This window comes from Salminus brasiliensis, chromosome 4 (genome assembly GCF_030463535.1).
Source record: "Salminus brasiliensis chromosome 4, fSalBra1.hap2, whole genome shotgun sequence".
Lineage (NCBI taxonomy): Eukaryota > Metazoa > Chordata > Actinopteri > Characiformes > Bryconidae > Salminus > Salminus brasiliensis.
The window spans coordinates 38935718-38996665 of NC_132881.1; the positions used below are offsets into that span (position 1 = coordinate 38935718).

The 60948-nt window shown below is 38.8% G+C and overlaps 4 protein-coding genes across 6 annotated transcripts in view; 1 reads left to right on the forward strand and 3 right to left on the reverse strand.

Moving 5' to 3' along the window:
• Positions 1-2213, reverse strand: part of vps26a (VPS26, retromer complex component A) — a 9131-nt gene extending 6918 nt beyond the window's left edge. Inside the window, exons 1-3 of the mRNA XM_072678397.1 lie at positions 2113-2213; positions 188-337; positions 1-62 (exon numbers count right to left, since the gene is read on the reverse strand). The exon at positions 1-62 is cut by the window's left edge and continues 14 nt beyond it. Of these exons, the coding sequence (XP_072534498.1) occupies positions 1-62; positions 188-337; positions 2113-2115 (215 nt within the window). The 5' untranslated portion in view covers positions 2116-2213. The remainder of the gene's footprint in view (positions 63-187; positions 338-2112) is intronic.
• Positions 2214-8504: 6291 nt separating this feature from the next.
• srgn (serglycin) lies at positions 8505-11965 on the reverse strand. The gene is made up of 3 exons (XM_072677053.1): positions 11811-11965; positions 11266-11404; positions 8505-9657 (listed from the first exon to the last, which is right to left on the reverse strand). Exons 1-3 carry the CDS (start codon positions 11875-11877, stop codon positions 9399-9401), a joined length of 465 nt encoding a protein of 154 aa, XP_072533154.1. The 5' UTR covers positions 11878-11965; the 3' UTR covers positions 8505-9398.
• A 14881-nt stretch (positions 11966-26846) lies between these two features.
• Positions 26847-33465, reverse strand: kifbp (kinesin family binding protein). Its single transcript, XM_072678398.1, has 7 exons — positions 32972-33465; positions 32745-32843; positions 31520-31599; positions 31226-31409; positions 29194-29287; positions 28392-28504; positions 26847-28266 (listed from the first exon to the last, which is right to left on the reverse strand). The coding sequence occupies exons 1-7, from the start codon at positions 33416-33418 to the stop codon at positions 27385-27387; spliced, it is 1899 nt and encodes a 632-aa protein (XP_072534499.1). The 5' UTR covers positions 33419-33465; the 3' UTR covers positions 26847-27384.
• Positions 33466-42554: 9089 nt separating this feature from the next.
• On the forward strand, positions 42555-60612 carry pik3ap1 (phosphoinositide-3-kinase adaptor protein 1). Of its 3 annotated transcripts, none has more exons than XM_072677054.1 (17): positions 42555-42721; positions 43507-43932; positions 45780-46165; positions 46257-46398; positions 46602-46744; positions 47215-47347; positions 47535-47731; positions 48737-48899; positions 49203-49268; positions 50303-50569; positions 50677-50739; positions 52405-52607; positions 52763-52835; positions 53464-53634; positions 56358-56428; positions 57364-57464; positions 59757-60612. In XM_072677054.1, the coding sequence occupies exons 2-17, from the start codon at positions 43527-43529 to the stop codon at positions 59869-59871; spliced, it is 2700 nt and encodes an 899-aa protein (XP_072533155.1). In that variant the 5' UTR covers positions 42555-42721; positions 43507-43526; the 3' UTR covers positions 59872-60612. The 3 variants fall into 3 exon arrangements, with proteins under 3 accessions (XP_072533155.1, XP_072533157.1, XP_072533156.1); XM_072677055.1 differs by lacking the exon at positions 42555-42721 and adding an exon at positions 43149-43267; XM_072677056.1 differs by lacking the exons at positions 45780-46165; positions 46257-46398.
• The last annotated feature ends 336 nt before the right edge of the window (positions 60613-60948 follow it).

The window sequence follows — 60948 nt, forward strand, 5'->3', positions numbered from 1 at the left end:
AACTCTATTCGAATTCCCTGATGTTCAAGCCGCTTTCCGGTCTGTTTTACATTGAGATTTACCTTGTAGGATAGAAAAGATGAGAAGTCTGTTATAAACACTGGCTTTGTCCCACCATCATTTGAAATGTAGCCTGCAAGTGTGTTAGGTTGAATATTAGGCAAGGCAATAAGGATTAGAAACTCACCTTCCCAGACACCGACTCTCCATCATAGAATAAGTAATGTTTCTCCACTTTTCCATCTTCTGTTTTCAGCTCTGCTGTCTTTCTACTCTCTGCATCGTTCAGTATGACATCGATCTCACAGACAGGACCAAACAAACCGCCGAGGAAACTCTGAAACAGCCGAAACAGGCCTACATTACATATAACATCCACATATGTACAAGGCAGCCTTATTGAATAGAAGAGACCTACCAAAACACCACCAAAGTCAAATACTTTATATGTCCAAAAGTATCCAGACACCCCTTCTACTTCGTGAACTCCATGCTTTAAGATGCACCCATTACTGGGACACAGCTTTACACAGCTTATACCACCTAAATGAAAAACCCTACCATAACAGGATGCTCTGGTGCAGCCACACATGCGCCCAAGACCCCCACGCCCGATACCAAGGGTAAGTTGGAGGGGTATGAAGCCCACCAGCACTGTGTAGTTACAGCCTGTAGACTATAATTACAGTCTGTAGCCCATCGGTTTCTCTGCATACTGTGTTAGCCTCCTTTCACCCGGTTCTTCAATCATCAGGACCCCACAGGACTGACCACCACAGCGCAGGTGGTATTGGGGTGATTCGGGTTCATTCTCAGCACTGCAGTGACACTCACATGGTGGTGGTACGAGTAGATCAGACACAGCCGTGCTGCTGGAGTTTTTAACATTTACAGCCTTTGACATCTAATGAAGGACTAACGCAGACTGTGCAGCAGCTGATGGGCTTCTGTCTCTGGCATTACAACATCTACAAGGTGGTCCAGCCAGGTAGGAGGGTCTAATAGAGTGGACAGTGAGTGGACACAGTGATTAAGCACTCCAGCAGCACGGCTGTGTCTGATCTACTCGTACCACCACCATGTGAGTGTCACTGCAGTGCTGAGAATGAACCCGACCCACCCCAATACCACCTGCTCTGTGGTGGTCAGTCCTGTGGGGTCCTGATGATTGAAGAACCCCTCGTACCAGCACGCCACCCCCATGTCAGGGTCTCTGCAGTGCTGAGAATGACCCACCACCCAAATACCACCTGCCCGGTGGTGGTCAGTCCTGTGGGGTCCTGATGATTGAAGAACCCCTCGTACCAGCACACCACCCCCATGTCAGGGTCTCTGCAGTGCTGAGAATGACCCACCACCCAAATACCACCTGCCCGGTGGTGGTCAGTCCTGTGGGGTCCTGAGGATTGAAGAACAGGGTGAAAGGAGGCTAAGGCGGTATGCTGAGAAACAGATGCAGGGTTAGGGTAAGGAGGGGGTCTTAATGATTTGGTCGTTGGGTGTATAAACATCTGGGACTGGGGTGACGTTAGCTATCTCGCTAACGTAAAGCTAGGGTAAAGCTAGGCTAGGCTAAAATAAGCGACCGTAACCTTGGCACAGCTCTGAAGTTGTCACACTTTTAAAGACGATAGTCTTAAAGTTCGTGACTTTATTAGCTTTATTAACGAGTGCTGCTGAAGGCGGTGATTCAGTAAGTTAGCAGCAATAGCAGCACATTCGCCACACTTAGCTACCAGTCTTTGGCGTCTCAGTGAACATTTCTAACGGGGTGTAGCTACAGCTAGCCTAACGTTACCCCACAGAGACCAGCCCCTGTGCCCCTGTCTGATCTATAAAGGACAGTCCGACTCCTCGTATTTATCTAAAGGATGTCTAGCAGCTAGATTCATGACCGAGTCAGGGTAACTAGCTGCCGTGAGCACCGGGATCCACACCCATTCAAATCGGTCCCCTCTCCCTGCCCGGCCTTGTTTTGGCCACTTTCTCCTCCTCGATCAGCGGGACGCAGAGCGACTCCTCTCTACTGCTGGATCGCTCGGCTCACTCGCTTCGAGGAAGGTCTTAGGTGTTAGCCATGAACGCAGTGTGTCTTCTGCCCTAAAAACGCACCATTTCAGCAGCTTTTCAGCTTCAGGTCGTTCAGTCCCAACGAGAGCTCCGTACTTGGACCCACGGCAGCAGAGGCAGCAGCAGCAGCACTCCCTCACTCTCCCCCCCTCTCTCTCTCTCTCGAAAACATTAGGAATGACTGCGGACAGATTTCAAAACAAAAGTCACGAGAGAAAAGTATGAGGTTGCTATAAAGCCTTATCAGTTTAAATAAAAGTTTATTTTTTAACTAATATACTGTATTATTTTTGACTATACTATATGTAGTATATTATTATTATTATTATTATTATTATTATTATTATTATTATTTCTATTATTGTTATATTATTATGTCACTAATATACTTGATTATTTTTACTATATTATGTATACCATATTATTTTGTATAGTATTGTATATTATTATGTCACTAATATACTTGATTATTTTTACTATATTATGTATACCATATTATTTTGTATAGTATTGTATATTATTATGTCACTAATATACTTGATTATTTTTACTATATTATGTATACCATATTATTTTTGTATAGTATTGTATATTATTATGTCACTAATATACTTGATTATTTTTACTATATTATGTATACCATATTATTTTGTATAGTATTGTATATTATTATGTCACTAATATACTTGATTATTTTTACTATATTATGTATACCATATTATTTTGTATAGTATTGTATATTATTATGTCACCAATATACTTGATTATTTTTACTATATTATGTATACCATATTATTTTTGTATAGTATTGTATACACTACTACACACTCTGTACAGGGTTGGCATTAGGAAATACTAGCTACTGTTTAGCTGATGTGGTTTTAAAAAATTAAAAAGTATGAGATTGCTATAAAGCCTTATCAATTTAAATAAAAGTTTATTTGTAACTAATATACTGTATTATATTTTACTATACTACATGTAGTATATTATTATTATTATTATTATTATTATTATTATTATTATTATTATTTCTATTATTTTTATATTATTATGTCACTAATATACTTGATTATTTTTACTATATTATGTATACCATATTATTTTTGTATAGTATTGTATATTATTATGTCACTAATATACTTTATTATTTTTTACTATATTATGTATACCATATTATTTTGTATAGTATTGTATATTATTATGTCACTAATATACTTGATTATTTTTACTATATTATGTATACCATATTATTTTGTATAGTATTGTATATTATTATGTCACTAATATACTTGATTATTTTTACTATATTATGTATACCATATTATTTTGTATAGTATTGTATATTATTATGTCACTAATATACTTGATTATTTTTACTATATTATGTATACCATATTATTTTGTATAGTATTGTATATTATTATGTCACCAATATACTTGATTATTTTTACTATATTATGTATACCATATTATTTTTGTATAGTATTGTATACACTACTACACACTCTGTACAGGGTTGGCATTAGGAAATACTAGCTACTGTTTAGCTGATGTGGTTTTAAAAAATTAAAAAGTATGAGATTGCTATAAAGCCTTATCAATTTAAATAAAAGTTTATTTGTAACTAATATACTGTATTATATTTTACTATACTACATGTAGTATATTATTATTATTATTATTATTATTATTATTATTATTATTATTATTTCTATTATTTTTATATTATTATGTCACTAATATACTTGATTATTTTTACTATATTATGTATACCATATTATTTTTGTATAGTATTGTATATTATTATGTCACTAATATACTTTATTATTTTTTACTATATTATGTATACCATATTATTTTGTATAGTATTGTATATTATTATGTCACTAATATACTTTATTATTTTTTACTATATTATGTATACCATATTATTTTGTATAGTATTGTATATTATTATGTCACTAATATACTTTATTATTTTTTACTATATTATGTATACCATATTATTTTGTATAGTATTGTATATTATTATGTCACTAATATACTTTATTATATTTACTATATTATGTATACCATATTATTTTGTATAGTATTGTATATTAATATGTCACTAATATACTTTATTATTTTTTACTATATTATGTATACCATATTATTTTGTATAGTATTGTATATTATTATGTCACTAATATACTTTATTATATTTACTATATTATGTATACCATATTATTTTGTATAGTATTGTATATTATTATGTCACTAATATACTTTATTATATTTACTATATTATGTATACCATATTATTTTGTATAGTATTGTATATTATTATGTCACTAATATACTTTATTATTTGTACTATATTGTGTATACCATATTATTTTGTATAGTATTGTATATTAATATGTCACTAATATACTTTAATATTTTTACTATATTATGTATACCATATTATTTTGTATAGTATTGTATATTATTATGTCACTAATATACTTTATTATTTTTACTATATTATGTATACCATATTATTTTGTATAGTATTGTATATTATTATGTCACTAATATACTTTATTATATTTACTATATTATGTATACCATATTATTTTGTATAGTATTGTATATTATTATGTCACTAATATACTTTATTATTTTTTACTATATTATGTATACCATATTATTTTGTATAGTATTGTATATTATTATGTCACTAATATACTTTATTATTTTTTACTATATTGTGTATACCATATTATTTTGTATAGTATTGTATATTAATATGTCACTAATATACTTTATTATTTTTACTATATTATGTATACCATATTATTTTGTATAGTATTGTATATTATTATGTCACTAATATACTTGATTATTTTTACTATATTATGTATACCATATTATTTTTGTATAGTATTGTATACACTACTACACACTCTGTACAGGGTTGGCATTAGGAAATACTAGCTACTGTTTTGCTGATGTGCTTTTAAAAAGTTCATGAGAGTACGAGATTGCTATAAAGCCTGATTTTTTAAAAACAAAAGTATGTAGTTTGTAACTAATATAATGTATTATTTTTACTATACTATATGTATTATTATTATTATTATTATTATTATTATTAATATTATTATTATTAGTAGTAGTAGTAGTATTATATTATGTCACTAATATACTTTTATACACTAATATACTATTTTTTGTACTATATTATGTATACCATATTATTTTTGTATAGTATTGTATACACTACTACACACTCTGTACAGGGTTGGCATTAGGAAATACTAGCTACTGTTTAGCTGATGTGCTTTTAAAAAATGAAAAGTATGAGATTGCTATAAAGCCTTATCAATTTAAATAAAAGTTTATTTGTAACTAATATACTGTATTATATTTTACTATACTACATGTAGTATATTATTATTATTATTATTATTATTATTATTATTATTATTTATATTATTGTTATATTATTATGTCACCAATATACTTGATTATTTTTACTATATTATGTATACCATATTATTTTTGTATAGTATTGTATACACTACTACACACTCTGTACAGGGTTGGCATTAGGAAATACTAGCTACTGTTTAGCTGATGTGGTTTTAAAAAATTAAAAAGTATGAGGTTGCTATAAAGCCTTATCAATTTAAATAAAAGTTTATTTGTAACTAATATACTGTATTATTTTTTACTACACTACATGTAGTATATTATTATTGTTTCTATTATTTTTGTATTATTATGTCACTAATATACTTTATTATTTTTACTATATTATATATACCATATTATTTTGTATAGTATTGTATATTATTATGACACTACTACACTTTATTTTTTTACTACACTATATATACTATAATATTATGATGTAATATTATTTTATATTATTATGACACAACTACACTTTATTAATTTTTACCATACAATATATATTATTTTTTATATTCTTATTTTATAGTATTATGTTACTAAAATACTTTCTTACCATTTGCTATACTATATATATTATATTATTTTATATATATTTTATTTGATATCATTATGCATTATACTTTATTCTTTTTTACTATACTATATATTTCTTTCATATTATTTGTTTATATTTTAATGTCCCTTCTATAGGTTATTATTTTTTTTTTTTTGACTATACTAAATTTACTATACATAATATAAAGAAACACTACCCATACAGTTGGCAATAGAAATTATTATTGGCATCATCATTATCCCTCAAGAAACACTGAGTGCAAGGCAGGAGTACCCCCTGGACAGGGCCCCAGTCCATCACAGGGTAGTACACACATTCAATATTAGATGGCTACGTATATTATATATTTATTAATATTAAGAGGCTGCAGTGTTCAATGCTCAGGTTGAATGCTGCAGTAAAAGTGTATAAACGCAAACAGCCCAGGCAGTTTCAAAATGATTCAAAGAAATCACTGGAAGTGACGGCTCTTAGATTCTATGAATGGTAGGCAACTTAATCTGATGGGAAAAAACACAACAGAATACATTGGAAAATGTGGGCCCCTTTCTGTAGCCCCTTTTTACCAGTGACTGAATTGTAAAATGGGGCCCACGTTTTATGAGGCAAGGTGAGCAGAAAGCAAAATCGAGGGCTTGGTTATAAACTGCAGCTGTACTTAGAAGCTTAGGACAAAAAGTATTTTCAGGTGACTCTTATACTGAAATGTCTTATACTGTGGGCTGTCAACTACATCTAACACTGAATACAAATTTCTGAATTTCTGAACCTTTTTATTGCTTTTGGTGACCTCTAGTATACCTAAGGCAGATGGGTGCAGAAATCTCATGCATGGGATTCAAATATCACTAATAGGCATCTTAGGTAACATCTTTCATGTATAAAAGGATGATGGTTACAAATTGAGTGTTCTTTTGTGTTTACCCCTAAAATCAAGCCCAGCTTTCTGCCAATAATTTACTAATAATGGTCTTCTAACTTATTGTAAATAGCTCACTATCATCAGTTGATTACAGCTATCACTGTATTCAGTTGACTATAGGTAATTACCAATTGACTATCACTAAACTAAGCTGTGACTGACTATTTGAGTAGTAACTGTGTGCTCTTATTATGCATTTGTGAAATATTTGTACTGTCATTATGCTGCTGCTTTCACCGTCCTGTGGAAAAGCTGTGCCGGGTGACTTCACTGCTACGATCCGGATCTGTTACCTGGTACAAATGTCTCATATCCTCCTTTCAGTAGAGTAACCCACAGGATGTTGCGCTAACATTACCTCAGAGCAGTCAGGCAGAGAAGGGGAAATTCTAGTCATATTTAAAGGAACATTATGTAGTATTCTTACCTTAAAACAGCAGCTTCAAAATCCGGTTGACGCTCCACTGACTAGTGTTAGAAAGAATAGAAACTTTATTGTTTCTATTAACAAGTTAAGAAAGTTTTTTTCTGTACATTTTGGTGCCACAAATATTTGTAGCTCTGATTGGCTGTATAACCAATAGTATACTAATATAACCAATAGTGACTGTTCTACCTGAACCTAATTACAATAAAGACAGAGCCACAAGGGGGCCATGTTAAGATATAACCAGCACTAAAGAGTCAAATATAAAGCCTTTTTTTAAATGTCCATAACACATAACTTTTCCTTAAAAGGACAGTATACATGGTAGTTGTGCTGCATGTGCAGACAATACTGGTTTCCTATTGCACAAAATCACCTAAACACAGATTTTAGATACAAGCAATCCTCAAGAGACAGTACAGATTCCCACAGTTTAGTCAGTCCGTTTGCCTCAACTGATAAAGACAAGTCCTTCGGTTTTAGATAAAAGTGGATAGTTTTTATTTCTATTCTGTAAATTTAGAAACTATTACAGAAACCCAAGGCACAGACATTCTGTGGTTTTTATTAAACAAAAAACCTGTGGGCAAAACTCCCCATTTTGTCATCAAACCACACCGAACACATTTCCTCTCTCATTTCAACTTGCTGAACGCTAAAACTGCACCGTTTTTGTCGAGAAACAGGTCATGAGAAATACATGTCAGAGGAAACTTGCTAAAGATACTCAGCAAGAAAGTGTGATAACACCCCTCTGGTGAAAACAGGAAGTCTCAGAGCAGCCAGTTTGTGTTCATGTCATTGACGCTGAATGATATGTTGTCTTAAGACGCCATGCTTGTTCTTTTCCAGGAGCACAGGAGAGGTCATATGACAAATGAAACATCAGCTGCTAAGAACAGGTCATTGATGACGAGACACAGTGGGAAATTATACCTTAATATGATTGTCCTGTCATCTCACAATGTGAGCCACTCCTCGTTCCGCAGAAGTGTTTAGTAACATCACAGTTATGTCTGAAAAAGGTGCTTATTATAATTATTTGCAATGAAGTCACAGTAAACCACAAAGGAAGGGCCAGATGTTAAGGAAAACGTTTAATAGGGAAATAAGATGCAACTGAAAAGGCTACTCAAAATAAATGTTACAGATTTTTCCGTTTTGGTCATTTCCACAGTCCAGCATTTAGGCTACAGATGTCAAGGAAATTATAATGGATTATATTAATATCTTCAAATAATCAGAAAAGGCTAAGTGTACAAGATCACTTAGTCCTAAAACATCCACCACATTTTATAAAAATACAAAACTGGAAAAAAAAACCCTGTAAAACATTTTTCCATATTTCCAATAGTTACTAATTCCCATTTTCCCAGCGTCTCTATTACAACCATAAATTTTTACACCCTGAAAAACTCACAGGAGGTACAGGAGGACCCTCTGTCCTACACATTCAGTGATTTTCGGCACACCACTATCAATTTAGGACATGGTTGTTACATTGGAATAACTGTATCAGGTATATTGGGGGGAGGATAAACAGTAAATGTGCAGGGCAGAGGGTCCTACAGTCCCAGGGTTGGGAACCACTGCTCAAAATGATCATTTAAATATTAAACATTTCAATTCTCAAAGAATTGAAAGAATGTCTTCTTTAGTTAAAGTATATCTTCTTTAAAACTTTACATTAAATTACATATACACTTTTTTCAATCATTTCTTTATGGGTATTGAATAATTTGCTCAATTAATGTTGTGCAATGTTTTCATTCACATCGCACTGCTCAATATGTAGTATACACCACACAGTAGTCTGTTTCCAAATCAATGCACATTCAGATCACTGACGGACAAACAGAAACAGAAAATAAAATAAAGCAGTAGACAGACATTTAGGCCTCTGATCCTGAGGGTCCTTACAAAAAGAGCCCCCAACACCCAAATGGCATCAAAAACACATGGCACATTGCAGCCCTCTACTGGATCACATTATCCTCTCTCAAATCCTCTGCAGACAGCTTCGGTTCCATTTGATTGGTAAATTCGTAGTTTGTGTAATCAAGCTCACCACTGGCCTCCTCCAGGATGGGCTCCTCTACCTGTGGGACCACCTGAACTGGACCATCGTCCATCCAATCCTCCTTTTTCTCCAGTGGCTCCAGGTCGCCAGAGCTTTCTCCAGACTGCTCTTCTGTTTCTGTCTCAGGGGTGTCTTCACTGCTCTCCACTGGAACACTGGAGGAAAAACAGAAGCACAGAGCCAAAGTGAGCCGACATCCTTTCGCCCTTCCTGTCATTTTTTTTTTTTTCAAGCAACCAGGAATGTTCCTTGCCCAGTACTCCATTTTGTGTGCTTTGTGGAGAGAACAATGCGCCTGAAGCCAACAAGCGAGTGTACTTCAGCAGAAATGATCAAAACAACAGCCAACATGGTGCTTCAGATTGAAAAAAAGTACCTTAAATGTTTTGACCGGTAGTAAAGCTCCATTAACAGAGAAATAGAAAGCATTCTGCTGTGCCACCAAGAGGAAAACATGAATACGGGACATTTTGTGTTGCTAGAGAAATGTGCATGTGCAAACCATTCACTAACACCTTGCTACAAAAGTGTACAGTAGGTCATAAAGGGTAGATCACCACTTCAAGATCAGCTGGTTAGCTGAGACATGTAATGATATAGTGGTCTGGTGGTCATTCGTACAGACAAAATGGACAATTACAGGTTACATTTACAGTGCTGCTGTAAATGTCTGTACAAGCCCATCACGAATGTGACTGCATAGGCGACATAGGTTCAATATTACATAAGTGTGCGAGTGTGAGTGTTGTGTCTGTGAGAAGCAGAGTGGGCTTGTGTACTGAGGAAAAGGACCAACAGCATTTCACTGTATAAGGTGGGGACGTATCTTTGCAGCATTTATAAACCAAATGTAATTAAACTATGTTTTCATGTCACCAGAGGTCAGCTGTCACACATAGCTAAAATTTAAAGCCGATTTCAGAAGACATTTCCAGCTTCACAAGCTGCTTTTTGGACCTTTCTTTGTGCTTTTTTCATGTTTTATGTGTGTTTAGGCCTCTGACCTGCACACACGTAAAGGCAGAAATTTCAATAACACACATTTAGTCCGTAACTCCAATCTTAGTCCTTATCATTTTAAGAGATTTCTACTTTTTTATCTCTTAAAAGCCACTGAGGTCTGTGCTGACGCATCACACAGGAAAATGATAATGAAAAGGATAAGAATCTATGTGGTGAATTTCATCATTAGAATGAATAGTGAAGCAAGAGTTGGAAAGGCCTCAGATGTGTTAGATAAAGCAACTTGTGCATGAAACCTTAGAAGGAGAATGCTGAAATCCTCCTTTCAACGTCTGTCTTTTAACAGACAGACAGACAGACAGACTGACTGACTGAGCGAGGCTGCGTGTGCCACTTACTGAGAAAGAAACCATCAAATGGCTGTACTTCCTGACCTAAATTCTGTTGTTGTTTGACAGTGATAATATCAATATCATGATCAAATAGTACAAGAACACCACAGTAAAATCCCAAGGCCTCTCTTCAGCTATTTCTTCATCGTGGATAAAAAAGGAAACTCAAGACGTCCACCAAGAAATCAAGCCGAGAAGAGAGAAGGTCGGGTTGTTGTGAAATTTGGTTTAAAAAAAGGCTGTTTGGTCAGTTGGTCACATGTTCGTCTGACTTCACAAAGGAAAACATGATTTAATAACTAATAAATTGACGTGAGAAAACGTAGCTGTGTGATGCAAATCCACAAAAAAACTCGACACATACGACACTCCCTACGTTTCCAGGTAAAGAAATGTCACAATACTCACATGTCTTTTGTGGCACTCGGGGGAAGTCGCTGGCTGGGCCCTGGAAGGTCCATCCAGGGGCCCTTATGTTGGACACAGTTTGCATCGCTGCCATTAGGTTTGCAGTTCACCCACATATACCTGCCTTTGGTTGGCGCTCCTAAATTCAATAAGAAAAGAAAGATTATACCTGACGTTTATTAATAGATACAATATTTTACATCAAAAAAAAAAAAACTACATATGATCTGTATTATGGTAAAATGTGAACTGTGGGGTTCAGCCTTCAGACCCTCAGCTTTATGAAACAGAGTCACTGCTGACTTCCTTACACTGGCTGGGCTGAGGCAACAGCACAGAAACTGAACTAGCCCAACTATGAGCTCCTAATAAACACTGTTATTAATACCACGGTCATTTAAGACACTACAAACGTAGATTTAACTCGTTATATGGATTTTATGGCGTTGTACAGTATTCAGTGTAGTATTTGGTTTTGTCCAGATTAGGAAAAAGTTTAGAAAAACAAAAATACAGCCAATAAAAAAGGAAGGAAAGTTACTTACCGAGGACATTATCCTCGAAGGTGTATATGAAGAGCAAGGCAAGTGCTATTCTGTGGTAAAATCTCATCGTATTTCTCTTTCCGAGCAGCAAAGCTGAAGTGTGTTAGAAATACAGATGAACGGTCTTTTCTTCTCTCTCTCTCTCTCTCTCTCGCTCTCTCTCTCACTCTCTCTCTCACTCACACACACTCACGCTCTAGCTCGATCTCTCTCTATCTCGCCACTCGCCCACTGCGCATGCGTCATGGTCTGCCTAACTCAACCCACAAGAACTGGGCTTGGCAACACCTTCAGTATCAGGACAGAGGAAAGTGTGTGGGTCGCAAGTTTCTCCATCTGCGCTCTGCTCCTGCCCTAGAACTGGGGTTAGGCAAGAGGCGAGCCAAACTGGGCTAAAATAAAGCTAAATTTCATTAAATAAAGCTCAAGTTCAAGTTCAAGTTTGAGAAGGGATTGCAAGTAATTAGGAGGAGGTTGTAAAAGAAGTAAGTGTATTTCTGATGGATCCAGGCTAACATATCTATATATTGATTCTAAAAAAAAAAAAAACTAACTAAAATCAATCTTAAAATCAAAATCAATTCAGAACTTAAAATACGGTACCAGAGATATGTAAAAAAAAAGTCTCTGCTTTAATCCCTACTATATTGAAAGGTTATATATGATTATAAATGTCTGACTGTGCTTAAGTCGTTTGTAAATACATTTTTCGGAGGTAACACTGATTAGCCAACAGGTATTCAAGACGCTCCAAGGCCAAGATCACTGAATAATTCACTTTAGGTTACTTTTGAAGCAGTTTTAGTTGCTGCAATATCCAAATAATTGCATGTTGTGTGGACAGTCATTAAACTCAGCCTTAGATTGCTGGAGATCTCTTGTTCCTGGAGTATTTAAAAGGTTCTGAATACTGATACTGGTGTCACGTCTCAAAGCAGTTGCACATACGTCCGAGAGATGTTCTTGGCCACATCATCCTTGTTAGCAGGTGCTCCAGTCGGGGGTTGATCAAGTCCCAGCCTGTGTCCAGGGACCAGGTGCCATGGATCATCCCTGCCATGGAGATTTGTGGCAGGCTAATTTGGGCACAGATAACTTGACCAAAATGACAGCATATTATGTTTGAGCATTCATTGAATAGCTTATTGTTGTCAAAATATGAAATATATGAATATTGAATACTAAATCTAAAAGCACTGTTGGTTGGATGTAAATGGATGTAAATCTGCCCTGTATAAGCTGTTATTGTGTGTATAATACAAATAAAATGTAATTATAATATAATAAAATATTAATATGGCAACATTTTGTTGGATCTATAATATAGAAACGTTTTACAATTAATTAAAAATATTGCTGTTGCTATATGGCTAGTTGCCTACTTATTTAGCTCAGTGGGTTCTGAGCAGCACCTGAAATATGGTATTTAGGTAGGTCTATGTGTAAAAGGACCATTTGATCGGCTCATGTTTGATCACTGAGGTTAAGCAACCCGAGGCAGTTCCTTACTTTAAGGCTTGCTCATCGCTGTTTGGCTGTTACTTGCCAAATATTCAGAGGTGAGCCTCAAGTTGGCTGTGCTAACACTGTAGTTAGATGAGTGGTAGAACTTGAGTAAAAACATGTTGCAAATCATCTGCCGTAATGTTCTGGAGGCCTCCATCCCTTTCACTGTGTGTGGAAGTCCCTCCTGTTGACATGGACACAGACAGTGGCTGTTTCCACTGCTCGCCTGTCCATGCCAAGTACAACAAATCATGACACTTAGCTTTGTGGACAGAGTGCTGGAACTTTCCCGGGATCTTGCAGCTCTTCTGAAAGCACTCTGACTCAACTGAGTCTGAAGCATTTCCCCTTCGTAGCATCATAGTGTTGTGCTATTAGAGAGTATTCACTGTAATATAATGTCATAAAGGCATCTGAGGGCATTACGGTTTCCACGGAATCTGAATAGACTTAAAAACTGTTGCAAAAGCAATTGAGCAATCTGAACTTGAGCTGTTTAGTGGAGACCATAACTACATTCTGATAAAATCATATATTTATCTATATTTGGAAAGCTATTATGCTGATTATATTATTTATTTGGTAATATTTTTCTATTTTTTCTCCCAATTTGGGAGAACCCAATTGCCTGTAGTTCCCCCTAGAACACTATGAGCGTAAGGACTTACCACGTTTCCTCTGATACATGCCAAGCCAGCCACCGCCGCTAATGTGGCATAGCCACGATCAGAGGAAAGTGTCAGATTCTCGGCTCTGCTGCACTGGCTAAGAGAAGGAGAGAGGCCGGCCAGTTGTGCTCTCTTTGACTCTGGTTGCTGATGGCAAAGCGGCATGGCTCAGGATACGAACTGGTGACCCCTGGGCCACAGCGGCATTGCATTAGACTGCTGAGCCACTTCTGATTTTAGAAACTTTATGCTTGTACAATGAAAAAATGGGCTTTAGTTTTGAGAGATACTTGCTTTAGTTGCTTTGATTTGATGATGAAATTTGATGTTGTTTCATGTATATTTTTAGGTAGTTTGTTACCTGTGATATACAGGAGACAGCATCTACACACTTTAAATGAATGCATTTAGATACTTTTAGTTGTAGTCATTGCTGACACAGATGTGAAAATGCACACACACAGCTTGTCTAGTCCCTGTAGAGAAGTACTGCCAATAAAATATAGGCCTCTCTGAAGCAGATAAACGTGACATTACTGGCACCATGCCTAATGCCAAGCATGGGCTAGAGGGGTATAAAGCAGTGGAACTGTGAAGCTACATCCAATACATTTGGAAAAAGGTGGGCTGTTGTTCATCCAGCATCCTGACCTCACTAACACTCTTATGGTTGAATGCAATCAAATCCTCACAGCAATGCTCCAGAATTTAGTGGAAAGCCTTGCCTGGACAGTAGAGATGGTTACTCCAACAAAAGCAGGACAAACTCTTTTTTAATACCTGACTTTGGAAGAAACAATGAATGAGCAGGTAGCCCAATACCTTTGTCCATGTATTTCTTCTTCTTGTGATTCATGAAACCAATGTATTTACCTATACATGTACTTATCAGGCCTTTTGCAGTTAAGCTCCGCCCACTCACATTGAAGTTAAAAAGAGTGTTTCAGTCTGGACAGCTTTTTGACTAAGGCCCAATGCCAAAGCTAATTTGCATAAAGTGGTCTTAAAGGCACAGTACAAAAAAAAAAGCCGGTTCAATAGCAAGGTACAAAGAGGGGTTTGGAAATGGGCATGTAAAATACGTTTTGTGGTTCTTTTTGATTTATAAAACCACACAAGCATCATAAGCAGACCTTAAGGAAAAATAATAAACAGTAATATTGTGTGATAGAGGGCCTTTAGTTAAATGTACGGTTTAGTTTTAGTGTACTGTAATCAGTCTAGTTTGACTTACATTAAGATCCAGGAAAGAGAAGCTCCATCCATCGGCTTGTCTAAACAATTCATTGGTAACTTCTTTTGTGCCCAAGGTGCATCAGGCCTTCATTTCTTATCAGAAAACGTCATAATGACAAGTTAAGGCCACTGCACGCTGACCCGGCATTCCCCTACGAACACTGACATACTAGTTTTTGTAGCTGGCCTCACACTGTTCCAGAGAGAGAACTGATAAGCCACATGAACCAGTGTGAGTCAGGGTAGAACACTGTAGAACAGCGTAGCTGCATTCAGAATTGCTCCCATGTCGGAAATGGACCTCATAATTTGTTTTGTAGTCTGAGTCATGCCTATATCCAGAAATCCAGATTAGCACTTCTCTCTGTTTGTTAGTGAATCAACTACATTAAGGTGCACCCCTTGCTGACAGGTTTTCAGTTGCACTCACCCACTTGTATAATCTCCATAGAAACCATTCCCAATAGAAAGGAATGCGCTGGAGCAGCCACACACAAGCCTAAGGCCATCATGCCCAATGCCAAGTGTTGGCTACACAGATGTAAAGCCCCCAAGCATTGGTCTGTGGAGCAGTGGAGCTGTGTTCTCTGGAGTAATGGTGATGGCACTCCATCCAATATCTTTGGCATGAGTTGCAGTGGTGTTTGTGATCCTGAACTAATCATCAAACAGCAGTACCTCACAAATGCTTCTGTGTCTGAATGCAATCAAATCCTCACAGCAATGTTCCACAATGTAATTAAATTACTTTATAGAACAATAGTAAATAGCTTTATTAATGGTGGAGAGAAAACATTGTCTGAGACGTTGTCCACATATTTTGGCCATATACTGTATGAACTACTTGCTCCAGGCAAGCTTCTCCACATTGAATTGATGTAAAAAAAAATAAATAAATAAAAAAAAAGTGATGTTCTTTTGAACATTTATAACCTAGCACCAGCTACTTGAACTGTGCTCTACTACTGCCACAGCAGCGTGACTGCCACACTTGACAACACTTGCTGGTTGCATGAGGCATTTTAGTGAGGTTGCCAGTCAGTCTTGATGTCAGTTCAATGTGCAGCAAAGTTATCTTGCATGCACTGACATTCCTACTTCTACTCCCCTATGGCCTGGCAATTAGAATCAGGTGTGGAACATTCATGATTATTGCAGGGTGTGGTAATAGCGCTTTTCAAAAACAGCCATGGAGAAAAGTTGTTTAGACCTAGAGTTCCTTATATGGGCAAGACGACACGACATCAGTGGTCCATATCACACTAAGTAGTATGTTGTTCTTTTTATAGAAAGAAATTTTCAATGATAAATGGTCATTCTTCAGTCAGTTCGCGTTGAGTCATCTTTTGGGTGACCATATGTCTGCTTTTTTCCTGGCTTTTTCCTCTTTTTGAAATGTAAAAATGCATCCAATTAGGATGTCTAAATTGCATAAGTTGCCATGGGTTTTAGACTGATTTGATGTCAGGGTTTGTTACAGTTGACATACGTTCTGTGTAGATTTACAGCTTTAAATACGCCTATTTAGGTCATGTCTTCTTGCGTAACAACGGGTCTATATTAACCTTAATCTACAAGCAACTGTTAGTCAGTTACAGAAAAACATTGTGTTGATTTTGTCTTGGTGGAACCAATTGAAGCAAATATCCAGAAAAGCCCGAAAGTACCTAATAGTACCCAAGAGTTTTGAATTAATTATCAAATCAATGTCATACACACAGTTATAGCTGGAGACATGGAGACACTGAACTGTGTTTAGTGGATTATTTACCATAGCTGGCTTTATACACACACACACACACACACACACACACACACATATATATATATATATATATGTAGAGAGAGAGAGAGAGAGAGAGAGAGAGATATGGAGAAACCACACCAAACACAGCATATCAGCACAAACACCTTAAACCACTAGTCAAGCATGGTGGTGAAGGGGTGACGATCTGGGCTTGTTTTGCAGCCATAGGACCTGAGCACCTTGCACTTGCACTTACTGAGTCAACCTTGATACCAAAGTTATTTTAGAATCAAATGTGAGGTCATCTATTCAACAACTAAAGCTTGCCCTGTTGGGTCATTCAACAGGACAGTGATCACAAGCACACCAGCAAATCTACAACAGAATGGCTGAAAAAGCTGTTGCAATGGCCCAGGCCTCACCTCAACTGAAATGCTGTGGCCAGACCTTAATAGAGAACAAATGGCCACGAACCTCAATGAACTGAAGCAACGTTGTAAAGAAGAGTGGGACAAAAAATTATCCAGAACAATGTGAGAGACTGATGAAGACAGTTTCTGCTGCATAATGTGGTTCTACAAGCTGTTGATGGATAGATGTATGTTGTTTATCTAATTCATTTTAAAAGGCCTGATGTTTTAAAGATGCTGTGACCCACTCACCTAGTCATCACAATATGGCCCTTGTCAAAATGGCTCAGAAGCCATTTTTTTTTGCTCCCACATCATATATATATATAATAGTGTGTATTAATATAGCTGCATGGCTTTAGAAGTATTTAACCCTTTCCTGCCCTCCCACATACACATTTCCACTGTCCTACAACCTAGGGATATTTAAAGACCCCAAACCACAACAATCTAACCACAACAGACGCCAATGCTTCCTCCAAAATGTGATCACCACAGCCTATGTTTCATGGCCTGCGAGAGCACATGAACAGTTCATCATAGCCATGAGTATCAGTACAAATATGGAAGCATTTATGAGTACAAGTTGTAATGCGAAGCTTTGTCTTTTGCTATATAACATGAAATACAGCATGAAAAAAAAGTTAATTATGAGCAACATCAACGTCACTTACACGGTTTATCAACACCGCAAAGTAAAAGAACATCTAAGCACATCTGTTCATGTCCCAATAATTGAAAAGGTGATCTTCTCGTTAGAAATAACCACCTTCTCTGGAACTATGCCGCACATCAAGGGTATGTGTTTAGTCAAAAGATGAGGTCAATCAGCATAAGGGCTGTAAATGTGTGGGGTCTCACAACAACTACATGCTGCTTTGTCTGTGGTTAGTGGAGGAGGTGTGCGCTGCCTTTTTCGGGCCACATTGGTGCCTTTGTTCTAAAACAGGCAAGAGGTAACTGTGACACAGAGGACTGATTCAAGCTAAAGCAGAAACAAGATGATGCGGATGCTGTCCACATCAGTCCAGTGAAATGCTGTAGCACTTCTTGGCACAAAGGAAACGTCACTCTGACTCTTTCTAGCCAAGCCAGGGAGCTTCTGTCGGCTCTAAAAGGTTCAGCTGATATAAAGCTGCAGAGTCACCAGGAAGTGGTTTCGTTCCAATCCGCTCACAGGAAATGACAAAGACAACTTAATAGACACGCATTATGACAAGTGGAGTGATGAACTTTCCATCAGAACTACAGCCGTGAGAATGGCAAAAAAAAAAAAAAAAGGATTTTATACATTATACACTACATGGACAAAAGTATTGGGACACCTGCTTATTCATTGTTTTTTTTGGAAATCAAAGGTATTCAAAAAGTTATTGTCTCTACTGTCCAGGGAAGAAGGCTCTCTACTAGATTTTGAAACATTGTTGTGAAGATTTGATTGCATTCACAGATAAGAAAGTTAGTGAGGTCAGGATGTTGGATGATCACCACCAACCTCACCGACATCATTCCAGAGAACACAGCTCCTCTGCTTCACAGGTCAGTGCTGGGGGCTTTAAGCCCCTCTAGCCCAGGCCTGCTATTAGGCATGGTGCCAATAGGTTCATGTTTATCTGCTCCAGAGAGTCCTATTCTATCGATAATACTTCTCTACAGAGACTAAACACACTGTCTGTGTCAGCAATGGGTACAACTGAAAGTAGCTGAATGCATTTATTAGAAGGGGTGTCCACATTTGGACATACAGTTAAGATCTCCAGGCTAGTGAATCCTTTTGTTTACGATATACCTTGCATTTGGATGTGCAGGCCTAGACACAAACCCAGGCTTTCTGTAGTTGAGATGTTTCTGAGTTACTCTGAGGCTGCAACATAACCGTCTATTGAACAAGTGGGAAGTTTCACCACCCACCACAGAATGTTAACAGAACATTCAGTTTCCCCTATAGACAATATGGCTGTTGAACATGAACAGGCCTATCTTGCGGTCACATCTTAGTGTTTTGCAAGTGACAGAAGACTTTAACAGGCTCCCTTTCTCATAAATATTTTTACACACTGTGTAAAACTGTAAAAGAGTATTATAAAAAAACTAAATCCATGCTTTCCTTGTTTTTAAATAAAGCTTAAAGTATTGTATTAATTTATTTTCAAAACATAATATTCTTTACTCAATTTCCATATGCCTGAGTTTATGAGTACAGTTTTAGCCTGGATTGCTTTTTCATGAGGCACAATCCAGGAAGGGCAGCCTGAATCAGGTGCCAGAACAAAGGTGATTTACATCGGCTTTAAAAGCACAGTAACAAAACACAGGTTGTCTAATATGAAGGGATAACGTCAAGTCAAATCAAGTCAAATTTATTTGTATAGCGCTTTTTACAACTGTTGTCGTCACAAAGCAGCTTTACATAATTAGTACTTAATAAAGGACAGAGACAGAGAAGAAAGAAGGAATAACATGAAGGGTCAAAGACCCCCGTGAGCAAGCCAACGGCGACAGTGGCAAGGAAAAACTCCCTCAGAGCTGGAGGAAGAAACCTTGGGAGGAACCAAGACTCACAAGGGGGACCCATCCTCCTCTGGCCAGACTGTTTTAAACATTAATGATAAAAGTTACCAAAGCAGATACAACAGAAAGTTAATAGTGGTTATATTAATAGTGTCAGAGAGACACGTTAGGTTTGAAAATGGTCCTGTAAAAATGAATTATGACTGCTTATGGTGCATAAACTCATGTAATACTACTACTACTACTAACAATAATAATAATAACAATAATAGTATATGTCCAATATGGGCCTTTTAAGACAGTGGTCACTATGTTCTAAGAAAACTTTTGGTTCGATATAGTACTGAAAAGGGTTTGTTAAAGCATAACAATAATAAATCAATTTAGGTGCTATCTAGAACCATACAAAAGAAGACCTATAAAGAAACATCTACCAAAAGGTTTTCTTGTATTTTAAAGAACCATTTAAACATTTAAACGAGTGTTTCTTTAAGTAGTAGATGATTCTGTACAGAACCACTGTCTGCTCTGTCCAATGTTCACCAAATAGGTAGACAACAACCTTCCTGAAGATAGGAGCTCCAACCCTAATGCACACCTCTAAAAATAAACATGCTACCCATCCCATGTACAATTTGTATCATCTTTATATTTTAGAGTGTAAAGAAGAACAGGTGACCATGGCTTTACGACAATATCTTGTCAGAAGCTGTTGCAATAAAGAAGACCAGAGGACATACACCAACCCACCACTGCATAACACCACCTACTTGTTTCTACACACCTTGTCCATTATATCAGCTCCACTTACAAACAGGAGCACTTTGTAGTTCTGTGATTACAGACTGTAGTCCAGCTGTTTCTCTGCATACTTTCTTAGCCTCCTTTCTCCCTGTTCTTCAATGGTCAATACCCCACAGGACCACCACAGAGCAGTGACACTGACACTGTGGTGGAGTGCTAGTGTGCTAACAACCCACCACCGCGTCAGTGTCACCGCAGTGCTGAGAATCCAATAATTCCTAACCATTGCAGAACAGGGTGAAAGCAGGCCAACACAGTATTTAGAGAATCAGATGGACTACAGTCTGTAATCATAGAACTACACAGTGTGGTCAGTGGAGCTGATATAATGGACAAGGAGGTGGTGTTAATAAAGTGGCCGGTTAGTGTGTTCTCCAACAACCATCAGTAATCTCAGTTCTCCTTCTCCAGTTTAAGTTCCTGACTTGAAAAACACACTAAACACAGAAAAACAAATCTTTTTGTATGCATCTTCCATCGAGGTGTGGGAAGTGATTAAAGGGCTGATCAGGGGAAAATTGGTTCTTCTTTCATTGCAACACTGCCGATTATGCAATAGTGCAAAATACAGAAAGCTTTGCACAGAGAGCTCAGCGAAAAGATTTTTGATGTTTTCCCCAAATAGCACAGGTATCTCGGTGGCTGCTGGCTGGCGCTTCTCATGGAGAAGTAAGAGGTGCTGGTGGTGAATTGCTATGTCTGAACGTTGTTTGTCGTTCCCACTGAAGATGAAGGAGTCTGTGTCTTTTGAAATATTCATGGCTCTCAGCCATGGAGTTACTCACTCCTTAAATACAATGCTGAATGGTCATAAGATGACAATAGTGGAGTGTATAATTGGCTTGTTTGGGTATGTCTTCAGGCAGACTCTAGGCCATATCACATCTCTCAGCAGGAACTCAAGGTCAGTTTAATTCACTTCCTCTATGAGGCCGAAACTACGGACAACAATAGCAATATACTCATACTTTTGGATGAAGCAGAAACGAAAACAAAAAAGATTTCCCACTCTCATAAATACTGTCATATTTATCCACATTTAGTCTCTGACATGCACCCTACGCTCTGTGACACAGGAAGTGGGCTTCTTAGCTTTTTTCTTCTACTAAATCACTCTACGCTATCTTGTTAGAAGCACCTCTTGTTTAAGAACAGGTTCAAAGATCAAGATTGCAAAATGTAGCTTTCAGACCAAATGTACTCAATCAACCAAGACATGTTTGGTGTTAAAGGTTAGCTTTTTTAGTTGTGCTCATATAACAGAAGTAAAAAAAAAAAAGAGCTTGAGTAACAAATAGAACACTCACTTTTTGCCTACATTGGCCTTTTAGTTGTTAGCTGCATACAGACACCTGTCCACCCCATACAATCAGTAAGACTTCAACTACTAACATGGCTAAGATCAAAGAGCTGTCCAAAGACACCAGAGACAAAATTGTAGACCTCCACAAGGCTGGAAAGGGCTACGGGGCAATGGCCAAGCAGCATGGTGAAAAAAAGATCAACTGTTGGAGCAATTATTAGAAAATTAAGAAGCTAAACATGACTGTCAATCTCCCTCGGACTGGGGCTCCATGCAAGATCTCACCTAGTGGCTTATCAATGATCCTAAGAAAGGTGAGGAATCAGCCCAGAACTACACGGGAAGAGCTGGTCAATGACCTGAAGAGAGCTGGCACCACTGTTTCCAAGGTTACTGTGGGTAATACACTGAGACGTCATAATTTAAAGTCATGCATGGCACGGAAGGTTCCCCTGCTTAAATCAGCACACGTCCAGGCCCATCTTAAGTTTGCCCATGATGATGATCCAGAGGAGTCATGGGAGAAAGTTCTGTGGTCAGATGAGACCAAAATAGAACTTTTTGGTCTTAATTCCACTCGCCGTGTTTGGAGGACAAAGAATGATAAGTACCATCCCAAAAACACCATCCCTACTGTGAAGCATGGAGGTGGAAGCATCATGCTTTGGGGGTGTTTTTCTGCACATGGGACAGGACAACTGCACTTTATTAAGGAGAGGATGACCGGGGCCATGTATTGTGAGATTTTGGGGAACAACCTCCTTCCCTCAGTTAGAGCACTGAAGATGGGTCATGGCTGGGTCTTTCAACATGACAATGACCCAAAGCACACAGCCAGGATAACCATGGAGTGGCTCCGTAAGAAGCATATCAAGGTTCTGGAGTGGCCTAGCCAGTCTCCAGACCTAAACCCTATAGAAAATCTTTGGAGGGAGCTCAAACTCTGTGTTTCTCAGCGACAGCCCAGAAACCTGGCTGATCTGGAGAAGGTCTGTGTGGAGGAATGGGCCAATAACCCTGCTGCAGTGTGTGCAAACCTGGTGAAAAACTACAGGAAACATTTGACCTCTGTAATTGCAAACAAAGGCTACTGTACCAAATATTAACATTGATTTTCACAGGTGTTCAAATGTATGTCAGCAGTGTGTGTCAGCAGTAACACACAAACAAATGATTAAAAAATCATACATTCATACGTTTTTTTTTTTTTTAGATTATGTCTCTCACAGTGGACATGCACCTAAGATGAAAATTTCAGACCCCTCCATTATTTCTAAGTGGGAGAACTTGCAAAGTCGCAGGGTGTTCAAATACTTATTTTCCTCACTTTATGGCTTGGTTGACATGCATTTGGAATGGGGGTTAAAGTGTGTAAATGTGATTAAAGTTTTTTTTTTTTAAAGCAGCATTATGCAAGAATTGGTGATAATTGCTCCTGGGCTCTCCTACAGTCGGGAAAAGTAATTTACGCTTTGAGCCTCCCCTAAAGGACATGCTTTACACATACAGTACATTTCTGGTGCAGTAGCCTAGAATGGCAGTAATACAGAAGCTATTCTCCCCTTTACAGGTCAATTAAACATTAAAGCAACACTATGGAAATTTGTCATTTCTTGTTTCTGGGATTCCTCTTCAGTCAGGAGTTTAATTTGTGCTTTGAGCCACCTCTAAAGACACACTTTTCTTGACAAGCTGAGAGATACTGAAAAAAGCATGTGAACTGAGGCGGTAGAGGAATATTTTTGGATTTTACACAAACATGACTCGCGATAAACATTTCTTGTAAGCGTGATCCTGCTTAATTCTATGTAAAAGTTACATAGCGCACTTAGCAATGTGCAGGGGTCAGGGGAGCTTCACACTGATTTTGAAGCTGATATTTTTAGGCAAAAATGCTACAGTGTTGCTCTAAATGATTTTTAAGCAATTTTGTTTAAGGTACAAATTCCACATAATGCTGCTTAAAGCGTTGGTTTAACTGAAGTGAGCAACAAGGCAATATGTTGTCATGTTTTCACTGAGTATACTGTGGATATCATAAGTACTGCTAGAACACACTAATCAGTGATCAATAACTGCATAAACTGTAATAACAAGCAGCTGATATTGTTTTTTTTTATAAGAAGGATGCTACTGGATGCTTTTTCATTTTATTCAGTAACTTTTATTATGTTCTACCATTGTTCTTATCCACTTTCTCACAGGTTGGGGTCATGATGGGTTCGGGGCCTACCTGGAATCATTGGACGCATGGCAGGAATACTCCCTGAACAGGAAGACATTCTATTGCAGTGTACCACACACATTCCCTTACACCTATTTAGCATTGCCTGTTCACCTACCACAGTGATCACCTACCACAGTGATTAACCCCATAACCCCTGAAGTCCCTGAAGATAAGCGTCACTGACCTTTTATACGCTTCCCCTTTTATAAATTCATGTTTATTGAATTAATTCTGTACATTATTTCTCATTGTTGATCATCTTTCAGTCTAGTGCAGAACTGCTGTCCCCTGGTGCATTTGGTCTGTACAAAGTTGTTTGCAAACTACAGGAAAACTGAATATAGTGACATATTGTGATATATCACACTCTTAAACACTACTGTTCACAAACATCACCACCACAGTGGAGTGTTAGTGAGATGTTTAGAGAAGGAAGGGTGAAGAAAGCAGCCGGAGCTCTGCGGGTTAACTGCTCTACAGACATTTCCCTTTTCTAGCATGAGTATATATGAGTAAGTCTTGATATTAAGTCATTGGATAACAATACTCCAAGAAAAACCACAAGCAGGGAGGTATTCCCATAATCTGAGTTATGTCAACCATTCCAGTACAGCATAGTGTTAAAGAGTTGCATGATCTTTTGACCTCAGAGAAATAAAAATAGATGTTACGATCGATTTTGGGAAACAAGAAAATGAGAAAATCAGTGAAGCTCCACACCACACCTACAGACATTCAAGTGGGATAAGCGGTATAATAATGTCACACATTAGTCAACTGAACACCAACCAGTACTCTAGCGTCCTAATGCATTCCCAGAAAAGAACAGCCAAGGTAATTTTACCAGCACATACTGCAGAACTGAGATAACACGGGGTCTTCTGGTACTTTCCAGAGACAGTCCAGAGACAGAAGATACACTGAAGGCCCAGAACGGCACACTTCTAAATAAGACACAATTAGTTACATGGTACAACATCTGAGCAAAAGCAACCTGATGGGGCATGTCTGTGCTGAAGAAGAGACAAGCTCTTAAACAGTGTAATAGCCTCCAGTGTACAGTAGGGAAATTATTAGTTAGAAACGAGACAGACACAAAGCTCCCCCATTAGTAATCAGCCAGAAACACCAGCACCTCATCAGGACACTGTACAGTTATCTACAGCACAGCTTTCACATGTGCTGAGCATACATGACCAACAAGAGGTTTGGAGATTATATATTTGTCATATGTTTTGTTACATAATAATGTATTCATATTTATCTTAATAAATGTTCATGACCAGTTTAGGCCACATTTCACTGATTTGCTAATTGAAAGAATAAAGCTAATTGGAAGCTAACGGCTAAATGATCAGACAAGAAGAGGACAAGGTCTTGCTAGTGCTTCACTTTACAACTTTGTGTGAAGTTTAACAATGAACAAACATCTTTGTAGTGTCTTTGTAGTGTTTTTTGTGTTTTTGCCTTGCAAACTGGAATGAAAATTGAACTTTATTCTGATTTTATGAAAAGGAAGTACCTAAATATCGTCCAATTGTCCAAATTATTGAAGTGGAATAATATATATATATTTTTAAATAACCAGTGAGAGATCCCACTATAAAGAAATCCCACTGTAAGGGAGAAATAAACAGAGATTCAACAAGGACACTGAAGGAACTGCTCAGCAGAGATGGGAGTATCTGTTCATTGGACTACTTTAGGCCTCCACCTACAGTGAAGCATAGTGGTAGCAGCATCATGGGCCTCTTTCCCAATGCATAGTATTAAGTGTGGAGGGTAGCCGTTATGGTGGCCTTTCCACATGGTTATGATTCAGCACAGCATGGTGAGCTAACCATACTCGTGGCCTCAGAACCATTGGGAGGGTTTAATGACATAGAAATCTGCTGATTGGCTCCTTTGTGCACCAATTCTGAGAAATGACTTATGTCCTCAGACGTTTTGTGTGTGTAGGGTTTAACACACATATAAAATAGATTTGTCTACTCTGAGTAAACAGTGATTAGCCAGATCTGCCTAATACTATGTCCTACTTGTGCCACCACAACAGATCTGATCATTTGAAGCATGGACTATGCAAGACCTCTGAAGGCATTCTGTGGTATCTGCCATCAAGGTGTTAGAAGCAGATCCTTTAAGTCCTGTAAGTTGTGAGGTGTTGCCTCCTTGGATCACATCAATGAGCCTTGGGCACCCATGATCCTGTGGCTTTTTCACTGATTGTCCTTTCTCGGGCCACTTTTGGTAGACACTAACCACTGCATACCAGGAACACCTAGAGAGGGTCTGTCTGATGTTTCAAAGATGCTGTGACCCAGTCTTAGCCCAATTTTTCTGCTTTTCATACATCAATCTTTCATAACTGACTCTTCACTTGCTGCCTAATATATCCCAGTCCTTAACAGATGAAGCCACTGTAAATGAAGATAATCAATGCTTTTCGCTTTACCTGTCAGTGGCACTGATGTTAGGACTGACTGTTGTAAGGGATACAACATAAATGATTAAGAATTAAGGGGTCTGTTTCAAGTGTAAAGTCTCTATCCAGAATTGTCCTAGTGCTAAAACATTACTCCAATCACTTTGAAAATGAGCAGAAAAGAATAAATAACTCAAACTAAAGAAAAAAAAACTTTTATTTGAAGGCAAAATACAATTACACTATATTTAAATCCCCTTAGTCAGACAGCGTAAACAGATACATGGCAAGGCATTGCACTTTGAAATAAATTAGTGATATCTGAATCATGCAGCTTAGCACATACAGTCGACAGTAAAGCAAAAGCCTGTCAGAGCTAATCTGGTCCCAGGTGTACACACGAAAAGGCGATTGAGGCTAGGGTTGGGGGTGTCTTTCACTCTTTTCTTGATCTGTGGTAGTAATAGGTTATTGGTATAGGTCAATAAACATCAAGAGTATTTTATAACTAGAATTGCACAGATATGGGACATATGGACTGATGTCAAGATTAGCATGTGTGTGTGTGTGTGTGTGTGTTCTGATGAAGCAAGGTAGTCATACAGTACAACTAAATGTCAATTATTATAGTCAAAATAATGCAGATTGCATTTACTGATTCGCAAGGTGCATCTTTGTCACATAATAGTAGTATTTTAACAATATTGCGCAGTCCTAATTACAACCAGTGGTCATATTTAAGAGTTGGCGGATACCATTTTGGATTTTATTCTATTGATCTTCAAGGGCAGAAGGGACACCATCTCTTCACTGAGCTCCAGTTCAGTTTCCACTGCCTTCTTGGCTTCCGGGTGCTCCGTGCAATACTGCACAATAAAGTTGTAGCATTCCAGGGAGCGATTGAGGTTCTCCAGCTGAGTATCCAGGTTGGTGCAGATGATCTTAGACTGCAGCCGAGCAACACCAAACTTGGCCACCAGCGCTGGCCTCAGCACATCGTCCTCCAGCACCTCAGGGAACTTGCCTTCTGGCGAACGGATCGAGTCCAGGAACATATCGTAGTACTTGATGGAGGAGGTACACAAGTGGTTGAACTTCTTGATGATGTGTGCATCAGGCTGGTCCTGCTTTTCAGCCACTGCCAGCTTCAGGCTCATCATTTCGTAGAAGGTATCGGCGAGCTCGAACTGCAGCTGTCGGCAGATGAGCAGGTAGTACTGAGCGTTCAAATCCTTGCAGATGGGCTCCAGCATATCGACGCGTCGCTTATGCATCTTACAGCGGCGCTCCAGATCCTCCTCAAAGAAGGCCAAGACTTTGAAGAGAGCACTGTGATCCTGAATGATCTCGATGTGATCTGTTACATGACCATCCATTTCAAAATACTCCTTAGCCTGGCCCACAAAGGCCTGCCCCACCAGGAAGATGGCACGGGCTTCTTTGAAGGTCAACGGGAACACGCAGCTCACCTTCTCTTCCTGGCTGCAAATGGAGTCGAAGGTGTCACTGGAATCGAAGAGAACGGCGCTCTTTCTTCCTCTTTCTTTTTCTTCCTCCTCATCCCGGCGAGCTCTCTGCAGCTCTTCCTGTCGATCTAGATCTAGTTCACCTATGTTGTCCTGATTAAGCCAGCAAAAACATTCAGATTATTCTACATTAGCATCCATGAGCCAAGGGTGTGTTCACACTTGAGGAGTAAGTGTGGACATACACTTAAACTATGTGAGGGGATTACAAAAATTACCTCCAGAAGTTTTCTAGCATCTTGTAAAAGGTTAAGGCAATATTTGATCCAGCATCTGGCGATTTCAGCTCTTTTCTGGCGCAGCTGTTCACGTTTATCATATTCAGCTTGACCTGTGAACAGATTGCGCATGTTAAAGAGAAATTGTGATATTACATGCTCTTTGCATGTGAACATAAGCTCACCGGACAAAACATTAGCCACCCCTGCATACTCTGTATTACCTCCATAAGCATAAAACATTTGTCATGGACTGGACAAGCTTCTGGATGCAGGCAACGTCAATGTTCAGCCACTCTTGCACCAAAAAATTGTGCAGTTCGGACATGATTTTGCAGATGTTTTACTCGTTACTTTCCTGTAGACTTTTTGTAGGATGTTTGCCATTGCTTGCAGATCTTTATCACCATACGTTTCGATACACCTGCACAATTTAATTTCTACTTCATTCACACTATGGCCTTTGGCACCCCCAAATGCAATCACTGCTTTTTGCCAATCGTTAACATCTGCTTTGTGACCCATTTTTCTACACATCCAATGAGATTGCACTGTCCCTCCTCTTCTCAATCTATGAATCCTGTCCCACACCACACAGGCATTTATAGCCTGATCATTCTCGTGCAACGCCATCTGCAGGAGCCTGAAGTTCCTACCACCTTAAACACGCAAGGCGACTAATTCTTTTTTTTGTTCAAGGAGCTTGTTATTTATACAGGAAACCCCTGAAAGAAAAGAAAATCATACAGAAAAAGGTAAGCTCCACTCTTGTGTAAGGCTCAGGCAAATCGTACAAACTTACTTTCTTTGGCAGCAGCCTCTGAAGGGACTTCTCCAGCAAGGCCAGCAATAACAGTAGCTGCAGCCAAGCAGTGTCGTGCCTCCATGTATCGCGTCTGAAAGACAGCAGGAAAACAACTTAATAACAGCAATTAAGGATTTAGCGTGGTTGAAAGGATAATATCTGTTTTCATCCCATCAGGCGTCTGATTGTGAATATACTTGACTAAGAGGAGAAAGTCAAAAACAATGACAGCAAAATAAATCAATTTGGAAGGGGATGATGTGCCGAGAAAGAGAGAGAGAGCTGAGCAGCGACATCCTCTAGATTTGTTGACGTACCCACATAAGTTAGCAGAGCTCAAAAATAATTACGGTGCTCCAATTTCTTAGCATTTTTAAGGCTAGCCTGGTAAACCTGAGCACAAAACCCTAGTGATAAGCATTATACTTGATGATACACTGGTCTTGATACAATACAATTTTTTGATACAGCAAAAAAGGACTACCCAAATATGTCTTATGTTCAAACATTTGTGTCAATATAACACTACAGGCTCAACATATTTTTTAGCTCGATCCAATTTTCAATTCTGAGTTGTCGACTCAACTCGATTAAAAAAAATGTTAAAAATATTTCTACACAGCTCTAATTAAACACACACACACACACACACACACACACACACACGCGCTCTCTCAAAATATCTTCATTGCCTTGCTTTGCTCCTGTCATTTCAGATCAAAGTCTTAATGTTTTGAGCTGCTGCAAACATGATGCATAGCCAGACACCAGCTTCTGGCAGCGTTCCTGAGGAATCTTAGCCCATTCCTCATGGGCAATGGCCTCCAGTTTACTAATATTCATGGCTTTGCGTGCTGCAATCGCCTTCTTCAAATCCCACCAATAGATTTTCCATGGGGTTCAAGTCAAGCGACCGACGGACAACATTCTTCCCAACCCAAGAATGTAAGTAAACTAGAGGCCATTGCCCATTAGGAACGGGCTACGATTCCTTTATTAATGCTGCCTGTTTGGCAATGCATCACATTTACAGCAGGTCGTAACAGCAAAAGGGTGTTTTACTAAGTACTGAAGACGCTCGTCATGAAAGGGTTGAATAAATCTGGGACTGCAGTAGTCAATAAAAGTGGAGTTTTGTGATGAATTTGGAGAAAGCACTTTTATATTGTATTAGTCGTGCTGAGCTATTTAAATAGTTCTGTTTTATTGTTTTTGTTTTGTAAACAGCTAAACGTTTGCAAATAAACCTAATTTGGGTTGAATAATTTCAGTTTCACCTGTCTAAAGTAAATATACACAGAACATAAATATGGAAGAAGTAAAAAGGCTGGCATGCAATGTAGAGATAGTCATGGTTCAGTGTAAAGTGCAAAAGGCAGGCGACAGGGGGTCTCCACAAATGATTGTAAATGAGAGCCCCAGATGCACTTTTGCTATACACATTGACACACTGATTAAAATAAGACTTTTCAATATGTACTGAAATCTTTACACCCTTACACAACACCACCATGGTTAAAATAAATACTGCATTCAAGCCTACCATTATGGCAATATGATAATACCTTATTGATTGTGAAAAGTTTGCTAAATTTATGCTTTTCTAAGCATATCGAGGATACCGTTAGTGCTTAATGTTAGTGCTGTTGCTACTGATGTATTTAGTCTGTGATTATACGCATCATAATAAATATTGTGTATTGTGAAACTCTTTAAATACCGTGATACAGTATTTCTACCATACTGCCCAGCCCTGTTATAACTAACAAATTACCTTAAAAGAGGATGACAAAAGAGTTAATGAACAGAAACCAACAAAACCATTCAAATATCTGGGAAGCACTGCTTTCTTAACTAAATCGAAGTTACCAGTTTCATGAAGGATGAACGATCATACACAAATACTGGGTACACTTTAAGGTTCCTTCACTCAGTCCAATTAGTTCATTTAATATCTCGCATACAGCAACAACCTGTGTATCCGAAGACTAGCTCTGTGTTCGTGCAATTAGGGCGTTAAGAGGTATACCTTGGTGATGTAGTACTGCGACAGTGTGGCGGCATTAATGGCCCATTCAAGTGGCACAAACTGATTGAACTTCAGCTGTCTCTGCAGCGTACTGTGACAGTACTGTCCAGCGCGCTCATACTGCTCCAGATTTTTATACACTTGAGCCAGATAGTAAAGTGTGTGGGTGTAGGCCATTTCGAATCTGTCAGGAGAGAAAGACAAAGTAGGGAAAAAAAAAAAAAAAAGAAAAACCACAAAAGCTTTCTATATAAGCATTACAAAGAAAGCAACCATCTGTGATCAGCAAATCACCTCCTCATCCTTTCCTGCTGGGATGATGCGTCTTCCTCTGCCACAAAGAAATCAGCCAAATCCATTGGTGGCTGACCATCCTAGAATAGTAAAGCAAGAAGACATCTTATTTCATCAGAAGAGAATAATTCATGATATCAAACTCACTACAAACCCACATCCTGCTACATTTCTATCACTGATGGCTCTAGTGATGATATGCTAAATCCAAAGTAAAATGATGCAAGTAATAGCCCTTTTTGTTATATTTTCAGATAATTCACAATAAATTATCTTCACACATAACTTTCAATCACAATTGTGTTATGCAAGTATATATGAAATATATCAGCAGTGTAAATTTGTCAGTTGAGTCTGTTGGTATTAGCATAGTATGTATGTTTTTTGTTAAAAAGGGTATAAGCAGTAACTCAAAGCACCTGAACCATGGGTATTGGATTAACTGTGCATTGGCAAGAACCTGGCGATACAAGTCACGATTCTAGATACTGTATAAAACAATATATTGCAATTTTTAAAATCAGATTAAAAAAAAATACCATAGTATAAAAAGTATATTTATTTATTTATGCTATCTGAACAGTGGGGTCTGCAGACAGAGGCAACACTGCTATCTAAAAAGCCTACTTTCCACAGCGGCAGTGGTGGTTGTGGGTTCGATACCCGGGCTCGGCAAGCTGCCACTGTTGGGCCCTTGAGCAAGGCCCTTCCCTGGGTGCCGCAGCAATGGCTGCCCACCGCTTTGTGCATGTGTGCTCACTGTCCACCGTGTGCGTTTGTTCACTAGTCTGTATGTGCGGGTGTGTTTACTGCACGGATGGGTTAAAGGTGGAGGCCAAATTATGTTTGCGTCCAACACAAACGGTGAATATGGATGTCTTGTTTAGTCACAGTGCCACCCACAGTCCGCGCTGCAGTATTTCACCTATACAGAGGAACTCAAAGTAGCAGATGACAGTGATGATCTGATTGCACTCAGCCACAAGAGCATTAGTGAGGTCAGGTATATCTATGATGATTTGATCTGGACCATGAATGCTACTTGAACCCATCTTGGAGGAGGGATGCTGGGGGGCTTTATGCTCCTCATGGTATGATGTGATTAGTCTGAGATGGAGATGCGAGCATCCCAGCCTACTGGCAACGCTTCCCTTTTATACTACCCAAGCTGGACTCCTGTGCATGCAATAAGGGCTGTCTGGGTGCTGTTGAAGACCTGCATCACCTCTTTCATGTACTGAACATAAATGGATTCGGCTGTTTCCAAGAAGCCTTGAGCTTTCTCAGTTTCATCTCGTCCAGCCCACAGGATCCCAAGCTGGTTCTGAAAAAGTCAAGCAAAAGTCAAACAGTAAGGTTATAGCACATCACATCACCCTCAGAGACATCAGGACATTCCCCACCAAAGCAATGGGCTCAATGCTGAGGATCGTGGAGCTAGACTGAATTTACCCTGGCCTGGATGAACAGGGTCACATTCTCCTGGGTCACTGTGCACTTCTCCAGCAGCGCCATGCAGTTCATCAGATGCTCCTCGCCAGCGGAAAGCTCCTCAGTCTCAGTGTGGTTCACGCCCAGGTGGTACTCGATCACCGCCAGCTTGGCTGCTCTGAGGCCGGCCCGGGAGTCTCCCGGGTAGGTTCTCCCGGCTCCACTCTCCCCTCCCTCGGATCCACTCTGCTCAGGCTGCCCGTTTGTCTCTCCCTCCTCGCCATCGCTCTCCTCGGCGTCCACATTCTTCAGGGTGCAGTAAATTTCCTTCAGCAGCTCCCTGGCCTCGTATTTTGAACGGAAAGGGTCGTTCTCCGGATCTTTTCTCGACTCGACCTCAGAAAGGTGGTTCGCACGACGAAATTTCTCGCACACCGCCCTCCATTCACGGCTGTTGGTGGACGCCATGTTGTTTTCTGAGAAGACGAGAGACTCTCCCTTCAGCTAAACACACACCAGCAGAGGTCGGCAGCGAGTAGCGGAGGCTGATATGAGCTTCCTATAATAATATACACAGGCCATTTGAACAGAAACGTCACCAGAAAGATCCGTCCACCCCCTGTCCATCTTTTTAGAAGTACCCTCTGGACAGAGCGCCAGTCCATCAGAGGGTAGCGCACACAGCCACTCACTCACACCTTCACTGTATGTCCAAATATTTGTGGACATCTCTTCTAAAGAATCCATTCAGCTACTTTAAGTTGAACCCATTGCTGACACAGATGTGAAAATGCACACACACACACACACACACACACACACACACACACACACAGCTTGTCTAGTCCCTGTAGAGAAGTACTGCTCTCTGAATCTATTGGCAACATGCCTAATGCCAGGTGTGGGCTAAAGGGGTCTAAAGCCCCCCAGCACTGAGCTGTGGAGCAGTGGAAGTGTGTTCCCTGGAATGATGGTGCTCCATCCAATACTTGGGCAGTGGTGGCAAGGTTGTGGGTTCGATTCCCAGGCTCGGCAAGCTGCCACCGTTGGGCCCTTGAGCAAGACCGTTTACCCTCTCTGCTCCCCGGGCGCTGGAGTTGGCTGCCCACCGCTCTGTGTGTGTGTGTGTGTGTGTGTGTGTGTTCACTACAACAGATGGGTTAAATGCAGAGGACACATTTTGCTGAACACTGTACAGTGACAAATACGTGCACCTTCACCTTTGGGATGAGTTGGGGAGTGGGGGTGGTCAGCCAACATCCTGACCTCACTAATACGCTTGACGAAAGCAGAAAAGTAGGAAGTCTTCCCTGGACAGTAGAAACTCATTTTTATACAATTAATTGGCAGGTGTCCCAATACTTTTGTCTAAATTAATAGATTTTCAGGAGCACTTTCTCCTGCTCAGCCACATCCGACTGTGTTCTATTGGATTCAGATCCAGTAGCCTGGAAAGGCCAAGTGCACTGAACTCATTGCCGTGTTCATGAAACCAGGTTGAGATGTGTTTTGCTTTGTGACATGGTGCATTATCATGCTGGAAGATGGAAGCATTAGAGGATTGTGGTGAATAGTGGTCATGAAGGGATGCACACGGTCAGCAACAATTCTTAGCTAGCATGCTTATGTAGGGCTCACATGGGTGGAACGTGGGCTAGGTGGGTTCCAGGTAGGCATGGGCTCTGAGTAGGTTTGTATGTGTGTTTTTATCGTGACCCAGCTGGGCTTCCTAAATGAGCCCTATCATTACAGCCAGTGTACAGCCCAGATGGGGCCCATGTTTAACCACTCCTCGTCCCATCACTGACCCTGGTCGGGCCAACATGCAACGTGAGGACAAAACTTTCCGGTTCCCAGTTGGGCTAGTCATACAGGCCCCACATATCAGCTGGGATATTCTGTTTATTGATTATTGATCGGTATTAATGTCCCTAACCTCTGAGAGTTGATTAAACCAAGAGAATGACAGCTGTATCTAAGGTTTGGCATCAGGATTTAATTATAATTACCATACATAAACAATAAAGGCTCCATTTGCTTAAAATATTGAAGACCACACTACAGCGACCCCCCCAAAAAAGTATACTCTCTGATTCAGGTGAATGAGTGCTGCAGTTGCAAAACTGGCAGGCAGGGTGTGCTTCAGAGGAGTGAAGATGTTTCTGCTTTGACTTAATATTACAGTGGAGCATGGAGAGGGCCAGAGTCCTGCTCCAGAAACACCCTTATTTAGTCTTATGTCTAATGTTTGGTGTATGCACAGTATTATATAGCACAGGTCTAACAATAATGTAATAATAACTATGAGCTGAAATAGGTAAAAAAAAAAAGTCACATTTTGGATCACACTGTGTAATAATAATTTGTAAATAATATTGCTATTGGTCTTTTTTTATTCTTATTTATATTGTGTATATAGTGTCAATTATTTATCTACATTTTTTTTGTAACTGAGTGTCTTGCTATCCCTTTCTGCTGTGACACTGAGAATTTCCCCACTATGGGGAAGAATTATCTTATTTTATCTTATCTTATCTTGATACTTCACTGTTAGCTTCTCCTTCAAGTTGTTGAACTGTGCAGACCTCAGAGGGGGCTTTCATGTCTCCTTATTTCAAGATTTACATACGTCAACATACTGTGTCGCCCACAAATTCGTGCCGGGAACTGAGAGCTTTTATTCTGAAAAACTTTAAACGGGCAGTAAGTTGAAAGGCTGCTCTTGGTTCTGCAGTTTATGAATACACTTGTTTGCAGTGCAGCCCTTGCTCACACTGTTAAAAGTGTAAGATCCTTGAGGAACCTTTGGAGGTTCTTCAGTTTGAAACTGTGGAGGTGCTTTGAGGAACCTTCAAGAAAAGGTTTTTAGACAAAAAAGGTCCTCAAAGCACCCTAAGAGGTTCCTTCACATGCAGTGTACAGCCACAACACTCTGACCATGCCTGCCTTAGTCTGATCTCTAAGGCCAGCAGGGCTGGGCCTGGTTAGTACCTGACGGAAGTCCGCCTGGGAAAACCTGGAGCTGCAAGTTTTTAGGCCCTATCTCAGCACACTGTAGCTCACACTGTTACAGGCTTTGTTGCAGGTGAAGGTGAATTAACATTTTACCAGAATTTGCCCACTAGAGCAAGTAGGCGGCTTATCTGTGTTAAAAATTCATCAGTCAGCTCTAGGAGAAACCAGAAATTCTGACGTGAGATTGCAAGATTAGACCTAAAGCTGCATTCACAGCCAGTGTGTGGCAGTTGGCAGCCCACAGGAGGGCTAAAACCCACCCCTCAGCAACTCAAAAGCTGTAGCATCACATTTCACAGCAACTCTCACAGCAATTCTCACAAAGTTAAAGTGAGCTGTTAGGGTGGTTGCCAATTGCACTTATGTTGAAATGTTAAAAAAGCTAACAGAACAATCCTGTTGTTATTCATAGCAACATAACACTTTTTGTCAGCATTAACATAAGCAGAACAGGAAAAGATTTAACTTATTACTGAAGGACTGTCTGAAACAGCAGTATGTAGTAAAGAACTGTCTAAAACATCTGAAATACCACCTTTAGCATGATGGTAGCCTAACACTGTGAATGCCATATGGTGCATTTTGTAAATTAGCATTATTGCAGAGTTGTCAGTTGTATACAATTAGGCTTTTTAGCATTTCTTCATTACCTTGCAATGACATGCATCAATGACTGCATCTGACTTTGTAAATGTAGTTATTTTAGTAATTTATTATTATTATTATTATTATTATTATTATTATTTTGGAAACCAGACCCCAATTAGTAAACACGGCAGACTACTGGAAGTTGTGGAAATAAGGATGAAGCTTCTAATTAAAATTCCTCTTTCCTCTTCGAAAGGTCCAGCAGTTACAGTCGCCAAGGTGGAGCGAAACATTTGAAATTGAAGCCAAGTTCTGAAAAAAGAAAGATAACAATCAGCAGATGAAAACTTCAGCAACTTTATTATAAGGATCTGGTCTCGGATGGTGAGATGTGTTTAAACATTAGTCAGCTGTAGTCATGTAATGTTAATTGTACCAGATTTTACTTGGTATAATCAATAAATTTCCATATTATAGCAGATCAAAGAGTCTCTTCACTGCTGCGGACTGCAGAAAGGAGGAGCTAGACATAATAGGCCAAAAAATGCCCAAATGGTTAATAAATGTAGCGAATTGCTGCCAAGACAGGAGTGGACTGGGCATGTATTGCTCAGATCAGATTTAGAAATATGGTTGATTTAAAACGTACTCACCTCACCAGGTCATTCAGTGTTAGGAACGGCAAAGCACAGTCTTATCAGTCATATCAATAAACTCTGCCCAATAAAGCTAGCTAGCTAGCTCCTAGGGTACAGCACTAACCTGTTCTGCACCGTTTTATACATAGTATGCACATTTTATCGCACAACTCTGTTTTATTTATTTACACTTTCTAGTATGTCTCATCTGCACTGTCTGCACTGTGTTGTGTTGCACCATGGTCCTGGAGGAACGTCGTTTCGTTTCACTGTGTACTCTGTCTATAGTTGAAATGGCAATAAAGCCTCTTGACTTGACTTAACTTGACCATCATCTTATTTTGCTTGTAACTATTTTAGATTAATACTTATGACTAGCAATCTGAGTGTATTAGCTTCAAACCCCTGTTTTCATCTGTCTGATATGTTCCTGTGCTCATCTACGTGGAAAGTAAGGGCATGAACACTAGAAACGCATCAGTACTTGCAGTGTTCACACGAGCGTGAAGTAGTTCTCAGGTCTTTAGGCATATTAGGCAGGTGGTGCTAATGCTATGGATGATCGGTACATACCCTGCACATGTCCCCTTTGTGGTGCTGATTCTGAAGTAAAACTATAGCATGAAGTTATGAAGTATAACTATATTACTTTTAGAAAAGGTTTTTGATAATTAAAACAAAAACTAAACATACATTCAGAACACATGAATGATCTATGCTGTGTGTTTTGTACCTGGACCATTTAAAACGTTTAAAACAGTGAGGTCTTTGATGAAGACCAAAACGGTGGCAGGATATGATGCACCAAACAAGCCACAAATTGATTGAAGTGCAACAGCACCTGTCTTTAAAACCCACCCACATCCTTTCACCCACTACTGCTTTGGGGGCATGTGTGCTATCTGTAACCATGCTGAGAAGGGTGTGACAAGCTAGGTGTGATAGGATAGCAAGCTAGAGAATTATTCAGAGAAGTTACAAACTACATATAAACATTATGCAACATAAAAAAACAGAAACATGACCCACAAGTCCACAAGAGCATTAGTTAACTACTTAGCTAGCCTATCGAGTCAGTGATGTTAGCTTGAAATGTTCTGATGAACCAGGGACTTTACAAAAGCCATTGATGTGTTTCACTGCAAAAGTCAACATTTTGATCATGGTTTCAGTGAAGAGATTGACTCAAACTGATAGTTAGCCATTGATTCATTTTTTTGGTGTTCTTAGTGCCGTGAAAAAAATAAGCAAATTGCAAAATGTTGGTGAACGGTGATGTTGGGAACGCATAAAACGCATTTTGATATTTATACATTTTCAACAACAAAAAAATAACTTTGATATGTTCCTGCACAGGGCCCCTGCCAGGGCCCATGCAAAGATATCACACTGGGCCCCACAACTCTAACAATTCTGCCAAAATACTTATTTAATACATTTTTAGGGCCCCTGTGAGTCACAGGCCCTTAGCCATCATCCTAGTATGACTTTACGGGTGAGAAGAGGAAGCATAGTGGAGTGGAGAGTCTCACCGATCACAATTCATATGAACCAGGAAGATCATTCCCCACCGGTTGTCCCAGACGCCACAGTTTCTCTGCAGCCACAATGTCTGCTATGTCCCATTGGTGGTTTCACATCATCTAATAAAAGAAGAACCACTGGACAGTTTGTTTTCTTGTGAGTAACAAACCTGAGACATCACCTTGTGAGGAGACCAAGCGTTCTGATAATGAATCCCTTTCATTTGGTTGAGAATGATTGCGAGACAGCCATGTTATTTGAAACTCTTTACACCCCGTTATGCAGACCTACATTTCAGTAATCACTAACTGCACAACATAAGCTAAATAGTAATTTCATCATAGCTATTTGTGGAATAACTCTTAGTAACTACTATATAATGAGTCCCATGACCCTGTTGCTGGGTTACCGGTTTCCTAGACCCAGTTGTCTAGCCATCCCAATTTGGCCCTCAAAGTGGCTCAGAACCTTATGCTATGTAAGTAATCTCTCTCTCTCTCTCTCTCTCTCTCATGGTAATGAAAATGATGTGATTTATATGAACTCTTACCTCTCATAGAGGGAGCACAAAATATCGGTAGGAATTCATATGACTGTCCATCTATCTATCTATCTATCCATCCATCCATCCACTTGTACAGTGTACTTTAAAGCAAAACAGGTCATTTTGAGTAAAAGAAGTAATATTAACCATGTCTTTTTCGGCATGCATGCCATTGGACTCAGAATTTCCATAGCATGCTAATGCTATGCTAATGCTAAAAATCCAAGAATCCCCCAACACTAGTGTCATCTACCCACCCTAGAGAGAGCAAGGCCAGTTGTGCTCTCTCGGGCCCCAGCTGCCGATGGCTAGCTAGTGATCAGAATTTGACCCAGCGATCCTCTGATCACAGTGACAGCACCTTAGTCCGCTGGACCACCCGGGGCCTGGCCATAGGCTTTTTACTGGGTTAATAGTGGCTCACTTAGATGTGTTTCAACTCTCTCAACATAGGATTGCTGTGTATAGTTATATTCAATGTAACACTTAGATACACTACTTAGATAGCTGTGAAATACATTTACTGCAGTTGACACTGTAGATAAATGTATTAAGTAGTAAGTTTTATGTATAAGATTATATTAATATGCTAATCTTTACCTACACACCAGCATATTCAGTCAAACCATTAACTGGGTTTGTCCATACTAGACACAGCGCTGCCAAATTTACCCAATTTGGAGTAAGTTTTTAAAGTGTAGTTGGTTATGTAAAAAGGTAGATTGAATTACACTAAATTCAACTTAATTGGCTTATAAATACCCTTTTTTCTCTGCTTGTTTAATGAACTATGAAGGATTTCAATTACACCATGATTGTGTTACTACCAGTGATAACAGTGCCTTTTAAGGGTTAAATGTAGCAAAGGAACTAGTCCATGCATCACAAATGTTTGAAAACATGGAAGCCACAAACAGTGTCCACACACATGTCACTGACCTCCTAATAACTGGAGCAGGAAGAAGCCAGTTTCAGTTATTTAAAAATACCCATACTGGGGTGTAGGTCAAGCACACAGCTGCTAATGGCAGATACAGTTCTAAATTAGGCCAGCTGAGTCAGGACAGCAGGTTTTTTCTCTCCCAGTTGGGCCTATACCTTATTTAGCATGTAAATCTGAAAATGTGAATTAAACCTTTAGCCAACTATCAACAACATGTGTATGGATCACTGTTTCAGTTGAAAGGGCTTTGTTTTTGTGAAAAACTGACTCCCAAACACTTATTTCACTGGAAAACCACACTTTTACAAATGTACATATCTTTTTCTTTTTGCCAATTTTGGCTTTTTTGACATCATTTGAATTTGGCAGTTGTTTCTTACAGTTTCCACCAGTGCAGAAAGGCTTCTTGGTTGTTTGAGGGCTGTCTTGCTTGCACAGCTTGTCTGTCCACACATTTGCTATGATGTGTAGGTCAGGGGCTGTCAGAGCCTTGGTAAATAATAACAGTTTACCACTGTCTTCATTTCTGAGCACAATTCCTGGTCTTTTGGTCCTCCTAATTGGCTGGGCCCCTGATAACTCCTCGTACTGAATCATTATTACTATATCAGAGTTCACCAATAATAAGAATAATACATATATTGTATATCTGTATTTAATGTGTATACTGGTCAGTGTATTGCTGTCAGAACTACTGCTCTGTAGAATGTAGTGTTCTAGAGGAACTATACTTGGTTCCTCACTCCACATGTCTGTGGTGAACGGGAAAGACAATAAAGTTGGCTTTGACAGCTTATTCATTGTGCACGGGACATATCCTGATCAGCCATAACATTAAAACCACCTGCCTAATATTGTGCAGGTCCCCCTCATGTTGCCAAAACAGCTCTGACCGTTAAGGCGTAAACTCTGCAAGACCTCCTTTAAGTTTTGTGTTGTGAGGTGGGGCATTGATGGGCATCGATGAGCATCAATGAGTCTTGGGTTATTCTTGGTTGTCCTTCTCTGGAGCACTTTTAATAGGTACAGACCACTGCATATGAGGAATACCCCACAAGACCTGGCTGATGTTTCAGAGATGCTCTGACCCAGTGGTCTAGTCATCCCAATTTGGCTCTTGTCAAAGTGGCTCAGATTCTTATATTTGCTCATTTATCCTGCTTTTAACACATCACCTGACTGTTCACTTGCTGCCTTTCCCAGCCCTTGTCAGATGCCATTGGAACCAGATAATCAATGTTGCTTTCGTCACCTGTCAGTGGTTTTAATGTTGTGGCTGATTGGTGTATGAGAAGATGACCATATTTTTTTCAGATATCAACAGCAAGACTCAAAGGTGTAGGTTTGGTTCTAAAACGATCAGTAGTTCACTCTTATAAATAGAGGTATCTTAGAGGATCTTTGAATTATTAGTCTATTCTAACTAGCTGAGGTTTTTCTTGGGTAAATAGCAAAGCACTTTTGTAAGTCGCTCTGGATATGAACGTCTGCTAAAAGCCAAAAAAGTAAATGTAATGTAAATAAATACAGGGCTCTGAGAGCTCTTCAGCGGGCTAAGGTTCTGCCACTGTGATCCGAGAATCGCTAGTTTGAATCCCAGGTCATAACAATGCTTGACGTTAGCAGCCAGAGTCTGAGAGAGCACAATTGACCTTGCTCTCTCAGGGGTGGACTGATGGCACTTCCTTCCCCCATCACTCCTGGTGTGATGTTGGTCAGCGCAAGTGTAAAATGCTTTACCATTTTTGTAAAGCGGCTGTGAGTGTGACACCTTAAAAGGTTTAAAGAAGTCAGTGTAAAGGTTCTTTATTAACCTAAGATGTTTTTACACACACTGTTATTAAAAATGTGTGGCATCGCTCAAGGAATCCAAATATACTTCAGATGGCTTTTTCTCAATAGTTCCATTTCCATTTCATTTGTATTACGACAGGTTGACTGCTAGAGTAGACCTCAAACTTACTTTGAAAGTGGGAAGGACAAGCCTGTAGTGGAAACTACACCTACTGATATCATTTCTTCTCTTTCAAGGCTGCGCAAATTGTGAAATGTAAACCACTGCTCATGTTGTGTAATGTCTGGTTTATTAATATCTGTGTTTAATAAAACATAGACACTTTTGAGAACATTGGGCATTCTGCCTGCTTTAGGGTGGGTGAACTGCTTGTTTTTGCTGTGCTGCTGTATTGCATAACCCGCCGGATTTGGGTTGTGGGAAGTGAGTTTACAGTTACAGTTCAACTCTTGTAGGTTAACACAGAACATCTCTGCCTCAGTCAGATAGACATTTCAGTCTCAGAGACTGTTTTAGGAAGTGACGTTGCCCTGCACCATCAGGAAACTGAGTCTTTCTTTTAATATGTGTGAGCCGTGGGCTGCAGATCAGGCTGGGAGCTAAATATACCACCGAAAAGTCAGAAAAACGGCTAGATTGTAAAGATAAGGATAGAGGTAGATGCGTGTAAAGGTTATACTTGGAGGACTTGAGTACAGCTGGATGCCTCTCATTAAGCTATAAGGTGAGTTATTCTATTTAAAAAAATAGCCTAGGTCTTAATTTGATGGTGGGTCAAATTAAATGCTTAGTATGCAGGCATTATTTATAAGTGAATCTGTGAAGTTGTAAGGTTTTGGCCTAGTCACCCATAGACCTTAGGTAAAGAAATGTAAACACTGTGTTTAAGATAAATTGCCATTTTCATTTGTGATATCTTTTCAGTAGACAGAAAAATGCAAATTTAACATGCATGAAAGAACTGTTGACACAAAGCCTTTTTTTAAACAAGGAAGTTGGGCCAGAATTGTTCCTCTAATGCTACATGGTGAGACTTTGGACCTGGTGAATTCTGCTGGTGAGAAAGCACAGTTTAGTTGTCCATCAATGAAAACAGCCTGTCCATGAGCTATCCTCTGCGCCACTCGGCCACGCATTACATTTTAAAGACAGCTTTGAAAAGGTGGTCAGATACATAGAAGAAAGACGGTGAAACATGTGGGTCTGAGAAGTTTCTAGTCGATGCCGGCCGTGACTGTGACTGTGTACTCTGCTGACACATCTTATCAAGGTTACTTGGGAACAGTGGCTCTATTCATGCTTTAACTGAAAGCCCATCTTTCTGGCTGCATCACTTTAGTTTCATTTCAACATTGGCGAGTTATGTTCTTCTCAGTTTTTATCATGTGTTTTAGAGGTGTGGTGGGTGCAAATAACACTTAAGCCTGACGTCTTGAAGACACAGGTGATATTTCAGTTTTGGTCAGTTTTTGACATTTTTTATTAATATGTGTGATATCTTTTTTGCAGGATAGTCTGGCTGCTCTGCCATGTGTGAGGTGTTGATTGTGTACACAAGTGAGACCCAGGACTGGGCCAATTATCTGAAGGTCATCCTGGAGGCGTCACATCATTTCCCTCAGGATTCTGTAACTTTATGTTATGTGGATCAAGAAAGACCATGGCAAGAAGAGGACTTCTCAATTTTTCACTCCAGCAAATGCATCTTGCTTCTGCTCTCAGTGGCATTCTTAGAAGTGTACAGCAAGCCTGAGTTGCAAGGCATCTTCGATGCGGTTCTTCAGCCTCCCTGGAAAGTGGTAGCGTTTATGTGTGGAGTGTCTGAATTGGATGGTTTACAGGACTACTTCCAGCATTGGGACAGTTGGCAAAAGCTGGACTCAGAGGATGATCCATCAGAGTACGTCTCAACAGTCCTTCAAGTCATTGCTGAGGGTAGGTATTCTTCATCTTCTATAGTAGCGGTATGCTGAGAGCAGTATTAGCCATTTGGAGAGTGGAGTGTTGTACAATTGTCGGGTTAGGGGCTTAGGAGGGGAAAATGCTATCAAAAACTATGAGCACAAATTTTATTCAACATTTCACACACTGAAGTCAGTTCAGTTGAATCGGCTAGTTTGACTACTGTTCAGGACGTACTGTCAATATTCATGATGTGCTCATAAACGCATACGAATGTGTGTTATTCAAAATTTAAAACACTTTAAATGACTATTAAACAAGCATGTCATTGATTTGATTGTGTTTAAACAAACGTTGTAAATCTCTCTCATAACTGACCCGCTTACAATTATAATACAGCATTGTAAAAGAGCTGTGACAGTCTTTCTTATTAACACAATTAACTTTAGCATTGTATTCATGGTATTATTACATTAATCTCATTGTCTTAGACCCTTAAAACCTTGTATTAATTTAATACAATACTTTCTTACATTCTTGCCCTTAATACTGAAAGAAATTCAAATATTAGGTGTCCTTTTATTTTTTTTGCCATTAGCACAAATGAAGTGTCTGATCTCTATAATATGGTTCTACAACAGGTCAATGTAGCGCTATATGGACATGGTAGTTCACATGTCAATGCATTTAAAAGATTTATATATATAAAAGATTTATATATATATATATATATATATATATATATATATATATATATAAGGCAAATTTTAAATGAAAATTAGTTTAGTAAGAATATTGGGAGAAGGAGCACGCTTACAGAGACGAAGCACGGTCTCATATATGTGGTTTATTCAACTGCTGATGGACTAGAAATACTCAGAACCTTCATTTGCTTTCAAGCACTGATATCGCAGCAAATAAAAATATACATTTATTAATTACAAATCAAGAATGGGTAGATCTGGGCCATTTAATGTGTCAAAATAACCATGTGTTAAATTTTTTAATAGTCAAAATGACTGCCTCAGTCCTTCTATATTTTGTTAATGTGCAGCCAATGTACTTATTTTGCACATTGAATGTCTTCCTCAGTGTTGTTTCAAAATAGTGTCTGGTCATGCAAACGGTCAAGCAAGTGTCACGCTTAACACTCTCTACCATTTAATATCAACTGGGCCACTTGTGTCACTTGTTAGGAAACAACATAGAGACTTAGAGACTTAACTCCATAGAATGCAGGATTAGTGTTCGGTTGTTTATCTAGAGTCTTACCGTTCAGTAACTACACCATTAAAAATGTTTCTTTAGTAGAGACAATGGTGTTATATAGAACCATGCCTGCTGAAAAATAGCCATTGAATGTGTAAGTGTTTCATAGCCTGGTTAGATGGTTCTCCATATAAAATAAACATCACATATAGATTATTTTAAGGAATGCCACCAAAATAGGACTATATAGAACCCTCTTTGCTTAGACTGTCTTATGATTGATTCACTGTCTATATTTACAGAGGTAGTTAAATGTGGGCAATGTAGAAGAGTCTTGTCCAAGGACTTTGGACAAGTATTGGTCATGGTATAGCACGTTGAGTGTGCCCAGGTGGGAAATTAAATCCTGGGGCACCCACTATGCCACTACACCAGGCCTCTTTAACTCAGGTCTTAGACAGATGGCGTTGAGCATATTTTCGCCATACCAGGTTCATAAGACGTGTTTGAGTAGGGAATTGTGCTGGACTATAGCCCTCTTGACCCATGCGCTTTAACAACTACTATGAAACTGACATATGAGTTGTGCAGTCATAGAAGTGAGAAACTGAAGTGTGAATGCACATATGGACTCTCAGAGTTTAATAGTGTGGGTGTTGCATATTTTCTAGTTGAATCCAGTCCTGTCAAGGAAGACGTTACTGGATGTGAAAACCAGCAGAGGACTGTCTATGAAATTTCACCACCGGTACAAAACAACAACCCGATCGTTTCAAAGTATGACCAGACTGCTGCGGAGTATGGCCTAACTACTCAAAAGTATGGCCTACCTGCTTCAGAGTATGGTATAACTGCTTCTGAGTATGACCTCAATGATTCTGAGTATGACTTAACGGCTTCAGAGGAGCCTGAGAACTTAGATCTGTCTCAGATCCAACCACTAGAAGAAGATCCACACTTCCCAGATGAAATCCCCACACAACCTGCGAGTATAACTGAAGTACCATCAGAAGAACAGACCTGTCTTACAGTCCAGCCACATAGAATACTCTGTGGGGTAAGTGTTTTAGGGTGTGTTTAAGTCATCAGCTTTTTAGGAGTGTGTTTGGTATCATTTTAGTTTTAAAAGGTTTTTCCTACATTTTTAGACTCGGGTGGACATTTATATTATCATGACAAACAAGTTGGACAGTCAGGCCAGTGTGGAAGTGGAATTTCATTGTGGACGTTCAGCAAAACGTGTGCCAGGAATTCCTGTGAACGAGTATATTGTCAGAGCTCAGTCACCTGGTGGGTTGAAAACTATTTGCGTCAGATCAGAAAGAGGAACTTCTTTTTTAGTTCCTCTCTGCAGACATGTCAGCCTTTAAATGAATTTGCATCTTAGTAAATGCAAAGACAACTGGATTTTACGCTTTAAGCGATTTCAAGTCAAGTGGTTTACTGCCTATATCAAATTCTACAGTAAAACTATACAGCGTTTCTGCTTTCAGATATGCCAGCCGGGGCTGTATCACTACATCTCTATAGTAACGAGTCAGTGATATGTTCAGCAACTGTGACATACTACACAGAAATGGAGGAAATTAACAGCTATCTTGAGAAAGTGATGGATCCCATACAGTTTATGTGTCAGGTAATGTTCATTCATCATTTTCCATCATGCCTGACCTCCATAGGTTTTTCTTTTTGGAAACCGACACAGTAGCAAGTCCGTAAATGCCAAATAGTAGAATTTAATGAAATGAAAGTCCATGCGCTGGCTGGGGGTGTCTAGGAGAAATCTGGAACCAAGCTTTGTTCTTGGGACTAGATCACAAAATCAATCAATGAAAATTCATGCTACGTTTTACTGTATTTATTTTTACCTGCATCTGTTGTAATGTGATCTGGGGTTTTTACAAACATTATTACCAAGTTAAATGGATCAGTAATAAAATAATAAACAATGTGCTCAGCTCCCTAAACTTTCACACTTTTTATTATAATTATTTTTGACAGTTTTTTTATACTTTATGTGCATGTATTCTCTATTCTGGATAATAATGACTATTTTGGAGATGTTTTTGCATGACAACGACGATATATATGCTATTTCTTTTTCAGGCATTTAATATTACATCAAATGCGTCAGAGGCACTGGATGACTTGTTTACAAAGTCATTCAAAAGTCAAATGCCTGCAAATGGATTACAATTGTTGGGAATTAATCAGCTTGAACAGGAGAATACATTGGCAAGTAAGACACGTTTGTTTTGTGTGTATTTAACATTGCATAGAATTTTCTTAATGAAGTTGAACTAGTACAGATTGTGACGCCATAGGGAAGCATTTAAAATGATGTCAGCAGAGTGTGTTTCTGGTATCAGTGCACCAGAGAAACTGAATAACCCATGAATCACAAGTTTCTCTCTTTGGACATACAGATCAGCGGAACTTGGAACTCCCGACGTTGCTCCACTTTTCTGCAAAGTACGGGCTAAAGAAACTGACTGGTGTGTTGCTGCAATGCCCCGGGGCCCTGCAGGCCTACAGCGTAGTGAACAAGAATGGGGATTACCCAAACACACTGGCTGAAAAATGTGGCTTCTCTGAATTGAGACAGATCATGGATAAATATGTTGTAAGTTCCCAGCATTTGTCTTGAGTGTTGTATGTGGTCATGTGATCATTTCTCATATTCTGATAGCCTGTAAAACCTCATTCCGTACAAATGAAAGTTTTCTCCAGTGCTAAAAATAGTGGCATTCCAGTTATCCTGAAGAACCTTGATCAATAAAGCCAGTTTGGATTTGTAAAGCCATCTGTGACCGCACAGTTTAATTCACAGGTTTTCATTAAATAGAAAACATAGAATCGTAGAATCTGTTCCCCTCTTTTGCTTTAACGGCAGCGTGCACTTGAGCTTGAACATGCTTGAGCAGAAGTTACTGATGAGTAGATAAAAAACATCTGAGACACGAGCTTCAGTGGAAGGCTAAAAAAAAACTAATCTTTTTGTACAGAGGTCAGAGTCACATCACATAAATTTGAATTGTGACCTAGAAACAGCGCCTCACTGAATAGAGAGTGTGTCTCTATTTTACTTCTCATAATTAAATTGATTTTCTCATTTATTTCTAATTTACTACCCAATTTGAATGGCCTATTACCCAACGCCCGTTCATGTGAATCCCCCCTATTACTAGCAATGCCCTCAACACTAGGAGGGTGAGGACTAACACATGTCTCCTCCAACCCATGTGAAGCCAGCCACGGCCTCTTTTTGAACTGGAGGCTGGATGACATTGCTAGGCAGTCAACGCGTTTAATTGCTTCCCAGATTTGGGGAGAAAGTGCCATCAACCCACCCCTGAGGGATCATGGGCAGTTGTGCGCTATCTGACTCCGGCTGCTTTCTAAATTTTGTTTATTTCCAAGTTTAAATAGTGTCAGATGTTTGACCCCACTGTCTTGTAAGCATTATTCTAGCCTATAGGTGATCACCAAACAGTGTGTGAATAGTATCTAATGACATGTGTTCATCTTAAGTAAATGAGTGAGTTTAGGCTTACCATTAGGATCACCAGTCCACGCCATTAAGCTGCAGTGAATCTGATGTCATTTGTGTTAATGCTTTTCCATCCAGGAAACAGTAGATTTCCCTAATATAGAGGAATCTGTGGCAAATCCAGAAGAAACGGACATCTATGAGCCAATGTCAAATGCTCCACAAAATTCCCTGCCACAGTTCTCCCTTCAAGAGGACATATACGAGTCCATGATGGAGCTGAATCCGGACATGCAGTTGTGTAAGTCACTCTCTTGGCTCACTGATGGAATTTTATATCCACAGGAGAACTGTGAATCTACCATTGTCAGAAATGTACCTAATTGCTAATAGTCTGTGTAACATTAATCTTTGATGTGATCTTACAAGAATGCACTACAGGATGCATCAATATTTTACTACGACCGAATAATAATAAGGAAAAAATGACTATACTGTGTCTAGCAGTGTATCACACTTACTTAATGTACATTTTCTTAATGAGAATTAGTAACATGTAAAAACAGGAGACAGTGTGTCACACATCGTTCCCATTTCACTGCAGATGAGGACTTGGAGAGTGCTTTAAATGCGTCTCATCCAGAGGACGCTTTGAGAAAATTCTTCCAAGGTAAGAAGCACAAAGGGTAGACATACATTTACCCAGTCAGAGCTGTTTTGAGGAATTTTAGAAGACCTTCTAATGATGTTTTTGTTGTTGTCATAAAAGTGTGGAAGATCACTTTACATTAATGATGCCTTATTTTGAATGCATGTGAACTCAAGAGACTTCCGTTATACAGCACTTTCTGTGGGCAAGTCTGAATTGCACATACACAGATGTGTGATATAATGTCACTGTGGCGAACCACTTACACTTGCCGTTTTAATAAATTTTTACATTTGCTTTTAATCATTTAGTTTTTTACTGTGGTTCTTATCCACAGTGACTTATTAACACTTATTAACACAGTGGCTTACTACCACTTTAGAAGCTGCAGCGATACAACTGGAAATGCTACAAGAACCACAGCTTGATCTAGTTAAATATACTATTTTTATATATACTAAAAAGAGAGGAAGCATGAATAAGATTGTATAAGCACTTGAGAAAATTATACTTTACATAGGGCTATTTGTTTTTCTGGGCAGTAAGTGTTATTTGAAAACTTCTAATAATATAACAATAATATAATAATAATTATCCATGAGGAAAGATTTACAGTTCCTATCCAACACTCAGTCCTTCATTAAAGTAAATCAGGCAAGCTACTGGTGGAACTGAATAAATCCAGCTGAATAAAAAAAGTGTTTGTGGAGTTCAGAGACGTCAGCAACCAAACCTGTATTCTTCTAGCTGTGTTGGTCTAACCAACCTACATTCCAGTAATAGCTTTACTGACTAACAACACAATCTGACTGTTGGATTGATGCTTATTTGTATTTAATCTAAAGTATTTAATCTAATCTATATAGCTTTTATTGTGTTGAGTAGTTCTCACTTGATAGCTCACAACAATATTACATTTCTATATATTTTATATATATATTTACAACAAATATTTTTATAAATTTAGTAGATTATATATATTTTATATAAGTCTTCACTCCTACATTGCTCCTGATTGAGGCACAGTTCTAATTTAAAAATGTTGTTTCTCACAGAAAAACCAAAGAAGTATTCAGAGACTGGTGAAGAAAATCTGGTGAATAATGGTTACTCTGGCACCTCAAGAGCTGATGACACAGAAGAGGAAAGTGCAGATATCTATGCAGAGGAGGAGGACCCGTATAAGATCTGCTGTCCAGATGAAATCTATGACACTGTAGATGAGCATGAAAGCTCTGCAGTTCTAAATCGTCCACCGGCCCCCATTCCTCGGCCGTCCATGGGGGTTGAGCCTGAGGGAGGCCAAACGTACATTTCCACAGGTAGAACTCCCTATTTCTAGTTTCTGATTAATGTCAGTGGTTGTGGCATATGATACAGTAAAAAAGGCCATTTAACTTATTCAACCTTCTTTAACATGTTTCTACAGTGTTCTGCTCCAAGGACTCAGTTTATTCATTAAACAACCGGACAGAGAAAAGATCTACTAAAGGTAGTGTTTTTTTCAAGCTTGCATTTAAGAAAAGTGTGAAAATATTTGTTTAGTATTTGCCCCTAAAACTGCAGGGGTACATCGTTTTTTATTTTGTATTAGGCTAAAGATTTAATTATTAGGCGTGCAACTTTAAATGAATGTGTTAATCAAATTATGAGGAATAAATTATAATTAGGAAAGTTTGTGAATTTTAAAATAAAAAATAAAACAAAATGTTATATTTGCCCAGAAAAATGATTAGAATTGTAGATGGTTCTAAAATAACAGAGACAAGAGTGATGACATAAATAACATAATTTATGTCAAGTCATAATAAATTAATATGCAAAACTATGTGTCTTTCAACACTATTGATCAAATCCTGATGCAGATACCTGGAATGAAACATTATATTATAATTTCCAAAATATATTAAACTTTCCAAATGTAATGTTTGACATATCGATTAGAGTAATTAATAGGGTTAATTAATTCATAGTAGATACTAAACAAATCATAGTGGAAACGGAATTATTTATAGTGGACATTGGATAACTGGATAGTGGACATTGGATAACTCATAATGGATTCCAAAAGGTTTATAGTGTATACTAAATAGTGAATACTGAATAATTCATAGTGGATACTAATTTTTCAAGGTGGATACTGAATAGTTTATAGTAGATGATGAATAATTAAATGTCAATGCCACGTTGTCAATGTGGATACTGAATAAATAATAGTAGATACTAGAGGATTCATAGTAGATATGGAATAATTTATAGTAGATACTAAATTGTCAAGGTGGATACTGAATAATTCATAGTAGATACTGAATAATTCATATTCACATAGATACTGAATAATTCATAGTAGATACTGAATAATTCATAGTAGATACTGAATAATTCATATTCACATAGATACTGAATAATTCATAGTAGATACTGAATAATTCATAGTAGATACTGAATAATTCATATTCACATAGATACTGAATAATTCATAGTGGATACTGAATAATTCATAGCAGATACTGAATAATTCATAGTGGATACTGAATAATTCATAGCAGATACTGAATAATTCATAGTAGATACTGAATAATTCATAGCAGATACTGATTAGGTCATAGTAGATACTGAATAATTCATAGCAGATACTGAATAATTCATAGTGGATACTGAATAATTCATAGCAGATACTGAATAATTCATAGTGGATACTGAATAATTCATAGCAGATACTGAATAATTCATAGTAGATACTGAATAATTCATAGCAGATACTGATTAGGTCATAGTAGATACTGAATAATTCATAGTAGATACTGATTAGGTCATAGGAGATACTGATAAGATCATAGGAGATGAGTAATAAGTGAGTGAATAATTCATAGTGCATACTAAATGACAGGTCTTAAAACTGAAGCTCAAAATAAGCCTAGGGTTTAAAGGGGGGAAAACAAGAGCTGTACCATAGAGAGTAAACTATAACGTTTATATTTCTATAACGATTAAATTCACAGTAATGCAGTATTGTTTATAGATGCTTAGACTGTTAACAGATACAAAAACTCAGCTGAGAAATACAGTTTAAATCTAGAGTAATAAGGATGCACTGACAAGAGTGAGGAATTAAATTTTATAGTTTAAGTGTTAAACACTGCATTGCTCCCACTAGGGTCGGTGTGGCCAGTGAATGATGGCACTCTCAGCAGTGCGCACGACCCCTACGCTGGCATGAAGACTCCAGGTCAGAGGCAGCTCATCTCCCTGCAGGAGAGGGTGAAGGTGGGAGCGCTGACTGTGGAGGAGGCAGTGCAGGAGTTCAAGGCCTGGCAGTTTGACCAGGATAAACGCTCTCAGTCTGTTCGCTTTCAGCAGGTACTCAACATCAGCAAATGTTTTATGCCCTTCACTGCACTCTTATGGGTCAATGTTTTTATTAGAAGGAGGCTAAAATAGACATGAATGAATGTGTGTGTGTGTGTGTGTGTGTGTGTGTGTGCGTGTGCGTGTGTGTGTGTGTGCTCCTGTAGGACAATTTACAGCGGTTACGGGACAGCATCACCCGACGGCACAAAGAGAGAGGAAGAACTGGAAAGTTAGAGGGTAAGACTTTCATTTCATAAAACAGCTTAACTTTACATTCCAAAAATTATAAAACAAGATAATCAGGTATAGCACACTTTAAAAAAAGGTGCTTGGGACCGGTTTTGCAGACAGGGATCAAACCTAGCACGCTGAGGAAGGCCTGTGAGACAGCAGCACAGGTTTTACACAAGGAGGGAAGCCTGTTTACTCATTTTCTATCAGATATTAAAGCAAGTCATTGTCTATACTTTCACTTTTAATAGAAAATGTACATTCACAGTGCTGGGTAGTCCAGGACTAGGCTTCCAGGAATCTGTACTTGTTCTTGTTCAATATAAGTATGGAGCTAATGTAAGAGTACATATCATGAAATCTTCCAAAGTAATACTTAAGTATAGCAACAAAGTACAGCCATTCAAGCATTTTTCCCTCTGCTGTGTGTTATAATACATTGCCCCCACATGTTGCTTAAATCTACATATGTGCAGTAATCCTTTTATTTATCATATGTTAATAGTTTAATATTACAATTGTGTATAAAAATGCTTTACAGTATTATGTGATTCCTTTTTAATGTAATTTGTTTGGCAGATTCACATATAAAAAATATATATATATTTTTCTGTTTACTTCCTATGCTAATCAGAGCTGGAGATAACTGCCCCAATGCAGAGGAACCTTTTGTGGGGTTCTCAGATGAATGTGGAGTGTTCAGTGTATGAACCCTCCCCTCGCACTGTAAACCAGCCATCTCCAGCCCCCTCCAGGCCCCCCCAGAGAGGAACTTGGCAGACGGGAAGTGCCTCTAGCACATCTAGTGAGTAAAAAGACAACTTGCGAATCATTTCTCATTTGGTTTTGCCTTTCTGTTCGGATTAATCTATATCAAGCTTTCAAGCTCTGTAAATCTCTGTCTGCATCTCTACTCTGAGATATGAAGGGTACACAGGGAAAAGTACAGAGGAAGTGTACTTAAGTTAAAGTATGACTACTTTATCAAAATCTTACTCAATTAAGAGCGGGAAAATAGAGCCAAAAGTTTAGTTGAGTAAAAATGAAAAAGTATTTGAACAACATTTTAAACACAGTCAAGCAGCTAAACGTAAAACACAAACTGTTTCAAGAAAGGTCTAAAAAAAAATGTATAGTGTACATTTTCTCTCTTTAAAATACTGCATAATTTGAGCTTGCTGTAATAGAAATATTCCATTTAAGAAATGCTTAAAGGGCGATGAGGATACTTACATCTTACCTTACCTTTTTTCCAACCTCTGTTTATCCTTTGTAAGAAAAATGAGCTCTGTTCTGATTGGCTGTCCTGCATTGTGACTCTTTCATAAGCACTAAGAGTTGAAAAACTGAGAAATGTAATATGAATGGATGTTGCTAAACTATGGTAGGATGAATAAGAGGAGATATGTGATAGATATGGGCTAGTTCTCATGATGTCAGAGAATCATATATGGACTGTATGGACTGGAGAGGAAGGTACATTTTGAAACTTTACCAGTGTTTACATAAACAAATGGCTTGAAACATATTTTTCTATGATGGTGCTCTTTAAGTAAAGCACGGATATTCTAATATAATTCTTGAATGTAGTGGCAAAGTGCAGTTACTTTAATATTTGCGATAACTTCTGCAATCATTTCTTTCATTTGCTCTCCGCAGAGCTTTCCTGTTATGTCTACACTCCAGTTATTGAGCAGGAGAAGCAGAATTGGACTCATACACTTATATTAAACATTGTTTAAAATGGTAAAATATAAATAAAGTAAAGTAAAAAGTAAAGAAAAAGTATAGCTTTCACATTACTGATCCCTGGAATGAAATATAGTCAGTGAGTGGGTCTTTAAATGAACTGAAACAGTTTGAATCAGTACATTAGTAAACTCATGATTAGTACACTTCTTTAGACATCAGCTTAGTCAGTCAGAGACACAAAGTGAGAGAGATAGCAAGAGACTCTTATGTATCAAAATCCCAATACTCTCGATTCAATCTGAATGTTACATTCTAGTTTGTTAGCATTGCTGCACTCTGTAGCCCAGGCTGATGTCTCCACTTTATGAAAGACTTTACTTCGCTAAGACTGAAACCACTTAAAATACAAAAACTGGGCACCTTCACTGTTTGTGGTGAATGAAGCTGCTGACTGCTAAAAGAAACTGCAGTGTATCCGCAGTGTGGTCATATCCACTTCTCATCATTAGAGCTCTAAGCACTTGATTTAGTGATTTAACACTGCTAAACACTACTAGACCAGTTTCCCAGAACCGATTGCATTTGACATCTAATTCTTACTTACATTAGGTCCATGTTTTGGAGTGCAGCAGGTTGAAAAGTGGAATCCTCTCGTGTTTCTTCTGTATTTCTGAAATCATGTACATTTAAATCGCTTTTTTAATTCAGTAGGTTCCTATTTGCTCGTGGCTTTATGCAAGTATCAAAGCCAGTGAATGAACCAGTAATTTATGAAGATAGAGCACCTGAATTGAGCTTCATACTACAAGCTATACACTTATCCAATATAGCGCCGCGGAGGTGGCAGCCTGTTGCAGCATCTCCTGCTCACTTTTGTGTTTTCTTAACTTTTTTCCTATTTTTTTTTTCGAGTTAAAAAAGTAAGATATTGTGAATTTCCCTACTGTGGGACTAATAACGGATTATCTTATCTTGTCTTATGTATTGTTCTTTCTTTCTTTTTTTCTTTCTGTCTTTCTTTCCTTCAAAATAAACACACAGAAAACATACATTAAGTAGACAGAATTTGCTGTTGGTCAGTAAAGCTATTAACATGTTGGTTAGAAAACCACAAGTTAGAAGAACTCAACTTTAATTATTACTTCTAACTGTGGTCTGCTAACTGTGGTCTTCTAACCAACATGCTAATAGCGTCACTGACCAACAAATTCTGTCTACTTAATGTATGTTTTTGTGTGCTTATTAAGCAACGCATCAATTATGAACCAGCAGCTCACCTTATTTACTTCAATAATGGACTGATTAGATAAACTAGGTACTGGATGGGAACTAAGAGTGATGGGCATCCTTGAAGAGAGCATTGGATATGGCTAAGCAGACCTATTGGCACCGATTCATGTTTTAAGAAACGTTTAAAGACTCTTGCTTTCAGTAGAGTCTGAACTGTGATGACGTTGATTATGTTTTAATACCTTGCTTTTGTTTTAGATTATTTTATTTAATTTACTTTATATTCATTTATTTATTTCTATTTTGTCTGTAAAGCATTTTGTGAGATGCTCTGGAAAAGTGCTATATACATAAAGATTAGTTACTAATCTAGAACACTAGCACACAGACCAGTCAGAGTGTATTGTTAATTTATATATTTCTTTTTATTCTAATGTTTTATCCAAAACGATTACTGCCCAGATAAATAGGCATAATTTTTTTAGCTTTTGACCACTACTGCATGTTGGGGAGGAAAACCATGCAGTGAACTTTCCAGTTAGGGAAGCGTAACTGCTATAACTGCTTTCCACCCATGTGTAAATGTGACGTCTGTGACCTCAACAGGTAGTAGCAGCAACAGGCTGAGCACGCTGAGTACCATCAGCTACAGCAGCGGAGCCGACGGCGAACTGGAGGTGAGACAACGTAATCTCACTGAGCACTTTACTAGAAATAACTGTACACACCCAAATACATGCAGTTATCTAATCAGCCTGTTGTATGGCAGCAGCACAATCCATAAAATCCTGCAGATTTCAGGTAATGTTCACATCAACCATCAGAATGGGAAATATGTGATCTCACATTTTGAGCGTGGCATGATTGACGGTGCCAGACAGGCTGGTTTGAGTGTCTCTGGAACTGCTGATCTCCTCTGATTTTCAGCACTACAGTGTCTAGAGTTTTCTCAGAATGCTGTTATAAAGGAAATGTCTCATTGATGAGAGAGGTCAGCAGAGAATGGCCGGACTGGTTTGAGCTGACAGAAAGGCCACAGTTACTCAAAAAACACCCTTGGTGAATAGACGAGCATTGAAGTATGTCAAACCACATTGGACTCCACTTCTGTCAGCTAAGAACAGAGGGCTGAGGCTGTGACCCTTAGTATAGTGTAATTTCCACAATGTCTCCCAAAAGGTAGTTTATGGACCAAGACATTAGCTCTTTAGCTGTGTGACAGTATTGTGCAGTGTTAGTAATACATGTTGCTGGAATATGGTGAAAAGGGCATTAACAACTAATGGGAGCTTCTGCTTCAACAATTTGCACTGTGCACAGACAAGAATCACCACACGCTTGTCTCAAACCATGCTGAGTGATCCACTGATCTCAAATAGACTAATGTAGATTCTGACACCATATTACTTGCTGTCTACTGAACAAAAGTACATAGCATAGATGCAAACAGCAGCAGTCATATTGTTTGGTCAAGATTTTGGTCCTGCTTTGGTCCAACCGTGGACAGAAAACAGAAGTTATATCACTTGATATTCATTTGAACCGCAGTCTTTAACTCAGGTAAAAATCTGACTTCCTGCATGTTTGTTTTTCTGATCCTGTGCGGTTGAAGGAGCCTCAAGAGGTGGTTCCTCCTCCGCGTCCTCCCCGCCCAGCAGTAGAAGCTCCTCCCACTCTCCCCCCACCCAGAGTCCCGCGCCGGCAACCTGAACGGTGAGTGACAGGATTGCAGGCCTTTTTAAACATATGAGTTTGAATGTACAGATTAGAACCATCTCCACCGCATTACACACATGCTGAAGCTGCATTTGCCAGAATCAGAATCAAAAGCTGAATCAGAATCGATGTAATTTTCTGGAACTCTCCATCTGAAGGTAGATTTTAAATGATCAGACTCAAAATTAAGAGGGGAATTTATTGTGTGCGTCTCAACATGTTCTTACAGTGGTCTACAGGCGCCTCTGTAAGCGTTTTTAGAAGCTACGCAATGAGCGGAAACAGAGAGGATGTGTAAAAAAAAACACACACACACAAACCTGCAGACAAGCCCCTTGAAACAGCGGCCTTTAAACGAAAGAACAGGACAAAGGCAGGCTGAGAAACTGAGGCCCCTGAGAACTGGATGTTATTCTGTATGCACTGTAGGCTAATAGAAGTTTTGTGAAAATGTAGTTTGAAGAAACAGTAAAATACAGTGAAATACTGTATGTGTAAGTTTTCACACTCTGTGCTGCAGGCACGTGACACATGCTGCTGTACAGAGAAAAGTCAGGGTTGGTTTGTAGTCTTCGTTGTGTGGCAAACCAAGATACGAATGAGAAACACCTCCAACCTCAGATACAAAGCGAGCAACTTTGAAGTGAAACTGCACAGCAGAACTCCTACAGCACCTCATTCACCATTAAACTAATGTAAATGATGGCTTACATTATGTCATACTGCTCTTATGCATTAATGAGCACAGATCCTCTGTCAGCTGAGTTGTAAGGAGCGGAAAGAAGATCTATGTTTGAGATCGGGTACAGTGACATCAACTTACTGTTGATGAAATTCAGTGATATATGGTTTGGTTTATTTATCTCAATGAACATAATGTAGATAACAAACAACACAAGAAAGAAGCAGAAGAAGTGGAGGAATGTAGATCTAAATTGTATGGCCTTGGCATTAACCATGGTCTATTACTGGACATTACAGTAGCGGTATCGGGCTGATAATCAGCTGAAACGCAACACTGAAACAGCACACACTTGCACTGTGTAAGGACATGTCGTTATCTGTTAGCTGCAAATAAGGTCATGAGTTGTTCCTGTGTGGAAGAAAAGTAGCTGAGTATTAAAACTAGCATGATGGTCCAAATTTGGGTGCTAAATATAAAGGAGTCTAGTGGGCAAACAAATAATATGATTTGATCAGCCATGACAAATTCAATATCAGAAATGTGCTTCTGTAGTCTAGAGTTCAAATTAGCCTAGCATCTCTCATTTTGAACTAATAAAGCACACGTTAGATAACTGGTTGGTGTAGCATAGTAACAACACCACCTTCCCTACAGTAGGGTAGGGAAGACCAAGGGTTTGATTCCCTGGCTAGGCAAACACACCATGCTACACCAATAAGAGTCCTTAGGCAAGACTACTAATGCTACTGTTGCCTACCTGTGTAACATGATTCAAGTGTAAGTCAAATGTATATATTAAGCAATACTGATAAATAATCAATATGAAAGTATTGGGACACCTGTTCATTCACGGTTTCTTCCTAAATCAAGAGTGTTAAAAATGTGTATCCTGCCTTTGTTGGAGTAACTGTCCCTACTGTTCAGGGAAAGCTTTTTTGCTAGATTTTGGAAAATTGCTTTGAGGCTTTGGTTGCATTCAGCCACAAGAGCATTAGTGAGGTCAGGATGTGGGATGATGATTATCACCCCACCTCATCATTCCCAACTCCCCAACTCATCCCAAAAAATATTGGATGGAGCATCAATCCGTCCAGAAAACATAGCTCCACCTTTCCACAGGGTGGTACTGGAGTACTGGGGGCCTTTATACCTCTGTAGCCTATCCTGGCATTAGGCATGGTGCCAATATGTTTATGTTTATCTGCTCCAGAGAGTCCTATTTTATTGGCAGTATTTCTCTACAGGGACTAGACTGGCTGTGTCTGTGTCAACAATGTGTGCAACGTAATGTAGTTGAATGCATTCATTAGAAGGAGTGTCCACAAACATTTTTACATGTAGTGTTTATATAGTGTAATAGTATTCATCAATATTTTAAAATCAGGATCAAGATTAGAAAGTGAAAGTGCTTTGGACTTTGGTCTTTGCTGTGACACACTACTTACTTCTTACTACGATATGAGATATTTAAGGAGTTATATTTCATATTTAATCGGAGCCGCAGTGTGGTAGAAAAGGGAGTGCTACTGAGTCATAAGTTATCTTGGATTTATTTGCCAATGTTTTAAATCTGACATAACCCCTCTCCTCCTTTTTACTCCCAGGTTTCAAGAGAGCATGCTAAACGAACGCTATGTGTCGAGTCCAGCTCGCGTCCACCCTCACACCCCTCCTCAAAGACCCATCCCTCCACCACCTGTACCACGGCGGCCAGTGTGATCACCATCTCATTCTTACTTCTTTTTTTTTTTGTCAGTTATATCTATCTTGTGGAACTCTGTACACATTGTGGACTTTTCACAACAAGGCCGTGGACTGTGGAATTGTCTTCATGACTGCCCTCTTGTGGTCATGATCTTGAATGGAGAAAATGAGACTTTTGTAAATATTCTTCAACAAAACAAATTGATTTTGAAACAATTGATTTTCTGAGACAATCTAATGAATCTAAGTATCATCATGTACTAAACATTTTGAAATAGTAAGCACATAAATTAAGTTGATAAATCCATATCTTAACACATTAACATTGATTACAAGTTCTGACATTAGCTAAACCGTTCTGCACGCAACAGGAATTTTGGCTTGTTTTGCCTTTTTAGGCTCTTTACACATGTAATCCATATAATTGGGCAGTGGTGGCTCAGTGATTAGAGCACCGGGCTATTGATGGAAAGGCTGTGGGTTCGATACCTGGACTCACCAAGCTGCCACTGTTGGGCCTTTGAGCAAGGCCCTTAACCCTCTCTGCTCCCTGGGCACACAGCAATGGAGTATGTGTGCCCACTAATGGGCATGTGTGTGTCCACTGCATGTGTCCAGCACAAATGGTAAATATGGTTGTCTTGTCTTGTTCATGGCCTCATTAGCAGCATGTAATGGTTAATACAGTCCAAACCATATTCACCCTAATATCACCTGTTTTGTTTGTATTTATTTGCACATTAAACTTCTGCTTTTGCCCTTGTGTGGAGTGGAGTGGGTGGGGAGCTGGATTTGACAATGCAAAAGTAAAGTACAGAGTCGGAGGCTGCTGAGAAAACTTATTAGCTTGTTCTATGCAGTGCCATTCCAAAGAACTGAAGGTAGATTTAAGCTTAAAAGACAACAGAATACAAAACAATATGAATTGGACTACAGAAATCTTAGCTGAGTGGTTTATCCATAATGTTAAGGGGGGTTCATGACATTTTCATCCACCTTCTGAGCTTAATATGAGTCAGTGGAGTTAACCTAATAGACTACAACCATGTCAGTGTCACTGCAGTGCTGAGAATGACCCACCACCCAAATACT

What these genes read in the sequence shown, in the direction of transcription:
- srgn (XM_072677053.1), bottom strand. Translation starts at nt 11,877, where the DNA reads ATGAGATTTTACCACAGAATAGCACTTGCCTTGCTCTTCATATACACC. An exon ending in CTTCGAGGATAATGTCCTCG is followed by an intron (nt 11,405 to 11,810) that starts GTAAGTAACTTT and finishes TATTGAATTTAG; the next exon opens with GAGCGCCAACCAAAGGCAGG. An exon ending in CCGAGTGCCACAAAAGACAT is followed by an intron (nt 9,658 to 11,265) that starts GTGAGTATTGTG and finishes TTTTTCCTCCAG; the next exon opens with TGTTCCAGTGGAGAGCAGTG.
- kifbp (XM_072678398.1), bottom strand. Translation starts at nt 33,418, where the DNA reads ATGGCGTCCACCAACAGCCGTGAATGGAGGGCGGTGTGCGAGAAATTT. An exon ending in CAGCAGGAAAGGATGAGGAG is followed by an intron (nt 31,410 to 31,519) that starts GTGATTTGCTGA and finishes CTCTCCTGACAG; the next exon opens with ATTCGAAATGGCCTACACCC. An exon ending in CGCAGTACTACATCACCAAG is followed by an intron (nt 29,288 to 31,225) that starts GTATACCTCTTA and finishes GCTGTCTTTCAG; the next exon opens with ACGCGATACATGGAGGCACG.
- pik3ap1 (XM_072677054.1), top strand. Translation starts at nt 43,527, where the DNA reads ATGTGTGAGGTGTTGATTGTGTACACAAGTGAGACCCAGGACTGGGCC. An exon ending in CCTTCAAGTCATTGCTGAGG is followed by an intron (nt 43,933 to 45,779) that starts GTAGGTATTCTT and finishes CATATTTTCTAG; the next exon opens with TTGAATCCAGTCCTGTCAAG. An exon ending in AGAGAAAAGATCTACTAAAG is followed by an intron (nt 50,740 to 52,404) that starts GTAGTGTTTTTT and finishes TGCTCCCACTAG; the next exon opens with GGTCGGTGTGGCCAGTGAAT.